Source organism: Hevea brasiliensis, chromosome 12, assembly GCF_030052815.1.
Source record: "Hevea brasiliensis isolate MT/VB/25A 57/8 chromosome 12, ASM3005281v1, whole genome shotgun sequence".
Classification (NCBI taxonomy): domain Eukaryota; kingdom Viridiplantae; phylum Streptophyta; class Magnoliopsida; order Malpighiales; family Euphorbiaceae; genus Hevea; species Hevea brasiliensis.
Genome location: NC_079504.1, coordinates 56,387,778 through 56,459,866, shown reverse-complemented (window position 1 = coordinate 56,459,866; position 72,089 = coordinate 56,387,778). Strand labels below are relative to the sequence as shown.

Here is a 72,089-nt window from a genome sequence, read left to right as displayed (position 1 = left end):
ACATACCACATTTTGCATTCTAAAATTGTTGGTATTAGTTGCCAATACCATTTCTAAGCTTAGTGTTAGTTATTCAAAATTTTCAGATTTCAAGCCTCATATTTACTGTTCTATTGGTCATTTATACAGTAGGAATTTGGAAAATTTGTTTTCATGAAAGTTGTTCTTTATTTTGTCTAGTGACATTTCTTTTTTTGAATCACTCCATTTGGAGTTTTGTAGCTCAAGTTATGGCCTAAACACCATAACTGGCCGGATTGGATAGAATCCAACATTCTGGGCAAAACTGGTTCTACCAGATTTGGTAACCTAAGTTTGGTTTGCACTTTGACTAGGTTATGGTCAGAATTTGGATTTGTGTTCTTAATGAAAGTTATAGGTCTATGTCTCCACTTTCTGCTGGTAAACTTTCAAGTCAATTGGACCTTTCTACATAGAGTTATGACCAAATGAGTAGATACTGTTCATTTGGTCATTTTGCCCAGGCAGAATGCAAGTCATCCGGATTAGGGCAATTTTTAGGCTAACTTGGTTTGGTTTTCTGGGCAGGGTTTCTTCACCAAAGTGGTGCCATTATGTGTCTAGTTTCATTTCAAATTGGCCTTAAACCAATTGAACCTCTACAACTCCATTTATAATTGCCCAAACCTGCTAGACTCATGCTCAGTCCTGCAGGTCAGCCAAAGCAGCTCACCCATACACAAATGCCAAGCCTCAACTCACTTCATTTCCTCATCATACACATTCAAATGGTCACTAATTGACCATTACAAGGTTAATGAACCATCACATGAGCAAACCCTAATGTTGTTCAAGTGCCACATTTTCAAGGTTCATTCATGCATCACACTTGCATTTCACTTACTCTTACATGTTCAATCACTCATCTCATGCTATGGGTAGCTCATAAACACTTTACTTCAAGTAAATTCATCAAACCCTAACCATCCCTAGGCTGCCCAAATTGTAGGGATGAATATACATAAGTTTTATATTATTTTTCTTACACTTTTCCACTTATCTCATGCCAATAAACATGAATTAAGTAAAAGAGATAGGAGATTGGACACTAACCTCTTTTGCTCACTCTTCCAAGTCTCCAAAACTTCCTTCTTTCTTCTTCTTTTTGCTGGTTAAAGGTTGTTCAAGATTCAAGATCACTTTTTTGTGAAGCAAGGTAGTAGTTTCAAGGTGATTTGGTGGGTGATTTCAAGCTTGCTTTAAGCTTTCATGGAGGAATAGGTTAGGGAGAGGGAAGATGAGAGTCACAGCTGAAAATGGGAAAGGGAAGAAACAGATTGGTTTCTTCAATTTTTCAGCCCATTTTATGCTTTTTAAGTGGTTTATGGACATGTGTCACAATGTGATTGGGTGGGAGTGCTTTAGTGACATCATGTGATGTCATAATTGACATTATGTGATGTCATAATTGACATTTTCTTTCATTTTATTTTCTTTTCTTCTCTACTTATTTTCAATTTAATTTTTAGCAATATTTATTCACATTTTATGTCATAATAATTATTTACTTAACTGGACAAGTCGGCCAAAAATCATCTCTGAAGACGAAATGACCAAAATGCCCTCCGTTTGGCTTAATAGACTAAAATTGTCTGTACCGATTGAAAAATTTTTCTAAGCATTTTCTTGGCACTCTAATGCCATAGGAACCTCAATGACCCTTCTCTAGAGTTTCAAAAATTATTTTATGAATTTTCTCCTAGGTCTAGGGCTCCTAGTTGCGAGAACCGTAACTTTTCACTGGGTTACCCATCACTAGGGCATCGGCTCGTTTAACTTGGTTGTATTTTTTTTCTAAAAATTTTCCTACATTTTTCTTATTAATATTTGAGTTAATTATGGTTCCTTACTTTAGTTTAAATATTTTTCCAGACGTTCTAGCTGTCCGGACCGACACGGGTCACCGGAACAGTAGAATGCACGGAATTGCTACAGTGAGGGTGTTACAACTCTTCCCCTCTAATTTAAATTTCGTCCTCGAAATTTACTTGACTTAAGTAATCATGGAGTTGCTACCTCCTTGCTTCTTCACTTCCTTGTATTGCCTCATCAATGTCTAGGTTTAGCTCTTCTTGAGCTTCCACAGCATAGACCTGTGGTGCCACCCTGACTTCGGGCCTTTCAACTATCTCAGAAATAATCTTCTGTGAAATGTCAGCCGTTTCTGCTTTACCAGATCTTTTACCCCTTTGAACTGTAGGGGCAGGTCTATCAACTTGTACTGGAGCTATTGAACCACTCCTCTGAGGGCAATCTCTTATGAAATGATCCATAGCCCCACACTTGAAACACTCTCTAGTTAACAGTTCGACACTCCCCTCTGTGTCTCCTACCACAGTGCATACATTCAGGCACTGGGGCAAAGAAGATTAATAAACTCTCTTCTCTTGTCTTCCAGGTACACACTTCCCACATACTTCTTCTTAAATTCAGCAAAGAAGAAATCCAAAGTTATCAACTCTGGCTGGACCTCACTAGATATAGTGTCCCACCACTGATAGGCATCATCTTGAAGTAGGGACACAACACCCCCCGAGTTTTGCTCTGGGGTGCAATGCAGTTGCTTCAATACTCTTATAGTACGGTCTAGCCAATTCTCAGCTGCCATCGAGTAATCTTCTTTCTTACCAATGAAGTCCACAGCCCTAAATTTTCTCAGTTTTTCCAGATGGGATTTCTGCTGTGGAAGTGGTGGTGGTGGCATAACCCCAACCATCTGTCTGAAGAATTCAGCGGTTTGCTGAAACATAGCCAGTGGAGGCTGTGCAGGCACTGCTGGTGCCAGTGGAGCAGGTTCTCCCTGGCCCCCAGTCTCAACTGCAGGTGGAGTACGACTCTCCACTTCCTCATCTACTGCTCTTTGTGACGTGGGGTCCATATCCTAATCAAAATAAGAAAGACAAATAGATCTGTATTAGTGTCACCTCGGCTCTTACAAAAGCAATGCATGGTATGGACTCGATCTTGGCCCAGAAACGCCTAAACCATGCTCTGATACCACTGAATGTGACACCCCTTACCCGTCTACAGTGTAGCTAAGCAAGATATGCCACACAGTGTACTGGGACACCATAACTTATCTCATTGATATATATCAGTTCTTAATTTATTTATTATAGTTATTAAGTGAAATTTATGAAATTAATCTCATTTAGATCATTTATTGAAATTATAAATTAATTTGTGGCTCTAAAAATTTTAGAGAAAATCCGACAGAGTGCCGGCTAAAAATGGAGAAAACAGTTCTTCGGAACCTGTAGAAAACAATTCCAATAATTTCCAATCATTCTCAAACTCCATTTGTATCACATCAATTTACAGCAATTTCTTAATAATTCCTCCATTTGTCATTCATTTATTTCACATCATCATCATGCTCAAATCATAAATAAATTCTCATATGTTATTTATAATCACAATTTACAAATATTACATTAATACAAGATTATATTACATTTGTTTCAAATACACATGATAAAATAAGAGTTTAATTACAAAACTTACAAAAACCACAAAATACAAAATGGGACCTAGTGTCCTACCAATGTACTTTAGCCTGTGAGGTGACACGGACACTATGAAAAACTGTGAACGGCCTTACCCAATCTATGGTCTACTGAGCCCTCTGTCCAAATCTTCAGTACCTACGCGTTGCAAAAGCGACGCGCTAAGCATAAAGCTTAGTGATGCCAATAATACAAGAAAATATAATATGCAAATAAAAATAATAATTTCTTGGTTATTATGCTAAAAAAAAAAATGAATAATTACTAACTTATTGTTTAGTCGAGGGCTAATTACATTTCATGATACTAACTTCTTCATGCATTTTGTTAATTATCTTCTTGATGATTTTGTGTGACACCCCTTACCCGACTACAGTGTAGCCGAGCAAGTTATGCCACTCAGTGTGCCGAGCACTCTATTTTATCTTAATTCATTTTTATTCTTCCTTTTGAATACAACTTGTGAAATATGATTTATTTAAGCCATTTATCGAAATTATAATTTATTTAAGGTTCCGAAAATTTTAAAGAAAATCCGGCGGAGTACCGGCTAAAAATGGAGAAAATAGTTCTTCGAAACCTGTGAAAAATACTTCCTATATTCTTATTCATTCATCTCAACTCTATTTATCAAAATCTCAATATTTTTCAGTTCACATTCATTTCTCAATCATTCACCTCATTTGATAATCATGGACCAGTTACAGATCAATATTCACTTTTCCATTTACAAACACAAATTTGCATTATTTACATGAAAATCAAAATACATTACATAAGTTTCATTACATATGAGAAAATCAAAATTTATTACAGAATGCCAAAATGACACCTAGTGTCCTACCAATGCAATCGCAGGTTGAGGTGACACGGACACTATGCGTAATCGTGAACCGCCTTACCGAACTGTGGTCTCTGGGCCCTCTGTCCAAATCTTCAGTACCTACGCGTTGCAAAAGCGACGCGCTAAGTATAAAGCTTAGTGGTGCCAATAATACAAGAAAATATAATATGCAAATAAAAATAATAATTTCCTTGCTATTGTCTTCATAAGAAATGAATAATTACTAACTTATTGTTTAGTCGAGGGCTAATCATGTTTTATGATATTAACTTCTTCATGCATTTCGTTAATTATTTTCTTCGTGATCTTGAGCTTCTTTGTATTTTTGTAATCATTCCTGATACTTAATTTTCGTATTTTCTTAAATAATCAGTTCAATCACAGTTATACTTTTCCATGCCCAAGTAACCTATCTTCGACGATTGGATCGATAACGGTCGTTGGCACCGACACCGCGTGCCTCGTCGCCATACCATGGGACGCAGTAACGCCAATCACGATAAATCGGTATGGCTAAAAAGCCATGATATCACATAATTGGCATAAAAGCCATGAATACGGGCATAAAGCCATGAATACGGCATAAAGCCTTTCGCAGTACTGCTAAAACAATACCCTATTGGCATGCCAACCTATCCAAACCAATCACATTAGGCCTACTAGGGCATTTTGCACTTTTAAGTTTCACAATTTTTGAATTTCAAGTTTTCATGTCACTATTCATTTCATTAGTCAACTAAAATGTTGACTTTTGCATAAACAATAGGTACATTGGTTTTAGTACTCCCAACATACCACATTTTGTATTCAAAACTTGTTGGTTTTGGTCACTTTCTCAAAGCTTAGGTCATTTTGGCAAAATTGCCAATTTTTGGTTTTGGTGTCACTATTCACCTCATTGGTCAATAAAAATGTTGACTTTTGGATAGAAAATAGGTGTATTGGTTTTAACACCCCAAACATACCACATTTTGTATTTAAAACTTGTTGGTATTGGTTGCCAATACCATTTCTAAGCTTAATGCTAATTGAACAAAATTTTCAGATTTGGTGCTTCATCTTTACTGTTCCATTTGTTATTTTTACAGTGGGAATTTGAGGAAATGGTAAACATGAAAGTTGTTCCTTATTCTTTCTAGTTGAATTTCCTTTTTTGAATCACTCCATTTGGAGTTTTGTAGCTCAAGTTATGGCCAAAATAAGTTTACTGTTCACATGCACTGTTTATGCTGCACTTTTGGGTTTTGGCAGATTTTGGTCCAACTTTGGTCAGTAATTTGATCAAGTTAAGTTCATAATTTGGCCTAACTTTCTTCATATGAAATATTCTACTATGCCTTAGGTTTTCATCGGTTCAAGAATCGCCTAAATCCAAGTTTTCTAGAGAGAGTTATAGTCATCCAAACATTACTGCTCAAATGAAAATTCTGGAAATCTCAGTACAGTAAACTTCACTTTGCTCAATGATTTGATTAGGTTAATGGCATAATTTAGATTGGTGTCCTTCATGAAAGTTGTTTGTCTATATCTTATCTTGTTGCTGTAAAAATTTTAGGTCAATTGACCATATCTACAGTGAGTTATGGCCAAATGAACAGTTACTGTTCATTTGGTCATTTCTGCAGGGGCTATTTGCAGGGCATCCGGATTGGGGCCAAGTTTTGATCCTCTTGCTTTGGTCTTTTGGGCATGGTTTCTTCAGAAAAAATGTGCCATTATAAGCCTAGTTTCATGTCCAATTGTCCAAACACCAATTGGACCAACACAGCCAAAGATATGGCAGTCCAAGTGGGCTGGAATCACAGCCTCCCTACTGGTTACCCTAGGCAGCCTACCAATTCAGTTTGCATCACTCTAAATCTCTTCAAATTATGGTGAACTTACCTCAAATGGTCACTAATTGACCCTTATAATGTTCACGTACCACTTCATAAGCCAAAACCAAATTTCACTCTCCAAAACCCTAGTTCAAATTCATGATTTTCACAATTTCTTTAGTTAACTCTTTCATTCTTTGTATATATATATGTATACACTTTAAACATAATCTCCAATTCACTCTAAGTCTATTAATACAATCAAACTCATTCCTTCCTAGGGCTGCCGAAAATTCAAGGGATGCATACACTTAACTTTTATTCATTTAATTTACAATTTCTCACTTATTTCAAGCTTCTAACATGGAATCAAAGAAGTATATATATAAGTAGGCACTAACCTTTAGGTGGCAGATTTTTCAAGCTACCCAAACTCCTTCTTTCTTCTTCTTTTGGCTGCCTAGAGGTTGCTTAGGATGTGGGGACAAGTTTTAGTGAAGATAACTTAGGGTTTTGAGGTGAGAAAGGGTGTGGATTCAAGCTTTGTAAGCATGAAAATGGAGAAGGGAAAAGAGAAGCATGAAAAGTTTTATTGGGGAAGAAGAGTAGCTGCAGAAAATTCACTAAAATGGTCTTCTTTTGCTGCCCATTTATGTATTATAAATGTCTTCCTTTAATTTGATTGGCTAAGGGGTTCTAATTACATCAAGCTTATGTCATTAATGCCTTTTTATTTGATTTTTCTTTCTTCTTTCTTTAACTCATTTCTAATTAAATTTTTATTAATATTTATTCATATTTTAGATCATAATAATTATTTACTTAACTGGACAAGTCGGCCAAAAATCACCTCTGAAGGCGAAATGACCAAAATGCCCTCCGTTTGGCTCAACGGGCCAAAATTGTCTGTACCGATTGAAAAATTTTTCTAAATATTTTCTTGGCATTCTAATGCCATAGGAACCTCAATGACCCTTCTCTGGAGTCCCAAAAATTATTTTATAATTTTTTTCCTGGGTCTAGGGCTCCTCGTTGCGAGAACTGCAACTTCCCTCTGGTTACCCATCGCTTGGGCATCGGCTCATTTGACTTAACTGTATTTTATTTCTAAAATTTTTACTAAATATTTCTCATTAATATTTGAGTTAATTATGGTTCTTGACTTTAGTTTAAATATTTTTCTGGACGTTCTAGCTGTCCGGACCGACACCGGTCACCGGAACAGTAGAATGTACGGAGTTGCTACCGGGAGGATGTTACAACTCTTCCCCTCTTATTTAAATTTCATCCTCAAAATTTATCCGGTGTAAATAGTTGAGGAGCTATTACCTCCTTATTTCTTCACCTTTCCGTGTTATCATACTTCACTTTCTCCTTAGTCTCAATCCTATCCTCAAACAGTTATGTACTCATCCTTTTTCATCTTAAATACAGTCTCCTTCTCATCTCCATTCACTATCTCATTGTCTCTTCACTCTCTTATTCCATACCTTAACCTAAAATAAACAAGAAATACAGATCTGCAATAGTGTCACCTCGACTCTTATGAATGCAATGCATGATATGCAGTCTATGTAGGTCCAGAAACGCCTAAACCGCGCTCTGATACCACTAAATGTGACACCCCTTACCCGACTACAGTGTAGCCGAGCAAGTTATGCCACTCAGTGTGCCGAGCACTCTATTTTATCTTAATTCATTTTTATTCTTCCTTTTGAATATAACTTATGAAATATGATTTATTTAAGCCATTTATCGAAATTATAATTTATTTAAGATTCCGAAAATTTTAAAGAAAATCCGGCGGAGTACTGGCTAAAAATGGAGAAAACAGTTCTTCGGAACCTGTGAAAAACACTTCCTATATTCTTATTCATTCATCTCAACTCCATTTATCAAAATCTCAATATTTTTCAGTTCACATTCATTTCTCAATCATTCACCTCATTTGATAATCATGTACCAGTTACAGATCAATATTCACTTTTCTATTTACAAACACAAATTTGCATTATTTACATGAAAATCAAAATACATTACATAAGTTTCATTACATATGAGAAAATCAAAATTTATTACAGAATGCCAAAATGACACCTAGTGTCCTACCAATGCAATCGCAGGTTGAGGTGACACGGATACTATGCGTAATCGTGAACCGCCTTACCGAACTGCGGGTCTACCGGGCCCTCTGTCCAAATCTTGACTACGCGTTGCAAAAGTGACGCGCTAAGCATAAAGCTTAGTGGTGCCAATAATACAAGAAAATATAATATGCAAATAAAAATAATAATTTCCTTGCTATTGTGTTCATAAGAAATGAATAATTACTAACTTATTGTTTAGTCGAGGGCTAATCATGTTTTATGATATTAACTTCTTCATGCATTTCGTTAATTATTTTCTTCGTGATCTTGAGCTTCTTTGTATTTTTGTAATCATTCCTGATACTTAATTTTCGTATTTTCTTTAATAATCAGTTCAATCACAGTTATACTTTTCCATGCCCAAGTAACCTATACTGGACGATTGGACTGGATAACGGGTCGTTGGCACTGGACACCGCGGTGCCTCGGGCCGTCATACCATGGGACGCAGAACGTCAACCACGTATGCAGTCAGTATGGCTAAAAAGCCATGATATCACATAATTGGCATAAAAGCCATGAATACGGGCATAAAAGCCATGAATACAGGCGTAAAAGCCATGAATACGGCATAAAGCTTTTCGCAGTACTGCTAAAACAATACCCTATTGGCATGCCAACCTATCCAAACCAATCACATTAGGCCTACTAGGGCATTTTGCACTTTTAAGTTTCACAATTTTTGAATTTTAAGTTTTCATGTCACTATTCATTTCATTAGTCAACTAAAATGTTGACTTTTGCATAAACAATAGGTACATTGGTTTTAGTACTCCCAACATACCATATTTTGTATTCAAAACTTGTTGGTTTTGGTCACTTTCTCAAAGCTTAGGTCATTTTGGCAAAATTGCCAATTTTTGGTTTTGGTGTCACTATTCACCTCATTGGTCAATAAAAATGTTGACTTTTGGATGGAAAATAGGTGTATTGGTTTTAACACCCCAAACATACCACATTTTGTATTTAAAACTTGTTGGTATTGGTTGCCAATACCATTTCTAAGCTTCATGCTAATTGAACAAAATTTTCAGATTTGGTGCTTCATCTTTATTGTTCCATTTGTTATTTTTACAGTGGGAATTTGAGGAAATGGTAAACATGAAAGTTGTTCCTTATTCTGTCTAGTTGAATTTCCTTTTTTGAATCACTCCATTTGGAGTTTTTTAGCTCAAGTTATGGCCAAAATAAGTTTACTGTTCACGTGCACTGTTTATGCTGCACTTTTGGATTTTGGCAGATTTTGGTCCAACTTTGGTCAGTAATTTGATCAAGTTAAGTTCATAATCTGGCCTAACTTTCTTCATATGAAATGTTCTACTATGCCTTAGGTTTTCATCGGTTCAAGAATCGCCTAAATCCAAGTTTTCTAGAGAGAGTTATAGTCATCCAAACATTACTGCTCAAATGAAAATTCTGGAAATCTCAGTACAGTAAACTTCACTTTGCTCAATGATTTGATTAGGTTAATGGCATAATTTAGATTGGTGTCCTTCATGAAAGTTGTTTGTCTATATCTTATCTTGTTGCTGTAAAAATTTCAGGTCAATTGACCATATCTACAGTGAGTTATGGCCAAATGAACAGTTACTGTTCATTTGGTCATTTCTGCAGGGGCTGTTTGCAGGGCATCCGGATTGGGGCCAAGTTTTGATCCTCTTGCTTTGGTCTTTTGGGCATGGTTTCTTCAGCAAAAATGTGCCATTATAAGCCTAGTTTCATGTCCAATTGGCCAAACACCAATTGGACCAACACAGCCAAAGATATGGCAGTCCAAGTGGGCTGGAATCACAACCTCCCTACTGGTTACCCTAGGCAGCCTACCAATTCAGTTTGCATCACTCTAAATCTCTTCAAATTATGGTGAACTTACCTCAAATGGTCACTAATTGACCCTTATAATGTTCACGTACCACTTCATAAGCCAAAACCAAATTTCACTCTCCAAAACCCTAGTTCAAATTCATGATTTTCACAATTTCTTTAGTTAACTCTTTCATTCTTTGTATATATATATGTATACACTTTAAACATAATCTCCAATTCACTCTAAGTCCATTAATACAATCAAACTCATTCCTTCCTAGGGCTGCCAAAAATTCAAGGGATGCATACACTTAACTTTTATTCATTTAATTTACAATTTCTCACTTATTTCAAGCTTCTAACATGGAATCAAAGAAGTATATATATAAGTAGGCACTAACCTTTAGGTGGCAGATTTTTCAAGCTACCCAAACTCCTTCTTTCTTCTTCTTTTGGCTGCCTAGAGGTTGCTTAGGATGTGGGGACAAGTTTTAGTGAAGATAACTTAGGGTTTTGAGGTGAGAAAGGGTGTGGATTCAAGCTTTGTAAGCATGAAAATGGAGAAGGGAAAAGAGAAGCATGAAACGTTTTATTGGGGAAGAAGAGTAGCTGCAGAAAATTCTCTAAAATGGTCTTCTTTTTCTGCCCATTTATGTATTATAAATGTCTTCCTTTAATTTGATTGGCTAAGGGGTTCTAATTACATCAAGCTTATGTCATTAATGCCTTTTTATTTGATTTTTCTTTCTTCTTTCTTTAACTCATTTCTAATTAAATTATTACTAATATTTATTCATATTTTAGATCATAATAATTATTTACTTAACTGGAAAAGTCGGCCAAAAATCACCTCTAAAGGCGAAATGACCAAAATGCCCTCCGTTTGGCTCAACGGGCCAAAATTGTCTGTACCGATTGAAAATTTTTCTAAATATTTTCTTGGCATTCTAATGCCATAGGAACCTCAATGACCCTTCTCTGGAGTCCCAAAAATTATTTTATAATTTTTTTCCCGGGTCTAGGGCTCCTCATTGCGAGAACCGCAACTTCCCTCTGGTTACCCATCGCTTGGGCACCGGCTCATTTGACTTAACTGTATTTTATTTCTAAAATTTTTACTAAATTTTTCTCATTAATATTTGAGTTAATTATGGTTCTTGACTTTAGTTTAAATATTTTTCCGGATGTTCTAGCTGTCCGGACCGACACCGGTCACCGAAACAGTAGAATGTACGGAGTTGCTACCGGGAGGATGTTACATTTTGAGCTTCTTTGTATTTTATTGTAATCATTCTTGATATTTAATTTTCATATTTTCTTTAATAATCAGTTCAATTACAGTTATACTTTTCCATGCCCAAGTAACCTATACAAATTGACCGGACTGGATAAACGGGTAAACTAGCACTGGGTACCAGGTACCTCGAGTCGTCACACCATCGATCACAATGTGTCTCCCGGTGTGCAAACAGAATGGCTAATAAGCCATAAAAGCAATAAGGCATAAATCCAAGTAAAACATCATAATCAGTATAGCCATAGGCTATCACATCACAGAATGGCAATGAAGCCATACATCATATGCAGTACTGCTATCAGAACCCTATTGGCATGCCAACCTATCTAAACCAATCACATTAGGCCTACTAGGGCATTTAACACTTTTAATTTATATAATTCTTTGAAATTCAAATTTTATGGCTACTATTCATTTCATTAGTCAACTAAAATATTGACTTTTGCATAGACAATAGGTACATTATTTCTAATACTCTCAACATACCACATTTTGCATTCTAAAATTGTTGGTATTGGTTGCCAATACCATTTCTAAGCTTAGTGTTAGTTATTTAAAATTTTTAGATTTCAAGCCTCATATTTATTGTTCCATTGGTTATTTATACAGTAGGAATTTGGCAAAATTGTTTTCATGAAAGTTGTTCCTTATTTTGTCTGGTCACATTTCCTTTTTTGAATCACTCCATTTGGAGTTTTGTAGCTTAAGTTATGGCCTAAACACCATAACTGGCCGGATTGGACAGAATCCAAAATTCTGGGCAAAACTTATTCTGCTAGATTTGGTAACCTAAGTTTGGCTTGCAATTTGACTAGGTTATGGTCAGAATTTGGATTTGTGTTCTTCATGAAAGTTGTAGGCCTATGTCTCTGCTTTCTAATGGTAAAATTTTAGATCAATTGGACCTTTCTACACTGAGTTATGACCAAATGAATAGACACTATTCATTTGGTCATTTTGCCCAGGCAGAATGCAAGTCACCCGGATTAGGGCAATTTTGAGGCCAACTTTGTTGGTTTTCTGGGCAGGGTTTCTTCACCAAAGTGGTGCCATTATGTGTCTAGTTTCATTTCCAATTAGCCTTGAACCAATTGAACCTCTACAACTCCATTTATAACTACCCAAACCTGCTGGACTCATGCTCAGTCCTGCAGGTTAGCTAAGGCAGCTCATCCATACACAAATGCCAAGCCTCAACTCACTTCATTTCCTCATCATACACATTCAAATGGTCACTAATTAACCATTACAAGGTTAATGAACCATCACATGTGCAAACCCTAATGTTGTTCAAGTGTCCACATTTTCAAGGTTCATTCATGCATCACACTTGCATTTCACTTACTCTTACATGTTCAATCACTCATCTCATGCTATGGGCAGCTCATAAACACTTTACTTCAAGTAAATTCATCAAACCCTAACCATCCCTAGGCTGCCCAAATTGTAGGGATGAATATACATAAGTTTTATATTATTTTTCTTACACTTTTCCACTTATCTCATGCCAATAAACATGAATTAAGTAAAAGAGATAGGAGATTGGACACTAACCTCTTTTGCTCACTCTTCCAAGTCTCCAAAACTTCCTTCTTTCTTCTTCTTTTTGCTGGGTAGAGGTTTTTCAAGATGCAAGATCACTTTTTTGTGAAGCAAGGTAGTGGTTTCAAGGTGATTTGGTGGGTGGTTTCAAGCTTGCCTTAAGCTTTCATGGAGGAATAGGTTAGGGAGAGGGAAGATGTGAGTCACGGCTGCAAATGGGAAAGGGAAGAAACAGATTGGTTTCTTCAATTTTTCAGCCCATTTTATGCTTTTTAAGTGGTTTATGGACATGTGTCACAATGTGATTGGGTGGGAGTGCTTTAGTGACATCATGTGATGTCATAATTGACATTTTCTTTCATTTTCTTTTCTTTTCTACTCATTTTCAATTTAATTTTTAGCAATATTTATTCATATTTTATGTCATAATAATTATTTACTTAACTGGACAAGTCGGCCAAAAATCATCTCTGAAGACGAAATGACCAAAATGCCCTCCATTTGGCTTAACAGACTAAAATTGTCTGTACAGATTGAAAAATTTTTCTAAGCATTTTCTTGGCATTCTAATGCCATAGAAACCTCAATGACCCTTCTCTGGAGTTCCAGAAATTATTTTATGAATTTTCTCCCAAGTCTAGGGCTCTTAGTTGCGAGAACCACAACTTTCCACTGGGTTACCCATCACCAGGGCACCGGCTCATTTAACTTAGTTGTATTTTGTTTCTAAAATTTTTCCTACATTTTTCTTATTAATATTTAAGTTAATTATGGTTTTTCACTTTAGTTTAAATATTTTTCCAGACATTCTAGCTATTCGGACTGACACCGGTCACCAGAAGAGTAGAATGCACAGAATTGCTACAGTGAGGGTGTTACAGATTGACCATAGATCGGATAGAAATAGGGCCCGAATGAAAGAGATCGGTTGAATAAGGGTTCGATTAAGGATCAGATCAGATAAGGTTATTAGTCAAAAGAGATCGGAACGACTATCAATACAATGCGAGCAATAAAAATAGAATAAAATAAAAACAGAATAAGTGAAATAAAATCGATCTTAAATAAAAATCCATTTCATTTTCAAAAGATTAGATTACATCATTTGGGTGATCTCTCCATCTCAGTAATTACAAATATTGCTACCTACTCTACCCTACATTCTATCCATCTTGTTTCCACAGTTCGGACCACTTACAATCTCAAGATGTCATCAAAGAAATAAATAAAGATTGGGAGGGTGGCTCTCGTCAACTATGGTAAAGACAAAGGAAAGCACGTTATCATTGTCGATGTCATCGACCAAAACCGAGCTAGAATCGGGACCCCTGAGATGGTTGCAAGCCAAATGAACTTCAAGAGGTGGTCACCGATATCAAGATTGAAATTGGCAGTCTCCTTGCTTGAGATCGATCAGTGGCTTGGACTGGTAAGCTGATTAGAGATCAACATGCTAGTCATTTTCGACCCCAATTGGCTATTTAGTCTAGTTCCCTCGTCATCAGCACATGACGTCCTCATAATTCTCTGATCGCTGGTGTCGTCCATTTTTAAGTGATAGGCAAAGTAGGTTATCAGAAAAAGATCAAGACGGTTGTCATGATAAGAATCTGCGCTAAAAAAATAAGGCATAGAAAGAAAATACATCTAAAATTTATCAGAAAATGAGAGGTAGAAATGTGAGAATAATAGAATTCACTCCCTGGTATATATAGGCCTTGGCATTTAATGCTTGCAGAACTCGAAGTGGCTCATCGGTAAGTGGAGAATTTAATGCTCCACCACTATTTAAGGTTCACCGACATAGGGCAGATGAGGAGAAGAGACAAGAAAGATATCAGAAAGCGAGAAGAGTTCAGACGCGGAAAGAGTTGGTCGAAGAGATCAGAATAGAAGATCTCAGAGTTGCTGGCCTTAATGAAAGATTGGGTAGACCGAGAAATGGCCAATAGAGATCGGAAGATTTGGGAAATCAAGTCACTTTCAATCATGACCCTTAATCTATAAAAATTAACTCCCCTCACCATCAGATTTGAGTTGGTTAAAGCATTTGGGGTACAATCCAATCTCAATCATCCATCCCATTCGAAAGGACAAACCTAAACCATTGGATTTGAAGCAGTTAAAGTATCTCAGTACGCCTTCATCCACATCGTTAATCTCACTTGTTTAGATTAAAAGTATAATTGATTCGAAACTTTTCACTCTCAGCCTTAATCCACATCGTTGATCTCACAAGTTTTCTAAAGGATCATATTACCAGAACTCCTAATACGGCGACCCATATTTTCAGTAGATTCGTGCACTAGCTTGGTGGTCTAATCTTAGTCCTTCATCAAGGTCTTACTCCTGTCGCCTTTCGTATCTCAAAAGTCACTTTTGGTCACCTTAGCTTCAGCGGTTCCAGCCTTGTGGGACATTGGTACTGGCTCTCCCATCACTTTAGCCCTCCACAGGCAAATGACTTAACTGATCCCTCTCTGATTGAATAAAATTAATCTGTATTCATGATGTAAGAACTTTTAGGATACAGTATCATACCGAACTTTCAGGATAGATTAGTATCCGTCTGAATTTTCTCACAAGTATTACCTTTGTCATGCTATTGTAATGCGTACGTTGTCTCAAAAAAAATTTACTTTTATTAGTGTAAGAATAAGAGTTCAGATGGTATAAATATTATTGGAGTTTCGAAAAAATAGTAAAGAGTTCAGAGGAAAGTTAGGTAAATATGAATCACGACATGGAGAGTTCAGATTCGACTAAAGGGGAAATAATAGGGGTGAATTGATGTAGTTCGAGTAAATGTAGAAGGTTCGGGTAATTAATAAGAGGTCAGAAGTCAAGAGTAGAAAAGAAGAGTTTGGACAATAAGCTACAAAATCAGAAATGAAGAAAAGGCTCAGATAGTAATAATGCACATAACTTATCACATTCTTTCTTCTCTTAACCCCTGTAATTCTTGTACCTTTATTAAAACTCACTTTTCAAAATAGGGGAGATCGGGAGAGAGTCTTTTCCTTGAATTCCCATAGTTTTACATCTTGTAAAGTTATTCGCATTAGGGAGATTGGGAGAGAGTCCTTTCTTGGAATTCCCATGGTTTTACATTTTATAAAGTCATTTGGTATAAATTTGGGAGATCGAGAGAGAATCTTTTCCTGGAAAACCCCGGAACTTATCTTTACAAAATTCTACACTCTTCAATAAATTTATCAAACACGCTTCAATGTTCGGTTCGCGGGAGAGTCCTTTCAAGAACTCTGAAGTTTATATTTTGGACCCAATGGAGGGTCCTTCTTGGAGTCCACATGCTTATATCACTAAGAAGAAATTCTTCCCTTTAGTTTGTGTTTGCTAGTTTCACAACCACTGCAAGTGCACGGGTCGCTAACAAGTAATAAAGTGATGAATAGAGCATCGTTCCCACGAGGACCATGTTAAGTACCAAACTATAGTAATTTTAATTATCTAGACGATCGAATTGTAGAGAAATAATGATTAAATCTAAATTAAAAGAAATAAAATCTAAATAATTAACTAAACTAAAATACCAATGGACAAAGGCATTCTAGAGCTAGGGGTTCACACTTCAATCAATTATAGAATCAATCTAATTCATTCAATAAATGGGAGATTATTACTTTGATGAAAATTAATCCTAAGTTATCTTAAGTCCTCTCTCAAGGAACTCAAGGTGTATTTTAATTAACATAAACCCTACTTTCGTGGTGATTGAATTAATTAAAACCCTTTAAGATCTTTAATTAATTTTGGAACTCCACAAAGGTCATCAGCCTATCTCTAGGTCAGATTTCCTAGGTTCAAAATCTCGATTTTCTAATATTAATCTTCACCTTTCAGTCCTTCAATTAATAACTATAATCAATACTAAGTGGGTAACAACACATTGCATGCATTAAGATCACAAGAGATTGAATCAAAGAATAAAATACCCAATGTGTTAAATAAAATCAAATCAGATCCATAATGAAATTGAGTGCTATACCCTAATCCTAGAATAAAAAACCTACTCACCCATGGTGAGTTTTACAATCAAGTTTACAAAAAGATAAAGAGAAAACATAAGAAGAAAATAGAGTGAAAGAACCTAGAAAGATAGTTGCAGCCTTGGACTTTTTGAACTTCAGCTAAAAATCCCTTAGAGAAATCTTATAAATCTTGTTTTCTCCCTTGCCTCCCTTGAAGTTGATGTGCATCCTTGAATATAAATTGGTTCTGTTGGATGTAAATTCTCTTCCCCTTCAATTCTTGACTTGTTATATTTATATCTGGTATAAAAACCCTAATTTCAGAGTCCTAGAAGCATATGGAGTCTATCCAGGTCGAGTTGGAAGCAAGAAAAGTCGCATTAAGATTGCTGTCAGAGGACTTTACATGGGCCATGTAGTGATACACGCCCCATGTAAATTTCTGCCACTTCATTTTTCACATTTTCTTCAGTCCAGAGAGTTGCACGGGGTCCAGGAAGTTACACAGGGTAGGTTACACAGCCCGTGTACTAGTTCTGGCCCTGTATTTTTCACGTTTTGACCTCTAAATCTCTTTCAAACTCATCTTTGATTCTACAACCACATAAAAACACCTAATAAAATATAAAAATCAATGAATTGAGTTGGATTAACATGTTTTCTAAAATAATAATGAAAACACATAAAAATAAATATAAAAGAAGACTAAATGCTAACAAAATGCAATAAACGTTAACCTTAAATGTCTATATAATTTGAAGTAATCAGTTTGGCCTAGCTAAACAAAATTCTATTGTTGTAAAACATAATATGAAATGGCATGGGTGAAAATTTTATGGATAATTATACCGATGATGAGACCTTTCTTCTTTAACTGAAAGTCCTCATTAATGAAGGAAACTCTCTAGGTTTTTAATTAATACATCCCTTTTGAATTAGAGTCCTAATTGAAAGGAACAAAAAATTCATTCTTGTATCGGTTGTTGTATATCCATTACACACACCGCACCCTCAGTTATTTGAATGCCAATGATGAGGTGTATAATGTGTGAGCCGAGAGTCCTCCTTACTCATTATGAACCTCTAGGGATCAAATAATACCTCTTCGAAATTAGAGTCCTAATTTAGGGAGGAAGGAATTTAACAAACACACAATAAATAAAATATCAACTCACTTCGGGCTCATCCCATTTACTTGTGTTCTTGGAAAGACTAGAATATTAAAATATCAAATGTTCCTTTAATATCGACATTGTAATTTTAACCCTAAAATTATCAACCTTAAATTGTAAAGAGCACATTATCAAATCTAGTAACCCTCATTAAGGGACGATGTGGGGTGCCTAACACCTTCCTCACACGTATACGGACTCCAAACCTAGAATCTCTGTTTTAGAAGTGGTTTCATAAGTTTTTATTTTTACAAATGATTTCCTTTAATTTCCCTTAAAATTAAAGTGGCGACTCCTCACTTTTTCGCTTTGGTGAGAATCCTCTGACGATCGTAAAACCCTTGCGACAGCTTGGTGACTCTGCTAGGCAAGTACCGAATAACCATAGTTTAGAAGTCCAAAAGTAGAATTAATCTTGTGCTCTTATAAACTAAAATCGATAATTGTGGGGTTCAAATTATGAAATATCAAGATCCATAATGTTGGCAAAAATTTAGATTATTGTTGTTTTATTATTATTACTAACCTTTTTGGGCTTGTTTAAACACTTCTTGTGTGTTGTAGTAATTATCGTCTTAATCCCTTGAATAAGAAAGAGGTAAATATGTCCCTTCACACACTCAACACTTACACAATGTCCTCATACAATTTAGGCCTATACCTAGACTTTTTTACCCTTAGAAAATAGGAGGGAGTCATGTAGCAGTACCTGTGGGTTCTACCCCGTTAGTATCCGTGAAGGCTTCTGCCCAGATTGGAACTTGTTTCACTTATTGTGATACCCATGGATCTTTCCCGTTAGTATCATAATATTGGAATGAGACTCTACTGTTTACAGTAGGGACAATTTGGGGACCTTTAAACTTTACAAATTAGATCGCGAGCTAAACCATCACATTAGTTAAAAGCCATAGTAAGCCACCCCCTAAAGGTAGAACCATCCTATTAGATAGCACTTACCCAGTGTTAGGGTTTCCCTATTTTAGGACAAAAGGGATGTACTTCCTTTTCTCTTACTCTATACTTGAATATCTTTTGGTTTTCTTATAATGTGAGGGTAATTTTGAATCATACCATCAGGATAGTCTAAATACCTTCCTACTTTAACAAGTGTATAGACATTATTACCCCTAACAGTATAATTCAAAATTACCCAAAATTATGCATCTATTTTTATGGTATGTTTTTCATCCAGATACCATAAGTCGGGTGTTTGCAAGAGGGTAAAAGAAAAACTTTAGATGGCATCTTCAAGTCAATTGGCTAAAGAAATTTCAAAGCAAGAACAAAATGCTCAATGGTGGTCTAGATTGATTCACGACTCAGAGTCTTTATAGACAAGAGAAGTAGATATGGAAGCAAAGGTCCACCTATTGCCTCCCTTTGATCCTAACAAGATTGAAGTCAGAATGGTCATTCTTGATGGTATGCTAAATAGTTGTAAATTGCTGCCCCTTCATACCCAAGCAAAGTTCGAGGAGAAGTATGGAAAAATTGCCACCTTAACGCGGGTCAAAGTACAAGTTCCTACACTAAAGGCCATATTTCTACTTGGAACCCTGGTTATAGGGTCTTTTCCTTTAATGATATTGATACAACACCAAAAATAGAAGAGTATTAGGCGCTATTGGAGATCCCTCATGAGGCCCAAAACTGCATTGATCTGCATCTCGACTACAGGTAGACATGGAAGCAGTTTGCTCACATAATAGGAGTCCTGGCAGAGGAAGCAAAAGCAAAAGCAAAAGAAGCTTTCAAAGATAACTCACATGGGTGGCCTTGGGCTTACATCAAGAAAAATCTAGACCAACTTATTCAAAACGAAAAATGGGAGATGGCTTTGCCAACGTTAGCTCTGGGTATTTATGGGTTGATCTTGTTCCTTGGACCTTTAGAAGTTGTAAACCAAAGTGTGGTGCAGTTGTTTTGGGTAGTAGAAAAGCAGAATATTAATCCAATCCCTATCGTCCTAGCCGAAACCTTTTTGACTTTAACATATTATCGACAACAGGGTAAGGTAAGGGAATCATCAAGTGCTGATTCAATTATTGTATCTTTGGACCTTGAGCCATGTCTGCCCATGGGAGACTAAAAGGTTAGCTTAGTATTCAGATTAGCCAATCATTGAGAAGATGTTGAGATTAACAATAAGCGAGAGAAATGAATGACAATGGCAAGAGCAAATTTTAAGTTTTAACAATCATGACTATTACTGGAGAAAGTTATGGACTAATGGCCAATCCATCTTGTTCAGTGTGGGGGATTATCATTTTGTACCTCTGGTTAGGCTAACTGGATGTACGAGCTATCTCCCAGCTATGGTAATGATGCAATTTGGTTCGACTCAGTTTATTCCCAGTATCAGAGAATTTCACCAAGCTCATTTCTATTATGAACCTAGTAAAGAGGACGAATTAAAATTCCTATGCAAATCTTGGGAAAAGTTAATCCTAATGGAGAGGTCACCTAAGGGACCGAGCACGACAGAGGGATATCCTATATGGAGAGACAAGAGAGATAAGGGATACAAAGTCCCCAAATTGATGGGACAGAAAGACAAATTGCTCCACAAAGGCTCTATAGAGGTTTGCTTAAAAGAAGCTCATGTCACATCGGATATTCCTTTCCAAGGATTTGGTATTAGAAAATCAACAGTTAAAGGAACATATAAAGTAGTTGGAAGACCAGTTAGCCCAAAGTGAGTGGCAAACCTTAAAAATGGAAGGAAAGAGCTTTAGAGAAGGTATGATGGCAATTGAGGCAAATTATAAGGACTGGAAAGCCCAATGGGAAAGAGAGAAAGCCCTGCTCCAGAGCACAATAAAAGAGGCCAAGATACAAAACAGTAAACTACAAGAAGAACTGAGATACCATGTGTAACACCCCTATTTGCATAGCCTGGTATATTTCACTGTTCCAGTGACCGGAGTCCGTCCAGACAATTAAGGGGATTGGAACCACACTTAAGACAACTAGATAAGCCATAAACACAAATAATTATTAATTGTCAATTAGTTAAGTATAAATAAGAAAAACAGAACATAAGAAGTTAAACGAGCCGAGAGTCACAGCGATGGATGACCTTCTCGGGAACGACTGCGAAGTCAATTTAAACTCAAATTTCGAACCATAAAATGTGACGCCGCGGTCCTTAGGACCATTACGAACACAGTGGATAAGAGAAAATCACGAAACAGAATTGTTAAGCCAGTCAAATAATTAGATTAGGGAGCCGGAAGAAATATTGAATTAATTGTAAACCGGGTTGAACCGGCGAGGGGCAATTTGGTCAATTGACCTCGAGAGCTGACTCCTGATCCAACTGTCAAATAAAATCGGAGAAAAGAAAATTTTGGAATCGAGAATTAAATTAAAGAACCAATAGAAAAATAAATAGAAAAAAAAAAGAAATGAAAAAGGTGTAGGGAGATGACATCATGCATGACATCATGCATGATGCCATAAATCCTATAATTAATAAATTAATTAAATTGATTTTTTTTTGGGTCTTCCATAAGACAAAATAAATAAAAGAAAGGAAAAGAAAAAAAATATATCATTTAGTCTTCTTCTTCACCTTGTGCCTCCTCACTCTCCCTCTCATCTCCATGAATTTTCCTCCATTAAAGCTTGCACTCAACCTTTGAAATCCTTACTAAACCTCAACTTCTCCCATAATTGCTTCATAAAAACTTGATTTAATCACTTGAGAAGAAGATTGGTCATCAAAGAAAGAAGAAAAGAAGAAAGAAAATTGGAGAAAAGGGGAGTTAGAAGTTGCTACACAAAGGTTAGTGATTTAAGTTACAAATGAGTTTATCACTTGTGTTTATAACTTAGTTAACTTAGAAATATGCTTAAAATGAAATAAAAAATTATTGAAGGACCAAACTGAAATTTCAGCCAGCATGTGTATGGGGACATATTTGCATGGTTTGATGGATTTGAATGAGTACATGAACCTTAATTAGTTGAGTGATGATAGTTAAAAGCATTAAATTGGTTAAATGTAACAATTAGAGTGAATTAGGGTTTTGGACATTAGGGTTTAGAGACCAAAAATGTGAAAAATTGGTAAAAGATGTCTTGGACCTAATTTGAAGTGAGAAATGGTCAATGGTGACCAAATGAAGTGTGTTGGAATGGCTAGAGTTAAGGCAAAATTCAGATTGAGTATGGTCATGCTGCTGGCATCATGACCAAGTTACCTTTGAGGGACCAACAATGAAATTTTATAAGTCCAATTGGTATGAGACCAATTGGGAATGAAAATAGACGCTAAATGACACAATTTTCATTTAGGAAGCATGCTCAAAAAGTGACCAAAACCTAGTGAACAAATTGACCAAACTTGGAAAATCTCAGTCAGTCCCTGTACAAACTGACCAAATGAATAGTGTTTGTTCATTTAGCCATAACTTGAGCTAGGCAGGTCTAAATGACCTGAAATTTTACCAATGAACAGATGAGATATAGACCTAAAACTTTCATGAGGAACACAAACTCAAATTATGCCATTAACCAAGCCATTTGGCCACGCAAAGTTGGTGACCTAAAACTGCCAGAACCAAAATTTGCCCAGAAAACTGGGTTGTGTCCAATCCGGCAGCCATGGTTCAAATGGCTATAACTTGAGCTACAAAACTCCAATTGGAGTGATTCAAAAAGCAGAATAAACTTAAAACAATAGGGAACATTTTCTATGAAGAAAGGTTTGCCAAATTTCAACAGAAAAGTGACCAATGGAACAGTGCAACCTTAGACACCAAAACTGAAAATTTACAAATTTGCCTAAAAGACTTAGAATTTGAGTAAACAACCAAAACCAACAAATTTACTGACCAAAATGTGGTATGTGGGTGAAGTTGGAATTCCCATACCTATTAAGCCTTAGAAAGTCAACAAATTGACTTGAATAGTACCATAAATAGTAACTCTAAAATGAAAATTTCCAAGAATGCTAGTTTAAGCATAATTGGGCTAGAATTAAGTATTTATGAATTAATTATTAGATTTATTGTGAAATAAGATGCTAAAACAATATAAATATTGTGTTTCAGCTGAAAAAGACCCGAAAGGTATAAGGGACTGAGTCAAGGCCTAGAGGCGACTCACGTCAGGTTTGTGCACAAAAATTTTAAATTATAGTTTTCATAATGGAAATTGATTTGTTATACATTGTGAATGTGTTTGTTCATTATGAATTTCGAGAATGTTGTGTTGCCTATTCTACAATGGAAATTTGGAAGGAAAATTAATTATTGATTTGTATGAAATATTTGAACAATATGGTTTTGAATTTAGTTATGGCTTTGAAAATCTTATTTGAAAAATAGTGTGTTGCCTACTTTGTAAATGAAAAGTTTAGAGTGAAATATGATTTATGAATTGTATAAAATATTTGAATAACTTGATTTAAATTGTTTTTAATTCACACTTGTCATGGCAATACTAATATGTTCCTCCTCCACTTGTGGGGTGAGTTTGATATTTGATCACTTTCCTCCCTCTCTGGCTTTCCAATCTGAGGGGCAAGTTTGGATGAGTACTCTAGCTAGCCACCTCCCTCATTGATTTCGATTAGTGGGGTGAGTATGCCTTGTCATGATGTACACACGGCATGTTCGGAAATTTTGTGTCATGACCTAAGTTGTGTTATTGTTTGGCAACACTATGTTTATTAAATTGTTTGATCAAGTTGTGCTATATTAAGTTTTGAAAATTATGATTTGTTATAAATGTGATTTGAGAAAAAAAAATTGTGAAATGTGATTATGAGATTTTTGAATGATGATTTGTTCATAAATGTTTTATATTAAGCATTTTATGCTTTATTGTGCACCACTGAGTATTTATATACTCAGCGATAGCTTTAACTTGTTGTCGCAGATAGAGAAAAGGACATAGCAGCAGAGCGAGCTGCTATAGTTAGAGAGGAGTACAATTGAAGAATTTTTGTATGGGTATTTGTCTATACCTTAGTAGTTTAGTTTGATGTAAATATGATAGTATGCATATGTATCTCTGTAATTTGAGCAGTTGTACAGACAAAATTGTAATAATATTGTTTTTGAGATTTTGCATCTGTAAATTAATTTATGACTGTAAATTAATGATTTAAAATGTAATGTGCATGAGTTATGAAATGTTTTGAGATATTAATTCTTGATTTGAAATTTGGATTTTAAATTGAAGTGTTGCTATTACTGTTGATTTGAAGTTTGGTGGTTACAAATGGAGTTGTGATTGAGAAATATATTGGGAGTGTTTCTATTTTCAGGTTTTGAAGAACTGTTTTCTCAAAATATAGACGGCACTCTGCCAAAATTTTTGTAAAAATTACGGAGATTTTAAATATCCAAAAATTTGATTTATGTTTGGAATCTAAATGAAGGTTTTTAATATTTGAAAAAAAAAATTTACCCACCAATTCCAAAATGAACGAAAATTGTTTTAAAATCCCTTATAGTATATTTAATGGGTTACCGGTAGGTGAAGTACAGTAATTCATTAGGTGTACTACGGGAACATGTTACATCTTACAAGGAGTAGGGTGTGACATGTTTAGTGGTATCAGAGCAAGGTTTTAAAATAAATTTTGAACTTTGAATTTTAAATATTTTGTCTGTAAATACAACTGCTCAAATGTTTGATATATATGACATATTCATATCATGAATATGCACTAACGGAGGTCAACCTCCTTGTGTTTGTTATCAGAGAGTAGAAAATTTCTGGAAAACAGAATGGAGGAGGGAGATCATTTCGTAGAGCAATCTATCGAGGATGAGGCCTAAGGAGAAGCCCCAACACTCCAGAATGTGAGTGGGTCAGCCACTCCAGCTCCTCCTCAAGCACCGCAGTTCCCTGCTCAGTTTGCACAGCAGATGGCTATGTTCTTTCAACAAATGGCGGGAAATGTGCCACCTCAAGCACAGACATAAGCACCTGCAGCACAACCATAGCCTCCAGCTCAGCAATATGAGAAATTAATGAAATTTGGGGCTACAGAATTCAAAGAAACAATGGATCCACTAGAAGCAGAATAGTGGTTAGAGAGGATGGAATGGTTTTCCAGAAAACTACAATGTGCTAAATAGTTGAAGTTCGAATATTCAGTATCACTTCTCCAAAGGGATGCATATGAGTGGTGGAAGACCATCTCCTACAGTCTGGTAGAGCCAATAGTCCTCACATGGGTAGACATTTTAAGGGAATTTCGGTAAAAGTGGGTCCCCGATACTTATGTAGACATGAAGCTGCAAGAGTTTTTAAGTTTAAAGCAAGGAGATAGAACTGTAACAGAGTATGAGCGGGATTTTTCAAGGCTAAGCCATTATGCTGGAAGCTTACTCTCCATCCCCAGAGACCGATGTAAAAGGTTTGAGGCTGGATTGAGGCCTAGCTTGAGAATGCAAGTGGTAGGGTTCCGACACCAAAATTTTTCTGAATTGATTTCACAAGCCCTGGAACTGGAAAGGATATAATCAGAATGGGCAGTGAAAAAGAGTGCGCAAGAGAAAGACAAAACTTAAAAGGTTACTGGTCAAGCTACTGAGAGTGGCTCTAGGAAAAGAAAACATTTTGGAGGATCTAGCTCGCGCGAATCAAGTAGAGGTATATCTTCTAGACAAAGACCATCCCAATCCGATCAGAAAACTCAACAGAGACACAGAAATACGCTATCGGATTGACTTTGTGAGACTTGTGGTAAACCACAAAGTGGAGTATGTTATAGAGCTATAGGAGCATGTTTCAACTATGGAGGGACTGGTCATTTTGCTAAGGATTGCATAAGTCCACGCCGTTATGGATCATTTACCACGGCAGAAGGATCAGCCCAAGTTTCTACCCCGAAGAGTTTACCAACAGTTGGTAGAGGCAGAGGCAGAGGTAGGGGTAGTACACCTGGAAGTCAGAGTACTGTGAATCAACCAAGACAAGGCGATGCTCCAGTGAGAGTATACACTATGCGACAGAAAGACGAGGATGAGACTTCTGGTATGGTTGCTGGTATTTTCTTAATTCTTAACTGAGATATGTATATGTATTAAAAAAAAATCAATTTTGATATGTTAGTGACTAGTCTTTTTAAAATTAATTTTGGAAGAGTTTGTTAGTGAAAAGTATTTGCTAGCACACAAGAATTTGTAAAGTTAATTAGTAAGCCTAATTATGTAAGAAAAGAGAAACTAAAAGTAAGTTATAGTAATATAGCTACCTTAGATGAGGGTAAGGGTATTACTGCTGATAGATGTCAGTGGGTATCATAATCAAAATAAGTTCAAGATATTAGTGAATTTAAAAGAAATAAGATATAGGGAAGTTTGTTCTATTGGGATGTATCGTAGTAACTATGAAATATTCTTGATGTTTGTGTTGTAAGCTGTAGATTACAGTACTGACTTGGGATTTATTGTGAGAGCTACGTACTACCCAATAATACACAAGAATAAGAATAGTTGCAAACGACATCTGTTTTGGTACAGTTATGATAAGATAAAGTTTTCTTATTGGAAAGGAGTTCGAAAATCCTAACCTGGGATTTAAAACTCTAAAGTTAGAATATTGAAAGGTTATAGTTTAGTACAAAAAAAAATAAAGACTACACATCATTGCAAAATAAGCTATAGAATATTGATAGATAAAAATAAATAGAACAGTAAGAAATGAGAAAAATACTAGATGAGGAATTGCCACCAAGGCAAGCAATTTACTTAAGATGTGTAACGATATTCCGAATTATTTTATCAAGAAAGAAATAAGTTAAACCAAAGCAAACAAGATAGTGCAAAATGGCACATAGGCCTTGGTCATAAATGGAGATGGTAAGATAATGGTTATGGACCTATGGCCAAGAAAGAAACGACCACAAAAGAAAATAATTGCTAAAACAACAGTAAGAAAAGACTAAAATATTCTAAACTAAACTGAAGGTTACATCAAATGATTAAGAGATTTGATAAGAAAAGGGTAAAACTAAGTTCTCACCCATAGGATCACACGAGGTCCTAGAAAAGCGGATCCACTAGCACACAGATTTGCTTACCTCTAAAATTGAAATGAATTTGAATCTAACTTATGACAGAAGCTCATAAGAAACTTGGCATATGAGGTAAGCAATCGATAAGTAAATAATATTGGTTAAAGTACTAAGGAACCATCATTCAGGCCAGGAAGCTACTTAGGAGCGTGAATAGGATATGAGGAGACAGCACCCACAACTGTTCAGAGACTGATACCAGGTAAAATTTCGAGGACGAAATTATTTTAAGGGGGGAAGAATTGTAACACCACTATTTGCATAGCCTGGTATATTTCACTGTTCTGGTGACCGGAGTCGGTCTGGACAATTAAGGGAATTAGAACCACACTTAAGACAACTAGATAAGCCATAAACACAAATAATTAGTAATTGTCAATTAGTTAAGTATAAATAAGAAAAACAGAACATAAGAAGTTAAACGAGCTGAGAGTCACAGCGATGGGTGACCTTCTCGAGAACGACTGCGAAGTCGATTTAAACTCAAATTTCGAACCATAAAATGTGATGCCGCGGTCCTTAGGACCATTACGAATACAGTGGATAAGAGAAAATCACGAAAAAGAATTGTTAAGCCAGTCAAATAATTAGGTCAGGGAGCTAGAAGAAATATTGAATTAATTGCAAACCGGGTAGAACCGGCGAGGGGCAATTTGGTCAATTGACCCCGAGAGCTGACTCCTGACCCAATTGTCAAATAAAATCGGAGAAAAGAAAATTTTAGAATCGAGAATTAAATTAAAGAACTAATAGAAAAATAAATAGAAAAAAAAAGAAATGAAAAAGGTGTAGGGAGATGACATCATGCATGGCATCATGCATGATGCCATAAATCCTATAATTAATAAATTAATTAAATTGATTTTTTTTGGGGTCTTCCATAAGACAAAATAAATAAAAGAAAGGAAAAGAAAAAAATATATATCATTTAGTCTTCTTCTTCACCTTGTACCGCCTCACTCTCCCTCTCATCTCCATGAATTTTCCTCCATTAAAGCTTGCACTCAACCTTTCAAATCCTTACTAAACCTCAACTTCTCCCATAATTGCTTCATAAAAACTTGATTTAATCACTTGAGAAGAAGATTGGTCATCAAACAAAGAAGAAAAGAAGAAAGAAAATTGGAGAAAAAGGGAGTTAGAAGTTGCTACACAAAGGTTAGTGATTTATGTTACAAATGAGTTTATTACTTGTGTTTATAACTTAGTTAACTTAGAAATATGCTTAAAATGAAATAAAAAATTGTTGAAGGACCAAACTGAAATTTCAGCCAGCATGTGTATGGGGACATATTTGCATGGTTTGATGGATTTGAATGAGTATATGAATCTTAATTAATTGAGTGATGATAGTTAAAAGCATTAAATTGGTTAAATGTAACAATTAGAGTGAATTAGGGTTTTGGACATTAGGGTTTAGAGACCAAAAATCTGAAAAATTGGTAAAAGATGTCTTGGACCTAATTTGAAGTGAGAAATGGTCAATGGTGACCAAATGAAGTGTGTTGGAATTGTAACACCCTCCCTGTAGTAACTCCGTACATTCAACTGTTCCGGTGACCAGTGTTGGTCCGGACAGCTAGAACATTTGGAAAAATATTTAAACTAAAGTGAGGAACCATAATTAACTCAAATATTAATAAGAAAAATTTAGTAAAAATTTTAGAAATAAAATACAACCAAGTTAAATGAGCCGGTGCCCAAGTGATGGGTAACCCAGAGGGAAGTTGCGGTTCTCGCAACTAAGAGCCCTAGACCCGGGGAAAAATTCATAAAACAATTTTTAGGACTCCAGAGAAGGGTCATAGAGGTTCCTATGGCATTAGAATGCCAAGAAAATATTTAGAAAAATTTTTCAATCGGTACAGACAATTTTGACCCATTAAGCCAAACGGAGGGCATTTTGGTCATTTCGCCTTCAGAGACGATTTTTGGCCGACTTGTCCAGTTAAGTAAATAATTATTATGATCTAAAATATGAATAAATATTGCTAAAAATTAAATTAAAAATGAATAGAAAATAAAGAAAAAGAAAATGACTTAAATCCTTAATTATGACATCACTATGTTATTTAAATGCCCTCCACTAATCAATATTCAACAACACAACAAAAATTCTTTAAAAACGGAAAAATGACAAATTAAGAAACCAATTTCTGGTTTCTTCTTCCTCTTCAAGCCGTGACCCTCTCTTCCATCTCCCTCCATTAAAATTTCTTTCATCACTTCCATTTTCCCATGAATTTTCACTACAAAACCCTAGACATCTTTTATTAAAACTTGTCTATACCTCTTGGGGAAGTGTTTGGCAGCCTAGAAAAGGAAAGAAAGTGAAGTTTAAGCTTGAGAAAATTCTGCCCTACAAGAGGTTAGTGCCTATCTATACATAAATCTCTCTTATTCCATGTTAGAGACTTAAAATGAGTAAGGATTTGTGGATTAAATGAATAAAATTCATGTGTATGTACACTATGAATTTCGGCAGCCCTAAGGAAGGGATAAGATTGATTGTTTTTGATGGACTTAGAGTGGACTAGAGATCATGATTAAAGAATATATATATGTGGATAATGAATTAGTGAGGTAATTAAGGTATCTTGTGTAAATTCATAATGGGAATTAGGGTTTTGGGGGTGAAACTTGGACTTTGCTCATGAAATGGTGAGTGAACATTCTAATGGTCAATTAGTGACCATTTGAGGTAAGTTGACCATAATTTGAAGTGAATTAGGGTATTACAAAATGAATTGGTATGCTGCCTAGTGAGGGCAGCAGGTGAGGCTGTGAGTCCAGCCTGTTTGGACTGCCATAACTCTGGCTGTGTAGGTTCAATTGGTGTTTGGCCAATTGGACATGAAACTAGACACATAATGGCACAATTTTGGTGAAGAAACCATGCCCAAAAGACCAAAGCAAGTGGACCAAAAACTGGCCCCAATCCGGATGTCCTGCAACCAGATTCTGCAGAATGACCAAATGAACAGTAATTGTTCATTTGGCCATAACTCATTGTAGAATGGCCCAATTGACCTGAAATTTTTACAGCAACAAGTTAAGATATAGAAAAACAACTTTCATGAAGAAACCTACCCCAAATTATGACCAGAACCTATCCAACAAGGCAGTTGCAGTCACTATTCACTGCACTGTAGATATGGTCAGTTCTGCAATTTTTCAATCCGGCCAGCTGTGGTTTTTGGACCATAACTGGAGCTACAAAACTCCAAATGGAGTGATTCAAAAAAAGAAATTCAACTAGACAAAATAAGGAACAACTTTCATGTTTATCATTTTCTCAAATTCTCACTGCAACAGCAACTAATGGAACAGTAAAGTTTAGGTATGAAAACTGAAAAATTCTGCTCCCTTAGTTTAAGCTTAGAAATGGTATTGGTGATTAATGCCAACAAGTTTTGAATGCAAAATGTGGTATGTTGGGAGTGTCAAAACCAATGTACCTATTTTCTATGCAAAAGTCAACATTTTTGTTGACTAATGAAGTGAATAGTAACATCAAAACTTGAAATCCCAAAATTGAAGAATTCTAAAGCATCAAATGCCCTAGTATACCTAACAAGATTGGTTTGGATAGTTTGGCATGCCAATAGGGTTCAGTTAGCAGTACTGCACATGGCATTATGCCATTCTGTGATTTTATGGCTTTTAGCCATTTTGACATTGTGTTGAGACTTGGCCTCGTGCCTCATATTATTCTGACTTGTTAGCTGCTCATGCACACCGGGAGATACATATGTGACCGATGGTGTGACGGCCCGAGGTACTTGATACCCAGTGCCAGTTTACATGTTTATCCAGTCCAGTCGTTCAGTATAGGTTACTTGGGCAACCAAAAGAATGAAAGTGGATAAAATTAATGAAATAAATGATTATAACGAGTACAAAACAAGTAAAACATCGATACATTCAATGCATATTTATTTCTGTTATGTCTTTTTATTTTATTATTGGCACCACTAAGCATTATTGCTTAGCGCGTTGCTTTTGCCACGCGTAGGTTCTGGAGATACTGATCGAGAGCCCAGTAGACCGCAGACTGGGTGAGACCATCCTGCAGCTCTGCATAGTGTCCGTGTCACCTCACCATCTTCAGTGCATTGGTAGGACACTAGGTTTCATTTTGGTATTTTGTAACTAATTTTTATTTTCTCATATGTAATTGAACTTATGTAATGTATTTTGATGTCCATGTAAATAATGAAAATTGTGGTTATGAATGTAAAAATTTGAGTGTTTATTTATTGCTTGTATATGAGTATCATGAGAAATGAATGTTTGAGTAATGGAAAGGTTGTTGAAAATCATATTAAGACTTTGTTGATAAAATGGAGTTGGGATTGTTTGGAAATGATTTTGGAAGTGTTTTTCACAGGTTCCGAAGAACTGTTTTCTCCATTTTTAGCCGGTACTCTGCCGAATTTTCTATAAAATTTTCGAAACCTCAAATAAATTATAATGTCAATAAATGCCTTAAATGAATTATATTTCACAAGTTATATTCAAAACTATGATCAAAATTAATTAAAATAAAATAGAGTGTTCCGATACACCGTGTGACATATCTTACTCGGATATACTGTAGATGGGTAAGGGGTGTCACATTTAGTGGTATCAGAGCACGGTTTAGGCGTTTCTGGGCCTAGATTGAGTCCATACCATGCATTGCATTTGTAAGAGTCGAGGTGACACTAATGCAGATCTGTTTGTCTTTCTTATTTTGAATAGGATATGGACCCTACATCACAGTGGGCAGTTGAGGAGGAAGTGGAGACTCATGCTCCACCTGCAGCAGCTGAGACTAGGGGTATGGGAGAACACGCTCCGCCACTCAAGCGAGCCACTCGGCCTCCATAGGCCATGTTCCAAAGAAATGGCCGAATTCTTGGACAAATGGCCGGGTAATGCAGCAGACCACCACCACCACCTCCACAACCAAAATCACACTGAAAAATTGAGAAAGTTTGGAGCGTGGACTTCTTTGGCAAGAGAGAAGATGATTACATTGCGGTTGAGAATTGGTTGAGCAAAGCGTGAGTTTTAAAACAACTCCACTGCACTCCAGAGCAAAATTTAGAAGCTGCCATATCTTTATTGCAAGATGATGCATATGAATGGTAGGACACGGTATCCAGTGAAGTGCAGCCAGAAGTTATAACTTGGGACTTCTTCCTCTCTGAATTTAAGAAGAAATATATGGGTAGTGTATACCTGGAAGAGAGAAGAAGAGAGTTCATTAATCTGAGGCAGACAGTGTCGATTCTTGAGTATGAAAAGTAATTTGTTAGATTGAGCCGCTACGGAAGGGAGATAGTCCCTAATGAGGCTGAAAGGTGTAAGAGATTTGAAGAGGGACTAAATGACAACATAAAGATCATGATCACTACCTTGGGAATCATAGACTTCACCAAGTTAGTGGAAGCTGCAATAAAGGTTGAAAAGGTTAGAATAAGTGAGCAGACCAGAAGAGAGAGACAACAGAAGAGGGGCCCAGGTCAGTCTAGTTCATCTCCTGCATTTGGGAAGAAGTTCAAGGGTCCACCTGCATAGAGTTCAGGTCAACCACAAGGTCAGGGTCAGTCTCAGGGGCCTAGGCCACAGTTTACCCCTAGGAGAGGTCAGTCCACACCATCAGTGGGCAGCTCTCCAGGGATGGGGTTCAGGGGACCAGCCCCAGCATCTTCTGCATGTCCACATTGCCTGAAGTGGCACAAGGGGGAGTGTTGGAGAGTGACTGGTGCCTACTTAAGGTGTGGGTCAACAGAGCATCAGTTGAGGAACTGTCCACGCAGAACCACTACAGCTGCTCCAACGCAAGCGCATGCACTGCCTCCCGCACCACAAAGGGGTAGGAAATCTGGCAAATCTGAGGCAGTGGGATCATCTCAGAGGCCTGCATCTGAGCCAGCAGAGAGGCCTGATAACAGACCACCTGCCAGAGCTTATGCCATGAGAGCTCAGGAGGAGCAAGATGCCCCAGACGTCATCAGGGGTACGTTCTCCCTCTACAATACATCTGTGCATGCATTAGTGGATCTAGGATCCACTCATTCATACATCTGCATCAACCTACCCGTAGAAAGGGGGATACTAGTAGGGGAGAGTGACCAAGACATCCTGGTCACTAATCCATTGGGCCACAGTGTAGTGGTGAACAAAGTGTACAAGGGTTGCCCGTTAAGGATTCAGGGGTATGAATTCTTGGCAGATTTAATTGAGTTGCCTTTCCATGAGTTTGACGTGATTTTGGGAATGGACTGGTTGTCACGTCATCAGGCAGTAGTTGATTGCAAATTGAAGAGAATTTCTCTGAAAACTTCTGAGGCTAATGAGATCACTGTTGTGGGTGAAAGGATGATTTCTGTCCAATGTTATCTCACCACGATTGCAAGAAGAATGATGAGAAAAGGCTGTGAAGCCTACCTAGCACATGTGGTGGATACTAGGCAGGCTAAGCCAAACCTGAGTGATATACCCACAGTAAGAGACTTCCCAAAGGTATTTCCTGAAGAGTTGCCTGGTTTGCCACCAGAAAGGAAAGTTGAATTTGCTATTGAGACACTGCCGGGTACAGCACCCATTTCCATTACTCCTTATAGGATGGCACCCACGGAATTGAGGGAGTTGAAAACTCAATTGCAAGAGTTACTTGATAAGAGGTTTATACGCCCCAGTGTGTCACCATGGGGAGCTCCAGTGCAGTTTGTAAAGAAGAAGGATGGGACTTTGAGGCTTTGCATTGATTACCGGTAGTTGAATAAAGTGACTGTGAAGAACAAATATCTGTTACCTAGAATTGATGATCTGTTTGATCAGTTGAAGGGAGCAGGAGTATTTTCTAAGATTGATCTCAGATCAGGGTATCATCAGTTGAGGGTGAAGGATGTAGATGTGCCAAAGACTGCATTCAGGACCCGGTATGGGCATTATGAGTTTCTGGTGATGCCCTTTGGCCTAACAAATGCACCAGTAGCATTTATGGACCTTATGAACCGTATCTTCCATCCATACCTAGATCGGTTCGTAGTGGTCTTTATTGATGATATTCTGGTGTACTCCAAGACCAGGGAAGAACATGATGAGCATTTGAGGATTATTTTGCAAACCCTGAGAGAAAAGAAGCTGTATGCGAAGTTGTCCAAGTGTGACTTCTGGTTGAATGAGATTGCATTCCTTGGACACATAGTGTTAGCTGATGGGATTAGGGTGGATCCCAAGAAAATAGAAGCAATGATGGAATGGAAGCCTCCCAGAAATACAACTGAGGTCAGAAGCTTCTTGGGGCTAGCTGGGTATTACAGGAGATTTGTGAAGGGATTTTCCTTAATAGCTACTCCAATGACTAAGTTGTTACACAAGAACGTCAGATTTGACTGGAATGACAAGTGTCAGACCAGTTTTGAAAAGTTGAAGGCTATGTTGACAGAGGCACCAGTGTTAACACAGCCAGTGTCAGGAAAGGACTTTGTGGTCTATAGTGATGCCTCTCATAATGGGTTAGGGTGTGTATTGATGCAAGAGGGAAAAGTGGTCGCTTATGCTTCCAGGCAGCTAAGGCCACATGAACAAAATTACCCTACCCATGATCTAGAGCTTGCAGCAATTATCTTCGCACTGAAGATATGGAGGCATTACTTGTATGGTGAAAAGTGCTACATTTACACGGACCACAAAAGCCTGAAATACTTGCCAACCCAGAAGGAGCTCAACCTTAGACAGAGACGATGGATTGAGTTCCTGAAGGATTATGATTGTGTAATTGACTACCATCCTGGGAAGGCAAATGTAGTTGCTGATGCTTTGAGCAGAAAATCCATCACAGCTTTGAGATCATTGAATGCCCGTCTATCTTTGGTTCGAGATGGAGCTATTTTGGCTGAGTTGCAAGTGAGGCCAAACCTGTTACAGCAGATTTTAGATGGGCAGAAAGTAGATGAGAAGCTAATGGCTATTATGAGCAAAATCTCTGAGGGAAAAGCAACTGACTATGAGGTGAAAGCAGATGGGTGTCTCTACTACAAAGGAAGAGTATGTGTACCAGATAATGGGGAATTGAAAGCCAGTATTCTGAAAGAGGCACATACCAGTGTTTATGCTATGCACCCAGGAAGTACAAAGATGTATCATGATCTGAAGCTTCAGTATTGGTGGCCTGGTATGAAGAAAGACATAGCTGACTATGTGACTAAATGTTTGATATATCAGCAAGTCAAGGCAGAACATCAAGTTCCATCGGGTTTGCTACAGCCTATACGCATACCTGAATGGAAATGGGATCGGGTTACCATGGATTTTGTAAGTGGTCTACCTCTCACCCAGAAGAAACATGATGCAGTATGGGTGATAGTAGATAGATTGACTAAGTCAGCACACTTTCTGCCAGTTAGGACTGACTACTCACTGGAGAAGTTAGCAGAATTGTATATCAGTGAGATAGTTATACTGCATGGAATTCCACTTTCCATCATATCTGATCGAGACCCAATGTTTACATCGAGATTTTGGAAGAAGTTGCATGAGTCCTTGGGTACACAACTCCACTTCAGCACAGCATTCCATCCTCAGACGGATGGGTAATCCAAAAGAGTAATCCAGGTAAACAATTAAATCAATTGAATTAATACAACTATTGAACTAAAATGATAACAATAACATGAAATATATGTCAGGTCCTTGAGGATATGCTGAGGAGTTGTGTCATTGAGTTTGAGGGAAGTTGGGATAGATACCTCCCACTGGCAGAATTTGCATACAACAATAGCTACCAAGCTAGTATCCAAATGGCCCCGTATGAAGCACTGTATGGAAGGAAATGTAGAACTCCAGTGTGCTGGACTGAATTGGGCGAAGACAAACTGGTGGGGCCAGACCTGGTGAAACAGACTGAGGAGAAAGTGAAACTAATCAAAGCCAATCTAAAGGTTGCCTCAGACAGACAGAAATCTTATGCCGACCTGAAGAGAAAAGAAATAGAATATGCGGTTAGCGACAAAGTGTTCCTCAAGGTGTCACCGTGGAAGAAGGTATTGAGGTTTGGAAGAAAAGGTAAGTTAAGCCCTAGGTGTTAGTAGTATGCCCTAGAGCATATCATTTAGTATGTATCTTGTACATATTTTTATTAATAAAAGGCATTTCCACTTTTCCGTTTACATAATATATTTATGTGTAATAGAAAAGGTCCATTGATATTTTGTTAGAAATATTATTCTTAAGTTGTTAAGAATATGAGTGACAATATTTCTAGCACAAAGTATCATAAATAGGTTTACAATCGAGGATACTTCATAATAAGGACATGACTTATCCAGAAAGATTGTATTCATGTTTGTTCTCTAGTTATTTATATGAGATATAAATAAGATGGAATGGTGAGTCTCATGCCATATAACAAACATGATAAGCACTTATAAATGATAAGTAGGCTGAACCAGTGACACTTATGACAAGCACATGGAGTTTACTCTTGTCAATGTTTTGTCATAAATCATATCAGTGCATATAATCTTTAGACCTGAGATAGCACAGTTATCTTGTATATAGGTAGTTTGAGTTTGATACTGCTTTCATACTTGTACTGTGTATGGGTATATGGGCATGTGTTGGCTCCTACTAGTTATATATGGGGTAGGTGTTGGTCAAGATGGAATCTTCCTCTAAGTAAATAGAGATAAAATCCTATGTTCATTTAATTGTTCTTGATGTTTCAAGTTCTGGCCAGACAGATAGATTTATTGAAAAGAGTTTCGATGAGAAAATCTTTTAATCAAGAACTGGAATTAAAAGAGAACATAATATTCATAGCAAATGGAGTTTGACATAAACCATGACTCCAGCTTGAGTTGGGATTTTGTAACAGAGAGATTCTAGTGCATGGTAACATATGATTATAGGTTCATTTAAGGTAAACCTTATTACTAATTGGGTGGCTATGGCATGCTATGCTAGGTGTTAACCATGGTCTATGAGGTTCATAAAATGATTTAGAGAAATCATTTATGGTAAGAAAGAGTTCTGATGATATTAAGAGTTGATATCATGTCTCATTGCCAATTAGTGATGAGCCTAGTAAGTCACACACATACACAAGTTATCACCTATTTAAATATGATTTAATTAATTAATTAAAGAGTTTAATTGATTAATTAAATAGGTTTGGTTTGAAATTAGATTGCAAAGTCTCTAGCATGACTTGAAACCAAATCTAGATTATTGGATGTATAATATAAGTTAAATTTATATTTAAAGTGTTTAAATATGAATTTAATTAATGAGAAATTAATTAATAGAGATTAATTAATTAATTTATATTTGATATAAATTAATTAGAAGAAGAAAAATAATTATTTTGGGTTAAGAACTCAAAATTAAGACACAGGGGCATTTTGGTCATTTTGCAGTGTGACACGTGGCACCATGAGATGGTGACACATGGCATAACACATAAGCTTGCCAAATGTCTTTTTAATCATGTAAGATGATTAAAATCAAGATTAAATATAGGTTTGACACTTGGCACAATGTGATTGGGTCACTTAAACCTAGAGCTAATCAAAGGGTGACATGTGGCAAGGGTTTAATGTGTTAACCTAGCTATTTAAGTGTTGTTATGAGAAAATAAAATACAACCAGCAGTCACACTCCTTTGTCACGCCATTTTGCAGCCCTCCCTCTATTCTTCTTCATCTCTTATCAATTCAAAGAGATTAGCCATCAATCTCTTGAATTAAGAACACTAGAAATTGTTTCTAGTGTCCTGTTTACATCTTTAATTTCTTAAAAGGTAGAACTTGATTTTCTAATTAATAGAAAAAGCTTTAGAAGCTATTCAAGGGCTGCCATAGGTGTTCTTGGTGTGGACAAGCTAGAGGGACAACATCTGGTGTCCTGAAGACGAATCTCAAAGGCGACAACTGCGAGTGCATCAAGAGGTTAGTGTAATCGTTCTTGATTTAATCTAGGGTTCTAAAATTAATCTGATTAATTTTAAAATCTTAAATGGCAAATACAGATCCAAAAACATATTAAAAGAGTTTTAATATGTTGTTTATCATTGAAATCAAATAGATAAAAATAAATCTTGCATGATGCATGTGACCCTAGGTGAAAATTTTTTGAATTCAATGGTATAAACTTGTGTTTTTCACGCTTCCGTTCCTTCAATTGGTATCAGAGCCACTATATTTGCCTTTTAGATTGATGTTTATATGATTTAATTGTGTGTTTGATCATGAGATCAAGGGTTTATTGCTGGTTGCAAAGTCAAAGTGGCAGCACAAATGATGAACACCATGGTGTGCATGGTTGATGCATCACAATGGTGTGCAAAGGTAAATGGATGGTGAATGTGCAATTGTTGTATGATTTAAGATCCATTTTATGTCTAATTAAATTGTTTAATTAGAATTTTTATCACACAATTAAATTATGATTCAAATCAGAATTTTAAAAATTGTTTGAATGTGATTCAAATCTGAATTTTAAAAGTTGTTTGAATGTGATTCAAATCTGAATTTTTAAAGTTGTTTGAATCATATTTAAATCTGATTTTTTAAAATTGATTGAATAAAATTCAGATCTGATTTTTTAAAAAATATTTGAATGTGATTCAAATCTGATTTTTTAAAAAATGTTTGAATGTGATTCAAATCTGAATTTTTAAAGTTGTTTGAATGTGATTCAAATCTGAATTTTTAAATTTGTTTGAATGAGATTCAAATCTGAATTTTTAAATTTATTTGAATCATATTCAAATCTGAATTTTTAAGTTGAATATGAGATATTCAATTTAATTTAAGTATGTATGTTTTATTTAATTGTTAAATAGTGATATGCATGATGGATGATCATGGACTATAAAAGACCAATGTGATTGGATTTATTTCTTTTATGTTTCTTTGGGATTGTAAATTAATTAATTTATTTTAATTTATTTTGGGCATGTATTATTAAGTTTGTAATAATTTTTGGGTTGTAATTTCATTTATTTAAGTTCTTGTAAATTCGCCTTGGTATGCCAAGGATTACTATGTAATATTGGATTGCAAGAAGTTCAAGGAGGTCAAGAGCATTGGTGGGACCAAAGGGGAGGAATTCAAGATCAAGTGTTGATTATGTACTCCTTCAACAACTCTTGTAAAATGAATGAATGAAATGCACCTAGAACGCATACGATTCAATTCTTGGTGGCTCAGAATTGAATCCTTTAGAAAGTCCATGATCACACCATATTTACTGCTTATCCATGAATGCATGAGATGTATGGGAATGTATGCAATTATATGATATATGCATGCTAAATGGATAATGTGCAAAGTGAGACCTTAATAGTAAATAGAATAACCATAAAATCTTCCAAACAAATGATTAAGTTGGAAATGCTATAATTAAAGTAATTATAACATAGGCCCTCCATTGGGGCAATTATTTTAAGAAATTTTAAATAGTTGCATAAGATGCAATTTATTTAAGAGATTTTCTTAAGAATAATTGTTAAGCATGAGATGTTTTAAATATGTAAATGGTTTAGTGGCCAATATTGGATGTACCTGAGGACATTAAAATTATTTGCATAATTACTGGCTCAATGGGATCAACTTAACTAATGCAAGATAAGTCAATAATGGATGTACCTGAGATTTTGAGCATTAGGGGCTAGGTAAAGGATTGAACCTCACATGAGATGTGATGGGCAAAGAGTTGCTCACTTATAGTTTATTGTAATTCCAATAATGGATGTACCTGAGGATGATCAATAGAATTATAAGAATTCAATCACCCACTAGAAATCCATCCAACTAGGATTTCCGTTTTCTACTTTGGAAGTGTAGGATTCGCTAAGTTAGTGGGAGGACCAATTTGATTAAAAGACCATAATCATTTTGGTTAATTACATGATACATTTACTAATTAATCTGGTTATTTTCTGCAGTTAATTTTCTGATAAAAATGAGCAAAAAACAACCACCACCATCCAATATCCTTGCAAGCATACTTGATCACAATAGGTTGACAGGACCTAATCTGTCTGATTGGCTAAGAAATTTGAAACTTGTCATGAACCTTGAACATATAGGATATGTTCTAGATTCAAATGTTCTGGTCCCTTACCTCCAGAGGCCACACAAGAGGAACATGAAACTTTGGACAAGTGGAAGGAGCATGATATGAGAGCTAAGTGTTACATGCTTGCTTCCATGAGTAATGAGTTACAGAAGCAATATGAGAACATGCAGAGTGTGAGTGAGATCCTCCTTCACCTACAAGAGTTGTATGGTGAGCACAGCAGGAATGCTAGGTATGAGATATCTAGACAGCTATTCCGTATGAGGAAGTCTGAGGGACAAAATGTTGGGGATCATGTCCACAAGATGATTCGGATGATTGAGCAGTTGGAACATCTTGACTTTAACATGGATTTCCAACTACAGACGGATTTGATCCTTCAGTCCCTTCCTGAGTCTTTTGGGAATTTTGTGACAAATTTCCATATGACTAAACAGGAATGCATCTTAGCTGGTTTACTCAACATGCTGGTTATTGCCCAAAAGAATATGCCAGGCAATAAAGGAAAAGAGGTAGCTTTGGTTGCATCTTCTTCTGCTGGAAAGTCCATAAAGAAGAAGGGCAATAAGAAAAAGAAACCTCAGATTCCTGGTCCTTCTAAGAAAATAGCTAAACAGAAAAGGAAGACTAAAGCTGATGAAGGCAAAGGAAAGTGTTTCCACTACCAACAGGAAAGTGTTTCCATTGCCAATAAGAAAGTGTTTCCATTACCAGTAAGAAAGTGTTTCCACTGGCCAGAGTATAGCAATCTAAATGAAAGCAATGCAGTGGTGAAAAACAACTCAAGTTCAAAATATATTTGGCACTTAAGGTTATGTCATGTTGCAGAAGATAGGGTTACAAAATTGGAGAAAATGGGGATTCTATCCTTATTGGGCTCTGAGCCTACTCCAACTTGTGAATCTTGCCTTCAGGCAAAATGACTAGATCACCCTTTGTTGGACAGGGGCTAAGAGCTGAAAATATTTTGGAGCTAATACATAGTGATGTATGTGGTCCATTTAAAGAAATGGCTAGAGGGGGTTTTCAGTATTTTATTACCTTGATGATAAATCAAGGTTTGGGTATTTGTATTTGATGAAATACAAACATGAATCTTTTGAAAAATTCAAAGAATTTAAATCTGAAGTAGAAAATCAAACAGGAAAGAGTATTAAAGCTCTTCGATCAGATCGTGGAGGTGAATATTTGAGTACTGAATTTGATGAATACTTGAGAGAGCATGGCATTGTTTCTCAGTTGACTCCTCCAGGAATGCCACAGTTGAATGGTGTATCTGAAAGGAGAAATCGTATCCTATTGGATATGGTACGTAGTATGATGAGCTATACTGATATGCCAATCTCCTTTTTGGGGATTTGCATTAGAATCAGCTTTGTATATTCTGAATAGGATTCCATCAAAATCAGTTTCTTCCACACCTTATGTGATATGGCATGGAAGAAAACCAAGTCTTAAGCATGTTAAGATTTGGGGTTGTCCAGCTTATATCAAAAAGCTGAACACTGATAAATTGGAGACCAGATCAGAAAAAGGTCGATTTTTTGGATATCCAAAAGATAGTTTTGGATATTATTTTTATTTGCCTACTTCACAAAAGGTTGTGATAAGTAGAGATGCCACATTTCTTGAACAACAGTTTGTTCAAGAAGGAGGCAAAGGAAGGCAAATAGAGTTAGAATTGGAGAATTCTGACCAACCAACATATCATATGGATATAGATCCATCTAGTCAACCTATACCCGTTGATGAAACATCTACAGCTGTTCCTCGTAGAACAACCAGGGTATCTCACCCACCAGTGAGATATGGTTTTCTTCATGAAGAAGAATAAGAGTTGTCTACTCATGAAGAAGTAGATCATGGAGATGATCCACTTACCTATGAAGAAGCTATATCAGATATAGACTCTTCAAAATGGATTGATGCTATGAAATCCGAGATTGATTCAATGTATAAGAATCAAGTTTGGGTTCTTGTTGACCCACCTGAAGGTATTGTACCTATAGGGAACAAATGGGTTTTCAAGAAGAAAATTGGTTCTGATGGAAAGGTAGAGACCTATAAGGCAAGGCTAGTAGCGAAAGGGTTTCGCCAAAGGTAAGGAATCGACTATGAGGAGACTTTCTCGCCTGTTGCCATGCTTAAATCAATTAGGATTTTATTAGCAACAGCTGCATACTATGATTATGAGATTTGGCAGATGGATGTCAAAAAAGAAAACATTTTCATGGAACAACCTAGGGGATTTGAATCCCAAGATGGTTCCAAGGTATGCAAGCTAAAGCGATCCATTTATGGGTTGAAACAAGCTTCGAGGAGTTGGAACATCCGTTTTGATGAAGCCATTAAATCCTTTGGTTTTATCGAAAATGAGGATGAGCCATGTGTATATAAGAAGGTTAGTGACAGTGCTATCACTTTCCTTGTCTTATATGTGAATGACATACTATTGATGGGTAATGACACAGGTATGTTGACAACTATAAAGGTATGGTTGTCAAATACATTCTCCATGAAAGACTTAGGGGAGGCAACCTATATTCTTGGGATTCGCATCTATAGAGATAGAGCGAAAAGAATAATTGGTTTATCCCAAAGTCTATACTTGGAAAAGGTGTTAAAGAGGTTTAACATGCTTGATTCCAAGAGAGGATTGTTACCAGTGAGACATGGTATCCATCTTTCTAAAGAGATGTCTCCAAAGACACCAAGAAAGAGATAAGATGGCCAGATTCCATATGCTTGGCTATTGGAAGTTTAATGTATGCAATGTTGTGTACTAGGCGGATATCGCATATCTCGTTAGTTTGACTAGCGGTATCAATCCAATCCAGTTTGGAACATGGATAGTCCAAGAATATCCTTAAGTACTTGAGAAGAACTAAGGATTTATTCTTGATTTATGGAGATGGAGACTTGCAATTGGATGGTTATACTGATTCTGATTTCCAATCAGATATCGATGATAGAAAGTCTACCTCTAGATATGTGTTCATTTGTAATGGAGGTGCAGTAAGTTGGAAGAGTTCCAAACAGAGCACGACTGCAGATTCCACTACAGAGGCTGAGTATATTGCTGCATCAGATGCTGCAAAGGAAGTTGTTTGGATAAAGAAGTTCGTGACAGAACTTACAGTAGTTCCTTCCATTGAGTCGGTTCCACTACGTGACAACAATGGAGCGATCATCTGAGCTAAGGAACTAAGGTCTCACCCAAAATCCAAACACATAGAAAGGCACTACCACATTATCAGAGATATAGTTGGGCAAGGCGATATAGCCATGCAGAAAAAATAACATCAGCTGAAAAAATCCAGCTGATCCATTCACTAAGCCAATGTCACAGACTCAGTTACACCAACATCTTGAGAAGATAGGTTTAAGATATTGTAATGAATGGCTCTAGTGCTAGTGGGAGATTGTTAGTAGTATGCCCTAGAGCATATCATTTAGTATGTATCTTGTACATATTTTTATTAATAAAAGGCATTTCCACTTTTCCGTTTACATAATATATTTATGTGTAATAGAAAAGGTCCATTGATATTTTGTTAGAAATATTATTCTTAAGTTGTTAAGAATATGAGTGATAATATTTCTAGCACAAAGTATCATAAATAGGTTCACAATTGAGGATACTTCATAATAAGGACATGACTTATCCAGAAAGATTGTATTCATGTTTGTTCCCAAGTTATTTATATGAGATATAAATAAGATGGAATGGTGAGTCTCATGCCATATAACAAACATGATAGGCACTTATAAATGATAAGTAGGCCGAACCAGTGACACTTATGACAAGCACATGGAGTTTACTCTTGTCAATGTTTTGTCATAAATCATATCAGTGCATATAATCTTTAGACCTGAGATAGCACAGTTATCTTGTATATAGGTAGTTTGAGTTTGATACTGCTTTCATACTTGTACTGTGTATGGGTATATGGGCATGTGTTGGCTCCTACTAGTTATATATGGGGTAGGTGTTGATCAAGATGGAATCTGTTCCTCTAAGTAAATAGAGATAAAATCCTATGTTCATTTAATTGTTCTTGATGTTTCAAGTTCCTGGCCAGGACAGATAGATTTATTCGTAAAAGAGTTTCGATGAGAAAATCTTTTTAATCAAGAACTGGAATTAAAAGAGAACATAATATTCATAGCAAATGGAGTTTGACATAAACCATGACTCCAGCTTGAGTTGGGATTTTGTAATAGAGAGATTATAGTGCATGGTAACATATGATTATAGGTTCATTTAAGGTAAACCTTATTACTAATTGGGTGGCTATGGCATGCTATGCTAGGTGTTAACCATGGTCTATGAGGTTCATAAAATGATTTAGAGAAATCATTTATGGTAAGAAAGAGTTCTGATGATATTAAGAGTTGATATCATGTCTCATTGCCAATTAGTGAGAAGCCTAGTAAGTCACACACATACACAAGTTATCACCTATTTAAATATGATTTAATTAATTAATTAAAGAGTTTAATTGATTAATTAAATAGGTTTGGTTTGCAATTAGATTGCAAAGTCCCTAGCATGACTTGAAACCAAATCTAGATTATTGGATGTATAATATAAGTTAAATTTATATTTAAAGTGTTTAAATATGAATTTAATTAATGAGAAATTAATTAATAGAGATTAATTAATTAATTTATATTTGATATAAATTAATTAGAAGAAGAAAATAATTATTTTGGGTTAAGAACTCAAAATTAAGACACAAGGGCATTTTGGTCATTTTGCAGTGTGACACGTGGCACCAAGAGATGGTGACACATGGCATAACACATAAGCTTGCCAAATGTTTTTTTAATCATGTAAGATGATTAAAATCAAGATTAAATATAGGTTTGACACTTGGCACAATGTGATTGGGTCACTTAAACTTAGAGCTAATCAAAGGGTGACATGTGGCAAGGGTTTAATGTGTTAACCTAGCTATTTAAGTGTTGTTATGAGAAAATAAAATACAACCAGCAGCCACACTCCTTTGTCACGCCATTTTGCAGCCCTCCCTCTATTCTTCTTCATCTCTTATCAATTCAAAGAGATTAGCCATCAATCTCTTGAATTAAGAACACTAGAAATTGTTTCTAGTGTCCTGTTTACATCTTTAATCTCTTAAAAGGCAGAACTTGATTTTCTAATTAATAGAAAAAGCTTTAGAAGCTATTCAAGGGCTGCCATAGGTGTTCTTGGTGTGGACAAGCTAGAGGGACAACATCCGATGTCCCAAGACGAATCTCAAAGGCGCAGACATTGCGAGTGCATCAAGAGGTTAGTGTAATCGTTCTTGATTTAATCTAGGGTTCTAAAATTAATCTGATTAATTTTAAAATCTTAAATGGCAAATACAGATCCAAAAACATATTAAAAGAGTTTTAATATGTTGTTTATCATTGAAATCAAATAGATAAAAATAAATCTTGCATGATGCATGTGACCCTAGGTGAAAATTTTTTGAATTCAATGGTATAAACTTGTGTTTTTCACGCTTCCATTCCTTCACTAGGTTCATTGGCCCATATGAAGTCATTGAATGTGTGGGCCCAGTGGCCTATAGGCTAGCTTTACCACCAGAGCTGGACAAGATCCACAATGTGTTCCACGTGTCCTTGCTCAGAAGATACCGCTCAGATCCTTCACATGTCATCTCCAGGGAAGAAATTGAAATACAGCCGGATTTGACATATGAAGAAGAACCTCTACGGATCCTGGCTCGGGAAGTGAAAGAGTTGAGAAATAAGCAGATTCCACTGGTGAAAGTGCTTTGGAGGCACCACAACACCAAGGAGGCAACTTGGGAAAGTGAAGAAACAATGAGGCAACAGTTCCCTCAACTGTTTGCATCAGGTAAATTTCGAGGACGAAATTTAAATTAGAGGGGAAGAGTTGTAACACCCTCCCTGTAGCAACTCCGTACATTCTACCGTTCCGGTGACCAGTGTTGGTCCGGACAGCTAGAACGTTGGGAAAAATATTTAAACTAAAGTGAGGAACCATAATTAACTCAAATATTAATAAGAAAAATTTAGTAAAAATTTTAGAAATAAAATACAACCAAGTTAAATGAGCCGGTGCCCAAGCGATGGGTAACCCAGAGGGAAGTTGCGATTCTCGCAACTAGGAGCCCTAGACCCAGGGAAAAATTCATAAAATAATTTTTGGGACTCAGAGAAGGGTCATAGAGGTTCCTATGGCATTAGAATGCCAAGAAAATATTTAGAAAAATTTTTCAATCGATACAGACAATTTTGACCTGTTAAGCCAAACGAAGGGCATTTTGGTCATTTCGCCTTCAGAGACGATTTTTGGCCGACTTGTCCAGTTAAGTAAATAATTATTATAATCTAAAATATGAATAAATATTGCTAAAAATTAAATTAAAAATGAATAGAAAAGAAAGAAAAAGAAAATGACTTAAATCCTTAATTATGACATCACTAAGATGTCATTTAAATGCCCTCCACTAATCAACATTCAACAACACAACAAAAATTCTTTAAAAACGGAAAAATGACAAATTAAGAAACCAATTTCTGGTTTCTTCTTCCTCTTCAAGCCGTGACCCTCTCTTCCATCTCCCTCCATTAAAATTTCTTTCATCACTTCCATTTTCCCATGAATTTTCACTACAAAACCCTAGACATCTTTCATTAAAACTTGTCTATACCTCTTTGGGAAATGTTTGGCAGCCTAGAAAAGGAAAGAAAGTGAAGTTTAAGCTTGAGAAAATTCTGCCCTACAAGAGGTTAGTGCCTATCTATACATAAATCTCTCTTATTCCATGTTAGAGACTTAAAATGAGTAAGGATTTGTAGATTAAATGAATAAAATTCATGTGTATGTACACTATGAATTTCAGCAGCCCTAAGGAAGGGATAAGATTGATTGTTTTTGATGGACTTAGAGTGGACTAGAGATCATGATTAAAGAATATATATATGTGGATAATGAATTAGTGAGGTAATTAAGGTATCTTGTGTAAATTCATAATGCGAATTAGGGTTTTGGGGGTGAAACTTGGACTTTGCTCATGAAATGGTGAGTGAACATTCTAATGGTCAATTAGTGACCATTTGAGGTAAGTTGACCATAATTTGAAGTGAATTAGGGTATTACAAAATGAATTGGTATGCTGCCTAGTGAGGGCAGCAGGTGAGGCTGTGAGTCCAGCCTATTTGGACTGCCATAACTCTGGCTGTGTAGGTTCAATTGGTGTTTGGCCAATTAGACATGAAACTAGACACATAATGGAACAATTTTGGTGAAGAAACCATGCCCAAAAGACCAAAGCAAGTAGACCAAAAACTGGCCCCAATCTGGATGTCCTGCAACCAGATTCTGCAGAATGACCAAATGAACAGTAATTGTTCATATTGGCCATAACTCATTGTAGAATGGCCCAATTGACCTGAAATTTTTACAGCAACAAGATAAGATATAGAAAAACAACTTTCATGAAGAAATCTACCCCAAATTATGGCCAGAACCTATCCAACAAGGCAGTTGCAGTCACTGTTCACTACACTGTAGATATGGTCAGTTCTGCAATTTTTCAATCCGGCCAGCTGTGGTTTTTGGACCATAACTGGAGCTACAAAACTCCAAATGGAGTGATTCAAAAAACGAAATTCAACTAGACAAAATAAGGAACAACTTTCATGTTTATCATTTTCTCAAATTCTCACTGCAACAGCAACTAATGGAACAGTAAAGTTTAGGTATGAAAACTGAAAAATTCTGCTCCCTTAGTTTAAGCTTAGAAATGGTATTGGTGATTAATGCCAACAAGTTTTGAATGCAAAATGTGGTATGTTGGGAGTGTCAAAAACAATGTACCTATTTTCTATGCAAAATTCAACATTTTTGTTGACTAATGAAGTGAATAGTAACATCAAAACTTGAAATCCCAAAATTGAAGAATTCTAAAGCATCAAATGCCCTAGTATACCTAACAAGATTGGTTTGGATAGTTTGGCATGCCAATAGGGTTCAGTTAGCAGTACTGCACATGGCATTATGCCATTCTGTGATTTTATGGCTTTTAGCCATTTTGACATTGTGTTGAGACTTGGCCTCGTGCCTCATATTATTTACAGCTTGTTAGCTGTTCTGTTGCACACCGGGAGATACATATGTGACCGATGGTGTGACGGCCCGAGGTACTTGATACCCAGTGCCAGTTTACCCGTTTATCCAGTCCAGTCATTCAGTATAGGTTACTTGGGCAACCAAAAGAATGAAAGTGGATAAAATTAACGAAATAAATGATTATAACGAGTACAAAACAAGTAAAACATCGATACATTCAATGCATATTTATTTCTGTTATGTCTTTTTATTTTATTATTGGCACCACTAAGCATTATTGCTTAGCGCGTTGCTTTTGCCACGCGTAGGTTCTGGAGATACTGATCGAGAGCCCAGTAGACCGCAGACTGGGTGAGACCATCCTGCAGCTCTGCATAGTGTCCGTGTCACCTCACCATCTTCAGTGCATTGGTAGGACACTAGGTTTCATTTTGGTATTTTGTAACTAATTTTTATTTTCTCATATGTAATTGAACTTATGTAATGTATTTTGATGTCCATGTAAATAATGAAAATTGTGGTTATGAATGTAAAAATTTGAGTGTTTATTTATTGCTTGTATATGAGTATCATGAGAAATGAATGTTTGAGTAATGGAAAGGTCGTTGAAAATCATATTAAGAGTTTGTTGATAAAATGGAGTTGGGATTGTTTGGAAATGATTTTGGAAGTGTTTTTCACAGGTTCTGAAGAACTGTTTTCTCCATTTTTAGCCGGTACTCTGCCGTATTTTCTATAAAATTTTCGGAACCTCAAATAAATTATAATGTCAATAAATGACTTAAATGAATTATATTTCACAAGTTATATTCAAAACTATGATCAAAATTAATTAAGATAAAATAGAGTGTTCCGGTACACCGTGTGACATATCTTACTCGGATATACTGTAGATGGTTAAGGGGTGTCACAGGAATGGTTAGAGTTAAGGCCGTATTCGGATTGAGTATTGTCATGCTGCTGGCAACATGACCAAGTTACCTTTGAGGGACCAAAAATGAAATTTTACAAGTCCAATTGGTATGAGACCAATTGAGAATGAAAATAGACGCTAAATAACACAATTTTCATTTAGGAAGCATGCCCAAAAAGTGACCAAAACCTAGTGAACAAATTGACCAAACTTGGAAAATCTCAGTCTGTCCCTATACAAACTGACTAAATGAACAGTGTTTGTTCATTTAGCCATAACTTGAGCTAGGCAAGACTAAATGACCTGAAATTTTACCAGTAGACATATGAGATATAGACCTAAAACTTTCATGAAAAACACAAACCCAAATTATGCCATTAACCAAGTCATTTGGCCACGCAAAATTGGTGACCTAAAACTGCCAAAACCAAAATTTGCCCAGAAAACTGGGTTGTGTCCAATCCAGCAGCCATGGTTCAAATGGATATAACTTGAGCTACAAAACTCCAATTGGAGTGATTCAAAAAGGAGAATAAACTTAAGACAATAGGGAACATTTTCTATGAAGAAAGTTTTGCCAAATTTCAACAGAAAAGTGACCAATGGAATAGTGCAACCTTAGACACCAAAACTGAAAATTTGTAAATTTGCCTAAAAGACTTAGAATTTGAGTAAACAATCAAAACGAACAAATTTATTGACCAAAATGTGGTATGTGGGTGAAGTTGGAATTCCCATACCTATTAAGCCTTAGAAAGTCAACAAATTGACTTGAATAGTACTATAAATAGTAACTCTAAAATGAAAATTTCCAAGAATGCTAGTTTAAGCATAATTGGGCTAAAATTAAGTATTTATGAATTAATTATTAGATTTATTGTGAAATAAGATACTGAAACACTACAAATATTGTGTTTCAACTGAAAAAGACCCGAAATGTATAAGGGACTGAGTCAAGGCCTAGAGGCGACTCACGTCAGGTTTATGCACAAAAATTTTAAATTATAGTTTTCATAATGGAAATTGATTTGTTATACATTGTGAATGTGTTTGTTCATTGTGAATTTCGAGAATGTTGTGTTGCTTATTCTACATTGGAAATTTGAAAGGAAAATTAATTATTGATTTGTATGAAATATTTGAACAATATGGTTTTGAATTTAGTTATGGCTTTGAAAATCTTATTTGAAAAATACTGTGTTGCCTACTTTGTAAATGAAAAGTTTAGAGTGAAATATGATTTGTGAATTGTATAAAATATTTGAATAACTTGATTTAAATTGTTTTTAATTCACACTTGGTATGGCAATACTAATATGTTCCTCCTCCACTTGTGGGGTGAGTTTGGTATTTGATCACCTTCCTCCCTCTCTGGCTTTCCAGTCTGAGGGGCGAGTTTGGATGAGTACTCATTAGCTAGCTAGCCACCTCCCTCATTGATTTCGATTAGTGGGGTGAGTATGCCTTATCGTGATGTACACACGGCATGTTCAGAAATTTTGTGTCATGACCTAAGTTGTGTTATTGTTTGGTAACACTATGTTTATTAAATTGTTTGATCAAGTTGTGCTATATTAAGTTTTGAAAATTATGATTTGTTATAAATGTGATTTGAGAAAAAAAAATTGTGAAATGAGATTATGAGATTTTTGAATGATGATTTGTTCATAAATATTTTATATTAAGCATTTTATGCTTTATTGTGCACCACTGAGTATTTATATACTCAGCGATAGCTTTAACTTGCTGTCGCAGATAGAGAAAAGGACATAGCAGTAGAGCGAGCTGCTACAGTTAGAGAGGAGTACAATTGAAGAATTTTTGTACGGGTATTTGTCTATACCCTAGTAGTTTAGTTTGATGTAAATATGATAGTATGCATATATATCTCTATAATTTGAGCAGTTGTATAGATAAAATTGTAATAATATTATTTTTGAGATTTTGCATCTGTAAATTAACTTATAACTGTAAATTAATGATTTAAAATGTAATGTGCATGAGTTATGAAATGTTTTGAGATATTAATTCTTGATTTGAAATTTGGATTTTAAATTGAAGTGTTGCTATTACTGTTGATTTGAAGTTTGGTGGTTGTAAATGGAGTTGTGATTGAGAAATATATTGGGAGTGTTTCTATTTTCAGGTTTTGAAGAACTATTTTCTCAAAATACAGACGGCACTCTGCCAAAATTTTTATAAAAATTGCGAAGATTTTAAATATCCAAAAATTTGATTTATGTTTGGACTCTAAATGAAGGTTTTTAATATTTGAAAAAAAAAATTTTACCCACCAATTCCAAAATGAACAAAAATTGTTTTAAAATCCCTTACAGTATATTTAATGGGTTACCGGTAGGTGAAGTACGATAATTCATTAGGTGTACTATGGGAACATGTTACATCTTATAAGGAGTTGGGTGTGACACCATGAGGTGCTCGTGGCTGAATACAAACAGGAGTACAAGAAGAAGAAGGTTGAACTTAAAGAGAAAGCGTAGTTGATCAACAACATTTTGAAGGAATGTGCCAAGGAAAGGAAGGAAAAGGAACGATAAGCCACTCTTCATTAAGAACTATGAGAAAATGTCGATCGACTAGAGAGGGCAGTAGTGCAAGGAAAACAAGCGCTGTTACCAGAATTCGAATATGCCCTGCATACATTTGATCCTGTGAGACAAGAAGAGAGTCTCTATGAATACCTCAGGAAATGTCGCTGTATCTTAAAAGGTCTCCCTGTGAAAAGATGTATGTGCCACATGAATAAGTATCATGGATACACATGCCCTCTTCATTCAACGTTGGACTATCAAACGATGCCATCATAGAGTTAACACAATTTACCCTCAGCAGACACCATTTTGGCAATTATTTACCACTGTATCCTCTAATCGGTTAGGATATTAATAAAACTACCTTAAGCAAATTAAACTAATTTCACATTCCTCCACAGAAAATCAACATTGCTCCCAACAAAGCGAACTCGACTGAGCAAGCTGCTGCACTAAAAAAGGTTTGCTTAATGAGGTCCTGAATAAAAAAGATAATGGAAGAGCAAGAGTAAGTTCAAAGTCTAAAAGGACAGTTTTCAGAGTTAAAAGAGCAAGTGTCTGAATTAATGACGATGATAAAAGCAATGGCTCACAACAAAGAAGTAGTAGGTCCCTCTCATGACCTAAATACCCCAGCAGGTGTTTTACCAACTATAACTGGGGATTCAAGCACCCAGTAGCAAGCGTCAGCCTCATTCACCTTTCAACCTCCTAATACTGATGCAGTTGTTACTGCTCAAGCCAATCCGCATGTTTCAATGTATCATACGAATGAGCCATCTCTCCCTTTTATGACCCAACCGATAAACTCGTCTTATTGCCAACCTATGCCCTACGTTGAATATTACCCATCAGCTCCCAACCCTATGCCCTATGTCTGCCCTAAGGTTAGTCCCAGATGTAATAGTGCCTCTCAAATTTAAGGTCCCTAAATTCGAAAAGTACAATGGCACTTTGGATCACTGCATACATCTGGCCACCTACATAGCCAAAATGTCTGCACTAACTGAGGATGATAAGCTGTTAATCCACTTTTTCCATGAAAGCCTTTTAGGCCCAGCTTTGCACTGGTATGTTTAGTAGGATAGGAGTAAGCTACACTCTCTGAAAGGATTTAGTGGATGCTTTCTTAAGGCAATATAAATTCAATTGTGATGTAGCCCCAACTAGAAGAGATCTCCAGAATATTGTACAAAAGGAAGGGGAAGGTTTCAAGGAGTATGCTCAGAGGTGGAGGGAAAAAGCGGCAGAAGTCTATCTACCAGTGACTGACAATGAGCTTTGCTCTCTATTTATTAAAACCCTAAAAGTCCCTTATTTCAATCTGATGATTGGGAATATGTAAGACCCTCTACTCAATCTATAGTGTAGCCAAGCAAGGCGTGCTACATTCGGTGCTGGAGTACCTTATCTTATCTTACTTTATTCTTTAATAACTTTACTCTCGTTATATTTTAAAATAAATTAAATTCGTAAGAGAAACTGATGGAGTTTCCCTAATTTATTACCGTTTGGTTTGTCTCACTATTTACCTGTTTAAAAATCTCATACAAAATTTCAATAAAATAATACATAATCTCATTATCATCAACTCACATTCAATTCTTGCAACTAACATTCATGCGTATCCATTCATGCGCAATTCATATATCAAAATTCACAAATTTCATTAATTTACATGATTTACAAACTAATTACATAAATTCATAATTTACAAGATATACAAATTAATTACATATGAAATAGTTAATTTATTAATTTACATCACATACATATTAAATACATTTTCATAACTTACATTACATTACAACATGATAACTATTTACAAAATACAAAATATATTAGTATGACCTATATGGGCCCTATCTACATGCATTGCTGAGGAGGTGACAATCTTAGTCACTTTGCAGATCTGGACTCCAAAATCCCAGTCTAATGTCCACTGGGCTTTGTCTTCAGTACCTACGCGAGGAAACAATCTATTGCGCTAAGCATTTCTGCTTAGTAGTGCAATAATAAACAAGGAAATAATATACAAATAAAGATAAAAATAGAGCAATATTTGTGTATCAAGAATTATTTCGATTTCATATGAAAATTTTAATATTAAATATCTTTTGTCATTTTTGATATTCTTTGAAAGCGTTTATCTCTTAATTTCACAGTAATAATACATATTATACAAAATTAATTAAAATATTAAAACTTATATTCATAGTATTATAGAAGATATATTTGTAATATTTATTTAAGTTAAATTTATTTTACTAATCTTTTTATCGCTTTATTTCACATTTTCTTATGTTTTAGATCATTTCATAATAAATAAAATTTTATAGCTAATCTAGTTCATTTCGGGTGTCTCTTATTCATTTATTTAATTCCCATTATTCTTAACAAATTTCACTACTCAAGTAACCTATGACAAGCTGACTAAACTGGATAAGCGGGTCCTTGGCACTAGACACCATGGTGTATTGGGCCGTCATATCACGGGACGCAAAACGTCAACCACGTATTAATCAATATAGTTGACACAGGGCACCACAGTTCCTCAGGCCATCATACCATGGGACGTAAATATGCAAAACGTCAACCACGTATGCAATTAATATGGCTAAGAAGCCATGATAACAAATAATCGGGCATACAAGCCATAAATGCGGGCATAAAGCCATAAATATAGGCATAAAGCCTTACATAGTACTGCTCAAACAATCCCCTATTGGCATGCCAATCTATCCAATCTAACACACGTGTCCAGGCAATACGTGGGCACATTAGTACCATTAAGTGTTCATATGTTTCATTATTTTATTATATGTTCCAATTATAATTTATAGTATTTTAATTTTATTCACAGTAGAAACATAAATCTCCAAATCTTAAATTTTACATACTTTATGCATTCATCATACCATTCATGTTAATTACAATTCACATCAATCTATTTTTATGTACCATTTGTACATCGAAATATTTTGCTTTCACTCATGATAAGAACGACTAGCCCATTCACACATCCATGTGATTCATTTAATCATTACAATATTTATATTAATTATCATTTACATTATTACTTGACATGTACCAATTATTGTGCAAAGTATTATTATCCTATTTATAATAGAGACATAAATTTTAATGATAACTTTATCTCATTTATACTTTAACGATCCATTCATGTTAATTTCTTTTCATATTTCAAGTTGTATTACTTATGTATTATAAGTTCCATGTGTGATGAGAATACAAATCCTAACTACCTATTCACATAATTTAAGTGTTTATTAAGTCATTTAGGTGAATTACCATTCCTATTCTAAGTAATCCATTAACATTTCATGGATTTCAATTTTTAATACCTTAATTTCCTCTAGCAATTTAGTTCTTGCATTTTGTGTCATTGTGTTTACTATTTACATTACTATTCATGTAAAATGTTGACTTTTTCATAATTAATAGGTATACCATTTCTAAACACATGGTCATACCACATTTTGGGTTACAAATTTGTTGGCATTGGTTGCCAATTGCAATTAAAAGTTCCCGAGATGTATTTCTAAAATTTCAGTTTTGGTTACCTAAGTTTACTATTCTATTTGACCTATCTACAGTGGGAATTTGGCTAAACTTTCTTCATCAAAGTTGTTCATTAATGTCTCTACTTTATTTTCCTTTTTGAATCACTCCATTTGGAGTTTTGTAGCTCAAGTTATGGCATTTTTACCATAACTGGCTGGATGGGTCATTATCCAAAATTTCTGGGCAATTCTGGTTCTGGTAGTTTTGATGAGCTAATTTTTAGGTTATGTTCATAATTTGGATTTCTATTCTTCATGAAAGTTGTTCTACTATGTCTAAGCTTTCCATGGGTTCAATAATCAAGTCATTTGGACCTCTCTACACAAAGTTATGGCCATTTGAACAATCACTATTCATATGGTCATTTTTCCAGGTTCAAATTTTGGTTACCTAGATTCAAGCAATTTTTAGGTCACTTTAGGTTGGTTTTCTAGATAGGGTCTCTCCATGAGAAATGTGACCAATTGTCCTAGGTTTCATCTCTAATTAACCTCACATTAATTGGAGCAACACAACTCTACTTATGGCCTTAAAACCACATTAGACTCAAGGTCCAGAATTTCCTGTATAAACACAATACTCCTAATACCATAATTTCACACTACTACCAACCTTAAATCACATTCCATGCACTTGAAATAGTCCATAATTGATCTCAAAAACATTAACTTATCAACATATAATCAAATTCCCATTTTTCATACTAAACCCTAACTTATAAATTTTATAAATCTTATGTAACACATATACATCATCATCTAACTCAATACACACATCAATTAACATTAATATACAAGTTTAATTGCAAGTAAACTATCAAAACCCTAGCCCTCTCATGGCTGCCAAAAATTGATCCTTCAATTATTTATCACCTTCTTTCAATTTCATAAGAATTTAACTTAATTCATTACACTAACAAGGATTAAAGAAAGAAAGGAACTTGGTTATAGCACTAACCTCACTTGTGCTCAACTTGGACTTGCCCAAACTTCAAATTCCTTCCAATTCTTGGCTGCCAATCACTTCTCCTATGTGTGGGAGTATTTTTTGGTGAAAATACTTAGGGGTTTTGGGGTGAAGAGCATGTGAAAATGAAGCTTTGTGAAATAAAAATGGTGGAAGGCTTACTTAAGGTGGTTCGGCCAGCTTGAAGAAGGGGAGAAGTTGACTTACTTTTCTTTGACTTTTATCCCTTTTTAATTATTTTATAAGTGCTTGCCTCATATTAATTTGTTAGGGGTTTTTAATTGCATCATCCTAGCATCATGCACATATCATAATTGTAATTAAATTCCATTTCTTTTTATTTTGTTTTCTTCTTTTTTTTATTTTTAATTAAATTTTTAGTAATATTTATTCATATTTTAGGACATGGATCTCACTTACTTAAATGGACAAGTTGGTCAAAAATCATCTCTGAAGGTGAAATGACTAAAATGCCCTTCGTTTGATTTACTGAGCTAAAATTGTCTGTACCAATTTACATAATTTTTCTTATATTTTCTTAATAATCTATTGTCATCTAAGCCTCAATAATCCTTCACTTGAGTCCCAAAAATTATTTCACAGGGTTTGCCACAGGTCTAGGGTTGCCAACTGTCTTCACAATCGCTTCCCATTAGGGTCACCCATCGCCGTAGCTTCGGCTCATTTAACTTCTTTGCATTTCATCTCTTAAATTATTTCTTAATTTTTCTTATTATTATTTAGATTATTTATGACTCTTCACTCTAGTTTAAATGTAGTTCTAGACATTTTAACTATCCGAACAGACATTGGTCACCAGAACAGTGGAACATACGGATTGTCTAAAGTAAGGATGTCACAATTCTTCCTCTCTAACAAAAATTTCGTCCTCGAAATTTACTTGATTTAGGTAGCTGAGATAATTTCTTCACCTCTCCCATTGTTCCCTCTGTCCTACAATTTTTCCATAGTATTTTTAAACTCATTTCTAATAATAGAACTCTGTTCTGGCATAACTATACCAAAATAGAGACCATATGCAAATATCCTCATCTTGATATACTACTAAGAAAATACATAGCTCTATACGATAGTCTCAAGTCGGTACTGTAATCTGCAGCTTGCAGCATAAATATCGAGAATATTACATAGTTACCACTGTATGTCCCAATAGATCAGATTTTCCTATACTTATCCTTTTAAATCTATCATTATATACGTAGACTTATCATAAAGAAAGAATACTTTACCTCAAATTTACATCTGGAGCATCTTGCTCCTCTCTGGCTTGGGTGACATTTGCAAGTGGTGTTATTTTTGCATCTGGTCCTTCCACAGTCTCAAATGCAGGCCGTACAATACTCCCAGTTGCCTCAAATTCCTCCAAACTGCTATTACTCTGTGCAGTGGAAGGTAATTTCTCTGTCTGTGTCTATGTAAATTCCTCTTAGGACAATCGTTTAGATAGTGGTCCATGGCCCCACATCTATAACAAGCTCCAGTCAACCCCCCTACATTCACCTTTATGCCACTTTTTATAATGGCCACACTTTCTTGGGGTAGAACTTCTCACTGTTAACCCCTATTTATTCACTACCGGTGTCTCTGGTTGGTCTCTTCTGGATATGGGTCTGGGCCTATGTCTCTTACTTCGATCAGGTGTTTGACTTAATGGTTCTCTACGTCTCTTGTTATTAGACTGGCCAAAATTTCTTTTTTATTGATCGCCACTCCTATTTGGTCCCTCTTCATGGACACAGATAATATATTTCTTTCTGAACTCTATCAGAAAGAAATCCTAAGTCACCTTAACTGACGGAACTACTTTGGTTATAGCATCCCACCATCGATAGGCAGCTTCCTATAACAGTGAAACTACACTCTCTAAACTCTATTTAGGTGTGCAATGTAATTACTATAGGACTCTTTCATTCCTTTCTAACCAATACTCCACAACTGAAGAATCGTCTCCCTTTCTGCCTTTGAAATCTATAGCCCCATATTTCCTTATTTTCCCTAAATAAGACTTCTGCTGAGGTTGTGGTGGTGGAATTGCCCAAATCACTTGTCAAAAGAATTATGTCATTTGCTCTAATAAAGCTTGTTGGGGTTGTACAAACCCCTCTGGCATTGGTGGAGCAGGATCTCCCCCGTCTCCAACATCACTCCCAGTCGGGGTACGGCTTACTACTTCTTCCTCTAGTGCCCTCTGTAATTTTGGGTCCATACCTTAACCTAAAATAACTAGAGAAAACAGATCTGCATTAGTGTCACCTTGACTCTTATGAATGCAATACATGCTATGCACACTATCTCTTTCTATCTATCTATGCCTAGGAACGCCTAAACCGTGCTCTGATACCAATAAATGTAACACCCCCTACTCGGTCTATAGTGAAAATGAAGCTTTGTAAAATAAAAATGGTGGAAGGCTTACTTAAGGTGGTTCAGCTAGCTTGAAGAAGGGGAGAAGATGACTGAATTTTCTTTGATTTTTATCCCTTTTTAATTGTTTTATGAGTGCTTGTCTCATGTTAATTGGTTAGGGTTTTTTAATTGCATCATCCTAGCATCATGCATATGTCATAATTATAATTAAATTTCATTTCTTTTTATTTTATTTTCTTCTCTTTTTTTATTTTTAAATTTTTAACAATATTTATTCATATTTTAGGACATGGATCTCACTTACTTAAATGGACAAGTTAGTCAAAAATCATCTCTGAAGGTGAAATGACTAAAATGCCCTTCGTTTTATTTACTGAGCTAAAATTGTCTGTACCGATTTACATAATTTTTCTTGTATTTTCTTAATAATCTATTGTCATCTAAGCCTCAATAATTCTTCACTTAAGTCCCAAAAATTATTTCACAGGGTTCTCCATGAGTCTAGGGTTGCCAACTGTCTTCACAGTCACTTCCTTTTAGGGTCAACCATCGCTGTAGCTTTGGCTCATTTAACTTCTTTGCATTTTATCTCTTAAATTTTTCCTTAATTTTTCTTATCATTATTTAGATTATTTATGACTCCTCACTCTAGTTTAAATGTAGTTCCAGACATTTGGACTATCCGGACATACATTGATCATCGAAACAGTAGAATATACGAATTGTCTAAAGTGAGGATGTCACAGAACACCTCTAATAGTTTTGCCGATATCATACAAACCAGGGAGAGGATCGAAGCCAATTTGAGCCTAGGAAGATTACAAGAGGCTGTAAGGGAAAGAAAACTATCAATTCTAAAAGGAAGAGAGAAGGGGCGGCTCATGTTGCAGTTAAACAACCTTACCAACCCCACCACTTCCAAAATACCTTTTGTTCCCAATTCCCTACCCAAAATCTGATGGTAGCTAACATTCCTCCACAAATCCCATGTTATTCCTATCCTTTCCCACAATAACTTCCACCACAGAACACTTACACTCCTAAACCACCAACACAGACCAATCCCTTCACCGGACCACCAACCATACAAGCCAACCCTAGACCACCCAAGAATCCCGATCCTCCCTTGCCAATGCCTTTAAGCAAAATTTATCGCTATTTGTTGAGCATCAATCAAATTGTTCCTGTACCACTAAACTCATTATAACCACCATATCCTTGGTGGTATGATGCCAACGCTCGATGCGAATATCATGGAGGCGCAGTCGGTTATTCAACTAATAACTATGGGGCACTAAAAGGGAGAGTACAGTCACTTATTAGGAATGGGTGGCTAAAAATAGAAGGAACTGGCAAGGCACCCAGTGTATTAATGAATTCACTGCCAGATCATGATGCAGGAAGGGAAGGCAATGTAAATGTGGTCGAATCCATGGGTGACGATTTGGTTTTCAAAGTTGAGCAGTTGATCCCATATTTTGAAGAAATCTTTAAACTGGCAGTAAAGAACGGATATCTAAGCCCTAGGGCACAGAAGTCTGAAGATGGCCAGTCAGGTTTAGGTCGTGCCTACCATGGAGGTACAGAGGATCACAAGATGATAAATTGTGAAGAACAACTTTGATGAAGAACATTTGGCCAAATTCTCACTGTAGAATGGCCTAATGGAACAGTGAACTCTAGCACCCAAAACTGAAATTTCTTATTTATTCTCCATTAGTTAGAAGCAATGATTGGCAACTAATGCCAACACTTTCGGGAACCCAAATGTAGTAAATCTATGTGATTAAAACTCATGTAACTATTATATATGAGAAAGTTAATATTTTGACTTAAATGACTAAATGAATAGTAACCTTACATGTTAAGTACAAATATTCAAGAAATAACTTTGTAATATGCCCTAGTAGGCCTAGTGTGATTGGTTTGGATAGGTTGGCATGCCAATAGAGTTCTGATAGCAGTATTGCGTATGGCTTCATGCCATTCTGTGATATGATAGCTTATGGCTATACTGATTATGATGTTATACTTGGCTTTATGCCTTATTGCTTTTATGGTTTATTAGCCATTCTGTTTACACAACAGGAGACACATTGTGACTGATGGTGTGACGGCTCGAGGTACCTGGTAGCCAATGCTAGTTTACCCGTTTATCCAGCCTAGTCAATTTGTATAGGTTACTTGGGCATGGAAAAGTATAAATGTAATTGAATTGATTATTAAAGAAAGTAAGGAAATTAAATATCAAGATAAAGAACAAGAATTATTAAAATAAAATGAGGCTCAAAATCATCAAAGAAAATGATTAATAAAATGCCAGAAAGAACTGAAATGAACTGGACTGATGATAAAAAAATAAAAAAAAAAAAAGCTATCTACTATTGAATGCACTAGGAACTTTAATTATTATGAAATATGTTAAGATAACCTAGAAGGTATTGAATTAAATGATTTAAAAAGATTAATAATAGAAATATAATTTAAATAAATGTTACAAATGTAACTTTCATAATAATATTAATTTAAGAATAATGCTATTAGAATATTAGTATATGGTATATTCTTACTGTAACCTTATGAACTAAGCACCTCCAAAGAGGACTAAATCAGGAAAAAAAAAAAAGAGGGGATATTAAATTTTAGAAACCTTATTGAAGCATAATTAGATCTAAATTATCTGAACCATGTTTTATTTCCATCTGTATTTTATATATTATTTTCTTTGTTATATTATTGTACCACTAAGTAGAAATGCTTAGGGCGATGGATTTATTTCCTCGCGCAGGTACTGAAGGTAAAGCCCAGTGAATATTAAACAGAGATTATGGAGTTCTGATCTGTCAAAGTATCTAAAGTGTTCAAAGTTGTCACCTCATCAGCAATGTATGTAGATAGGGCCCATATAGGTCGTAATTTTTACGCTGTATAAAATGCTTAGATATTATATTGCAATGTAGATTATGAACAGGTAATTAATAGAAATGTGATGTGAATTAATAAATCAGTTAGTTCATAAGTGATTAAATTGTATATCATGTAAATTAATGAAGATTGAAAATTTTCATATATGATTTGAGCATGAATGGGAATGTATCCAATTGGATATGAATGAAATTTTATGGATTGAATACGAAATTGAAATATATAGATGATGCATGAAATGATGAGATTTTTATTTTAAAATATTATTGAAATTTTCAAACAGGTGAACAGTGAAACATGTCAAACGTTAATAAAGTAGGAAAAACTCCGTTGGTTTCTCCATCGAAAAATAATTGATATTAAAAGATAATAACTTGAAAATGATTAAAGGAATAAAGTAAGATAAGATAGGGTGCTCCGGCACTCAATGTAGCACGCCTTGCTCGGCTACACTGTAGTCGGGTGAGGGGTGTTACAATCCTATACCCGAGATGTTGATTTTGCCAATCGCGGAAGTCCTTAAATTTTATCACCTTTTCAGGCAATGAGATACACCCTGCTGGTTTAAACCACACTAAGGCTTTGCATGCAATAGCAAAATGCAAGGGATGTATGATAGTCAAGGTTTTAATTGACAATGGGTCTGTGAGTAATGTGTTGCCAAGTGCCACTTTGGCTAGGCTCCCAATTGAACCATCTTTAATGCGCCAAAGCAACATGATAGTCAAGGCTTTCGATGGTACCAAGAGAGACGTATTAGGAGATATCAAGCTCCTGCTCCAAATTAGAGCCTGTACTTTTAATGTCACCTTTCTGGTGATGAATATTGAGCCAGCCTATACCATGTTGGTTGAGAGACCATGGATCCAAACGGCTAATGTTGTTCCCTCTACTCTCCACCAAAGGATTAAGTATGTCATGGAAGGGAAAATAGTTATAGTGAGGGGAGAGGAGGCTATGCTAGTCACCAAGCCCCATTCAGTTTCTTATCGTGGAGGCAGCTGAGCAGGCCTTAGAGAGTTCATTTTAGGCATCGGAGTTGCAAGGAACCGCTTTGAATGATGGTGGAGCCACAACTATGGTCACAAAAGTGATGCTGAAGAATGGTTACAAAGAAGGCAAGGGATTGTGCACCACGCTACAAGGGATTATTGAACCTTTAGTGGCTACTCAGAGGAATGGCCATTCTGAGTTAGGATATAAGGAGGATGCTCTAATAGATAGGAGGTTCTGGATGAGGAATATGCTCCAGGATCAGAGATTTGATAGATCACTCGAGAAGATGAGGAGAGTCCCTCAAATTGAAGATGTTTTCACCAGGTCAATCATTGAAAATATAGAAGAAGAAGGTGAAGAATCCTTGTAACATCCTCACTGTAGCAATTCCATACATTCTACTATTCTGGTGACTGGTGTTGGTCTAGATAGCTAGAATGTCTGGAAAAATATTTAGAATAGAGTGAGGATTCATAAATAACTCAAATATTAATAAGAAAAATTTAGAAAAAATTTTAGAAATAAAATACAACCAAGTTAAATGAGCCTGTGCCTTAGCGATGGGTAACCTAGTTGGAAGTTGCGGTCCTCGCAGCGAGGAGCCCTAAACCCAGGAGAAAATTCATAAAATAATTTTTGGGACTCTAGAGAAGAGTCATTGAGGTTTTGAAGGCATTAGAATGCCAAGAAAATGTTTAGAAAAATTTTTAGATCGGTACAAACGATTTTGGCTCGATAAGCCAAATGGAGGACATTTTGGTCATTTTGTCTTCAGAGATGATTTTTGACTAACTTGTCCAGTTAAGTAAATAATTATTATGACATAAAATGTGAATAAATATTGCTAAAAATTAAATTAAAATTGAGTAGAAAAGAAAATGAAATTTAATTAGGATTATGACATCATGCACATGTAAGCATGATGTAATAAAAATTTGTTAGCCAATCACTATTCAACAAGCACTCATAAAAAGGCTAAAATGAGATAAATAATACCCAAAATTCACTCATCTTCTTCCATTTTCTAGAGTTGGCCGAACCACCTCCATGGAAGTGTTCTTCCATTTTCATCTCACCTAGCTCATTTTTCTTGCTTTTCCCACCATATTTCTTATAAGTCCCAACACTAAAAATTATCCTAGAGTCTTGCTAAGGTGATTGGTTACCAAGAAAGTGAAGAAAAAATTGAATTTAGCTATGGAAAAATTCTGCTCACAAGGTTAGTGCCATATCTCTTTCTTTTCTCTTTAAAATTGATGTTAGGAGCATGAAATGAGTTAGAAATTTAAAGAATTAAAAGAATATGTTGAGGAATTGAAAGCCATAAATTTTTGTAGCCATGAGGAACCTTGAGGAAATTATGATTTTTATGGAATTAAATTTGATTAGTAGTGTTCTTGATGAGTTGTATATGGTAGAAGTTGAATTATAAGGTCTTATGCATGAATTGAGGTATTGAAAATTAGGGTTTTGAGCTATATTAGGGTTTGGCCATATTGTTGGTGAATGGAAGTTCTAATGGTCAATTAGTGACCATTTGGTTGAGTATAATGAGGAGTTGAAGTGAATTGTAGCTTTGGATGTGAGGTTTGGTGTGCTGCCTTGAGTGCCCTGCAGGTATAGATGTGAGTCCAGTATGTTTGAGCAGCTATAAATTGGGTTGTGTAGGTTTAATTGTTGCAAGTTCAATTGGACATGAAATTAGACACATAATGGCACAGTTTGATGAAGGAAACCTATCCAAAAAACAAACTTAGGATGCCCTAAAAATTGACCAAATCTGGGTAGCATCAATTCTGCTTGGGCAAAATGACCAAATGAACAGTGTTCATTCATTTGGTCATAACTCAGTATAGAAAGGTCCAATTGACCTGAATTTATATCAATGGAAAGCTAAGGCAATTTAGAACAACTTTCATGGAAAACACAAACTCAAATTCTAGACTTAACTAAATAAAATTGCTAGCTAAAACTGAACTACCAAATCTGGCAGAACCAAAAAAAATTGCCCAGAAATTCTGGGTAAAGGCAATCCGACCAGTTATGGTGAAATAGCCATAACTTGGGCTAGAAAACTCCAAATGAGGTGATTCAAAAAGTGAAATGTAACTAGACACAATAAGGAACAACTTTGATGAAGAACATTTGGCCAAATTCTCACTGTAGAATGGCCTAATGGAACAGTGAACTCTAGCACCCAAAACTAAAATTTCTTATTTATTCTCCATTGGTTAGAAGCAATGATTGGCAACTAATGCCAACACTTTTGTGAACCCAAATGTAGTAAATCTATGTGATTAAACCTCATGTAACTATTATATATGAGAAAGTTAATATTTTGACTTAAATGACCAAATGAATAGTAACCTTACATGTTAAGTACAAATGTTCAAGAAATAACTTTGTAATATGCCCTAGTAGGCCTAGTGTGATTGGTTTGGATAGGTTGGCATGCCAATAGAGTTCTGATAGCAGTATTGCGTATGGCTTCATGCCATTCTGTGATATGATAGCTTATGGCTATACTGATTATGATGTTATACTTGGCTTTATGCCTTATTGCTTTTATGCTTTATTAGCCATTCTGTTTACACAACGGGAGACACATTATGACCGATAGTGTGACGGCCCGAGGTACCTGGTAGCCAATACTAGTTTACCCGTTTATCCAGTCCGGTCAATTTGTATAGGTTACTTGGGCATGGAAAAGTATAAATGTAATTAAATTGATTATTAAAGGAAGTAAGGAAATTAAATATCAAGATAAAGAACAAGAATTATTACAATAAAATGAGGCTCAAAATCATTAAAGAAAATAATTAATAAAATGCTAGAAAGAATTGAAATGAACTGGACTGATGATAAAAAAAAAAATAGCTATCTATTATTGAATGCACTAGGAACTTTAATTATTATGAAATATGTTAAGATAACCTAGAAGGTATTGAATTAAATGATACAAAAAGATTAATAATAGAAATATAATTTAAATAAATGTTACAAATGTACCTTTCATAATAATATTAAGTTAAGAATAATGCTATTAGAATATTAGTAAATGGTATATTCTTATGTAACCTTATGAACTAAGCACCTCCAAAGAGGACTAAATTAGGAAAAAGAAAAAAAAGAGGGGATATTAAATTTTAGAAACCTTATTGAAGCATAATTATATCTAAATTATCTGTACCATGTTTTATTTCCATCTGTATTTTATATATTATTTTCTTTGTTATATTATTGCACCACTAAGTAGAAATGCTTAGGGCGATGGATTTATTTCCTCGCGCAGGTACTGAAGGTAAAGCCCAGCAAATATTAAACAGAGATTATGGAGTTCTGATCTGTCAAAGTATCTAAAGTGTTCAAGGTTGTCACCTCCTCAGCAATGTATGTAGATAGGGCCCATATAAGTCATAATTTTTACGTTGTATAAAATGCTTAGATATTGTATTGTAATATAGATTATGAACAGGTAATTAATAGAAATGTGGTGTAAATTAATAAATTGGTTAGTTCATAAGTGATTAAATTGTATATCATGTAAATTAATAAAGATTGAAAATTTTCATATATGAGTTGAGCATGAATAGGAATGTATCCAATTGGATATGAATGAAATTGTATGGATTGAATACGAAATTGAAATATATAGATGATGCATGAAATGATGAGATTTTTATTTTAAAATATTATTGAAATTTTCAAACAGGTGAACAGTGAAACATGTCAAACGTTAATAAAATAGGAAAAACTCCGTTGGTTTCTCCATCAAAAAATAATTGATATTAAAAGATAATAACTTGAAAATGATTAAAGGAATAAAGTAAGATAAGATAGGGTGCTCCAGCACTGAATGTAGCATGCCTTGCTCGGCTACACTGTAGTCGGGTGAGGGGTGTTACAATCCTATACCCGAGATGTTGATTTTGCCAATCGCGGAAGGCCATGAGCTAGATAATTGGAAAGCTGAGGATATCCCTGTGTTATTCTTTAAGACTATTGATCAACCAAGACATAATAATTGGATTGACTCCAAAATTCCTCGTGTTTACTTTGAAAGTCCCATAATTGCTATGGATACAAGTGATTCCAAGGAAGAGTCTATACCTTTGAGAGAACAAATGGAAATAAATGAACCCACTCTAGTGCCCTGTGGAGATGAGATGAGCACCTTAAATTTAGGGACTGAAGAGAATAAAAAGGAGCTCAAAATTATAAATAATAAAGAGTTAGAAGACATGATCCAACTATTGAAGGAATTCATTAACGTATTCTCATGGAGCTATGATAATATGCTAGGTCTGGATCCCCAAATAGTAATACATAAGATCCTTTTAATCCTTGGAGCAGTCCGAGTAAAGCAGAAACTGAGAAGAATGAACCCTAACACGTTACTCAAGGTTAGGGATGAAGTTAAAAAGCAGTATGTGTTAGTAGTATGCCCTAAAGTATATCATTTAGTGTGTATCTTGTACATATTTTATTAATAAAAAGGCATTTTCACTTTTCCGTTTACATAATATATGTATGTGTAATAGAAAATGTTCATTAATATTTTATTAGAAATTCTATTCTTAAGTTGTTAAGAATATAAGTGATAGTATTTCTAGCACAAAATATCATAAATTAGTTCACAATCGAGGACACTTCACAATAAGGACATGACTTATCCAAAAAGATTGTAATAATGTGTGTTCCCAAGTTATTTATATGAGATGTAAATAAGATGAAATGGTGAGTCTCATGCTATATAACAAACATGATAGGCACTTATGCATGATAAGTAGGCCAAACCAGTGACACTTATGACAAGCACGTGGAGTTTACTCTTGTCAATGCATTGTCATAAATCATATCTGTGCATATAATCTTTAGACCTGAGATAACACAGTTATCTTATATATAGGTGATTTGAGTTTGATACTGCTTTCATACTTGTACTGTGTATGGGTATATGGGCATGTGTTGGCTCCTACTAGTTATATATGGAGGTAGGTGTTGATCAAGATGGAATCTATTACCCTAAGTAAATAGGGATAAAATCTTATGTTCATTTAATTGTTCTTGATGTTTCAAGTTCCTGGCCAGGACAGACAGATTTAATCAGAAAAGAGTTTCTAATGAGAAAATCTTTTTAACCAAGAATTAGAATTAAAAGAGAACATAATATTCATAGCAAATGGGGTTTGAAATAAACCATGACTCCAGCTCGAATTGGGATTTTGTAACAGAGAGATTCTAGTGCATGGTAACATATAATAAAAGGTTCATTTAAGGTATTCCTTATTACTGATTGGGTGGCCATTGCATGCTATGCTAGGTGTTAACCATGGTCTATGAGATGCCTAAAATGACTTAGAGAAATCATTTATGGTAAGAAAGAGTTCTGATGATATTAAGAGTTAATATCATATCTCGTTGCCAATTAGTGATGAGCCTAGTGAGTCATACACATACACAAGTAATCACCAAGTTAAATGTGATTTAATTAATTAGTTAAAGAGTTTAATTGATTAATTAAATAGGTTTGGTTTGCAATTAGATTGCAAAGCCCTTAGAATGACTTGAAACCAAATCTAGGTTATTAGATGTATAGTATAAGTTAAATTTATATTTAAAATGTCTAAATATGAATTTAATTATGAGAAATTAATTAATAGAGATTAATTAATTAATTTATATTTGATATAAATTGATTAGAAGAGGAGAAATAATTATTTTGGATTGAGAACTCAAAATTACAACACAAGGGTAATTTGGTCATTTCACAGGGTGACATGTGGCATCATGAGATGGTGACACATGGCACCATATAAGCTTGCCATTTGTCTTCCAATCATGTAAGATGATCAAAGTCAAGATGAAATCTAGCTTTGACACTTAACATAATGTGATTGGGTCAATTAAAATTATGGTGCAATCAGAAGATGACATGTGGCAAGGGTTTTAAGTGATGACCTAATTATATAATGTGATGTTATAAAAGAATAATATAACATTCTAATTTTTATCAAAACGTGCCACCACCTATAGCCTCTCCTCTTCTCTTCTTCTTCTTCTCTCATCAATTCAAAGAGAATTGTCCATATTCTCTTGAACTAAAATTACTAGAAATTGTTTCTAGTGTCCTATATACATCTACAACCTCTCTAAAGGTAAATCCCTAATTTCTAATTGGTTGGCAAGGCTTGAGAAGCTGTTCAAGGGGCTACCATTGGTGATCTTGGTGTGGATAAACTAGAAGGACAACATTTGGGGTCCTAGGTGCTTCCCAAAGGTACCAATCACATCTACAGTGCATCAAAAGGTTAGTGCACATGTTCTTGTATTAATCTAGGGTTCTAATAAATTAATTTGTTAATTCTAAAATCTTAAATGGCAAATGTAGTTCCTAATATATATTAAAAGTGTTTTAATATGCAATTGAACATTGAAATCAATTAGGTACATAATGAATCTTGCATGATGCATGAAACCCTAGAAGAAAATTTTTGAATTCAATGTTCTAATCTAATAATTTTCATGCTTCCGCTCCTTCAGTATGATGTTGGATTCCTAAAGGTGGTGAAATATCCTGAATGGATAGCTAATGTCGTCCCTATAATGAAGAAAGATGGTAGGGTAAGAGTATGTGTCGACTACAGGGACCTCAATAAAGCAAGTTTGAAGGATGATTTTCCTCTCCCACATATAGATGTGCTAGTGGATAATGCAGTAAGATTGGGGAGATGCTCGTGTATTGACGAAGCCTCAGGATATAATCAGATCTTGATGGATAAAGAAGATAAGGAGAAGACTTCCTTCATCACCCAGTGGGGAGTATTTTGCTATCGAGTAATGCCCTTTGGACTAAAGAAAGCTGGAACTACTTATCAATGCACCATGATCACATTATTCCACAACATGATGCATAAAGTAGAAATTTATGTGGATGATATGATCATTAAGTCCAGGGGAACTGAAAGCCATGTACAAGTGTTAAGAAGGATATTCAAAAGGCTGAGGAAGTATCGACTAAAACTAAACCCGGCGAAATGTGTGTTTGGGGCAAGATCAGAGAAATTGCTAAGATTCATAGTCAGTGAGAAAGGAATAGAAGTAGAGCCAGATAAAATTTGAGCAATTCAAGAAATGTCGTCCCTAAAGACAGAAAGGGATGTGCACAGCTTTTTGGGAAAATTGAATTATATTTCAAGATTCATCTTTAATCTCACTGCTAAGGCTGAACCCATTTTCAAATTGCTAAAGAAGAATAATACTGCAAAGTGGGATGAAGCTTGTCAAGAAGCCTTTGAAAAGATTAAGCAGTATCTGTCAAACCCACTTACATTAGTTCCTCCCGTGACGGGTAGACCATTAATTTTATATATGGTAGTTCAACAGAGCTCAATGGGTGGTGTTCTGGGGCAGCATGATGACACTGGGAGCAAAGAAAGAGCCATTTATTATTTAAGCAAGAAGTTTAATGAATACGAGTCGAGGTACTCATTCCTATAAAAGACCTATTGTGCATTGGTGTGGACAACGAATTGACTCAAGCACTATATGCTGAATCACAAAAAATGGCTCATCTCTAGGATGGATCCGATCAAGTATGTGTTCAAAAGCCCATTCAACCTGGGAAGAATAGCAAAGTGGCAAGTCATGCTTTCACAGTATGATATTGTCTATACGACGAGAAAGGTGGTAAAAGGGAGCGTGATAATAGATCTCCTAGCAGAAAACCCAATTGATGATTATGAGGCTTTAGATTTTAAATTCCCAGACGAACATATTAATGCAGTAAGCAACGATGCTGAGGAGCAAGATGATGTGTGGGAGATGTATTTCAACGGAACGGTTAATTTATTCGGTAATGGGATTAGGGTAGTATTAGTATCCCTAGATGGCAAAAACTCCCCGATAGCTATCAAGCTAAAATTTGACTGTACTAATAACATGGCAGAGTACGAAGCTTGCGTGAGTGGTTTATAGGCTACCATTGAAATAAAGGTAAAGAAATTGGAAGTGTATATGGATTTAGCTTTGATCATTTATCAAGTCAAGGGAGAATGGCAAACTAGAGACCCAAAACTGATCTCACACCAAAAATATCTCCTTGAGATGACTAAGGAATTCAAAAAAATCTCCTTCACTCACTTAAGCCATGATAAGAACCAATTCGCTAATGCTTTAGCCACTCTAGCTGTCATGACTCAGATGGAGGAAGGGCAGATAACACAGTTATTACAAATTAAGGCAAGAAGTGAACCAACATACTACTTTATGATTGAAGAAGAAATAGACAGTAAGCCCTGGTATCATGACATTCAGGTGGACATCAAAGCTGGGGAATATCCTTCTAGGGCAAGTAGAAATGAGAAAAGGATGATCAGAAGATTAGCACTAGGATACTTCCCCACTGGCAAAATCTTAAACAAGAGGAACTTTAATGATGAATTATTGAGGTGCGTGGATGAAAAAGAGGCAAGAAGGATTCTTTTTGAAACCCATGAAGGGAATTGTGCCACTCATAGCAATGTAAATAAGATGGCCAAGCAAATCTTGCGACGAGGTCACTTTTGGACTACTTTGGAAAGGGATTGCATTGAGTATTTCCAGAAATGTCACAAATGCCAAATTCACGCTGACTGGGTAAATGTCCCACCTCAACAACTCTATAACCTCGTTGCTTCATGGCCATTCATGATGTGGGGCATTGATGTTATCGGTCCAATCAATTCGAAGGCTTCCAATGGGCACAGGTTCATTTTAGTGGCCATTGATTATTTTACTAAATGAGTGGAAGCTACCTCGTATGCTCATATCACTAAAAATACATTTTTGAAGTTCCTCAAGAATAACATTATCTACAGATATGGCCTTCCCAGTGAGATTGTCACTGACAATGCTAAGAATTTAAATGGCCCAAATGTTCAAAAGATGTGTGATCAGTATAAGATACGTCATCCTAACTCATCACCTTACCAACCCCAAATGAATGGAGCTGTGGAAGCCGCTAACAAGAATCTCAAATGAATAGTTAAAAGGATGACCGTCACTTTCAAAGATTGGCACGATATGCTTCTATTTGCCCTTCATGCCTATCAGACTACAGTGAAAACGTCAACTGGGGCAACTCCATACTCACTAATCTACGGAATGGAAGTTGTCTTACCTATAGAGGTCAAAATTCCCTCTTTGAGAATTTTAAAGGAGGTAGGGTTAGATGAGACTAAATGGGTTCAATCAAGGATAGATCAGTTGAATTTGATTGATGAGAAGAGATTAGCAGCAGTATGCCATGGGCAATTATATCAAAGTAGGATGGCCAGAGCATTTGACAAGAACATACGGCCGCATGAATTCCAAACAAAAGATTTAGTCTTGAAGAAGATACTCCCA

At 35.6% G+C, this 72,089-nt stretch overlaps 1 pseudogene; it reads left to right on the top strand.

The window, feature by feature from the left end:
* Positions 1-33,937: 33,937 nt before the first annotated feature.
* LOC131171232 (uncharacterized) lies at positions 33,938-62,711 on the top strand (annotated as a pseudogene).
* Positions 62,712-72,089: the final 9,378 nt, after the last annotated feature.